Source organism: Pipistrellus hanaki, assembly GCF_964339955.1.
Source record: "Pipistrellus hanaki genome assembly, chromosome: 5".
NCBI lineage: Eukaryota > Metazoa > Chordata > Mammalia > Chiroptera > Vespertilionidae > Pipistrellus > Pipistrellus hanaki.
The window spans coordinates 102671270-102743095 of record NC_140507.1 but is presented as its reverse complement, the minus strand read 5'-3'; the positions used below and the strand labels follow the sequence as shown (position 1 = coordinate 102743095).

Below are 71826 nucleotides of genomic sequence, written 5' to 3'. Positions count from 1 at the left end.
ATATCCTTTAGGCAGGAAATTCCAACAATAGAAAATCAGCAAGAATTTACATACGATTAACAGGTTAAAGTTGTTTCAATTACCAAAGCAAATAAACAATGAGTGATTAGCTCAGACCATTGAGAGCCATTAAGGTTGGCCAGCCTTCTTTTCACATTTAACTACCAGTGACAATGTTCGGTTTCTGGCATAGCATAGGCTGGGTAAACAGCATATCAATTCTCACTTCTTAAGTTTACCAGAATTATGCAAATATCTAGCAACAAGCTTTTTTCTGGGAGCTAGAAAAGTTGATTTAGGGGAGAAATGTCAGCATCATGGCAGCATGAGTTGGGCCTCTTATTTTTTCCCTTTTTATTTCGTTTATTTTATTTTTTGGTTAATCCTCACCTGAGGATATTTTTCCTTTGATTTTTAGGGAGAGTGGAAGAGAGAGGGAAAGGCACAGAGAAAGATCAATGTGAGAGAAACACATCAATTGGTTGCTCCCTGCATGAGCCCCTACCAGGGCCTAGGCTGTGGAGGAGCCTGCAACCAAGGTATGTGCCCTTGACTGGAATCGAACTTAGAACCCTTCAGTCCGCAGGCCAACGCTCTACCCACTGAGCCAAACTGGCTAGGGCTTATTTTTCCATTTTTAACAACTAGTCAGATCCCATCCATGAACAAAAGTGCCTCTGCACATTACACGGACCTCTGGGAGCTGCCTTCCCACCTATGCAGCTGAAAGGGCTGCTGGAGCCTTGGTGGGGGCTGCCCATCTCAGGGATCCAGGACTCTGCCCCACCCCTGCCTTGATGGGGAAGGGAGCCTGCAGAGCCCAAAACTGGATGGATACCAAGGCCAGGCAAGACAATGGCTGGTGGCCCAGCCTCCACCTGCAGGGAGAGCTGGCAGAACAGAGGGGGATTTAGACACAGAGAGGCCAGGGCTGGCCACAGAGGCCCCTCCCCAAGCCACACTGCAGGCCTGGGCTTTGGGCAGAGAAATGGAAAATAAACATGGTAAGTGGCTGCCTGGCCTTCCCAGCTTTGCAAGTTACTGGGGGAGAGACCCGCCTTCTCTCCACCTGCACCTGGATTTCAGAGGCCGGGCCTCTGTGACCGAGGGGTGGGAGAGGAAAGGGAAGGAGGCAGGTGAGAATTTCAGGGCATGGAAAAAGCACGATTCCACTGTCTGCTCAGGACCTCTGGATACTCCACAGGAGGACCCTCTGGGCCCCTGGGAGCCCCGAAGCCGGGTGCTGAGCCCATGCTCCCCTTTTTGCTGCTGGTCCTGTGTGCGCTCCTTGGTGCAACCCGGGAGCAGCTCCAGCAGGAGGGACCGTGAACCTGAGTGAGAGCCATGCCTCCTGGAGAAGAGGAGAAAGGTTTCTAGGAACCCAACGATGTAAAGCCTTAACTAAAGAGGTGCCTGCTGCCCTGCTCAGCAGGTAGAGCATCAGCTTATGCACCAAAGGGTTAGGGGTTCCATTCCAGGCCAAGGGCATGTACCTGGGTTGTGAGTTTGGAGGAGTATGTGTGGGAGGCAACTAATCAGTGCTCTTCTCACATGTTTCTCTCTCTCTCTCTCTCTCTCTCTCTCTCTCTCTCTCTCTCTCTCTCTCCACTCTTACTCTTTCTCTCTCCATCCCTCCTTCCCTCCCCCTCTCTCTCTGAAAAGCAATAGGAAAAATATCCTTGGGTGAAAGTTAACAACAACCAAAGAGGTGCCTCCTACTTCAGATGCAAAAGCAGAAGCATATACCTTTGAAAAAAAATCAAGGCAATGTGCTATCAGAAAAGGAAAATGAGAATTCTCCAGCAACCAAACTCTAGGGCCTGAAATACTACAATCTAACTGATAAAGAATGCAAAATGGCTGCAATGAACATATCCAATGAGCTATAAGAAAACTAGGAAAGCCAAGTCAATGAACTCAGGAATAAAACTAGTGAACATGGCATGTTATTTACCAAAGACAGATAAAAAAGAAATAGAATTTTTAGTGAAGAATTCAATGAATGAGATAAAGAATCCAACAGAAAGCATTGGTAACAGGGCAGACCAGATGGAAGAAAGAAAAAAATGACTTGGGGGATAGGGATATAGAAATAATTCAGTTAGGAGAAGAGAGAGAACTCAGATTTTTAAAAAGTGAAGAAACCCTATGAGAGCTACCAGAATAAGTGTCGTACCAGAAGGTGAGAGAGGGAGAAAGGGGCAGAGATGTTATTTACAGAAAAAATAGCTGAGAAACTTTGCAAATCTCGGGAAAGACTTGGACATACAAGTCCACAAGGGCAATAGAACACCCTAGTATCTCAAGACCTTCTCCAAGAAACATTATAATAAAACTCACAAGTCAATGATAAAGAATCTTCAAGGCAGCCAGGAAAAAAGAAAGTACTTACAAAAGAACCCCCTTTCACCTATGTCTCAGCAGAAACTCTACAGTCCAGGGGAGAGAGAGAGATGGAACACAGAATGTTGAAAGATAAAACTTCCAGCCAAGAATACTGTACCCAGCAAAGCTATCCTTCAGAAAGGAAGGAGCTATAGGTTTTCCCAGACAGATAAAAGCCGGGGGGGGGGGGGGGGGGGGAGCTCACCGCCACTCGACCCGCTTTGCAAGAAATGCTGAGAGGATTTCTTCAAGCTGAAATGAAGAGATGCTAATTGGTGGCTTGTGAACACAGCAGAGTACACAAAACTTGGTGAAGGGGAAGAGCAGCTTAGGAAACTGTACCTCTTATGAGAATGGGGTGTTAACCACTCATTTATAGGAGAGTTATTAAAAGTAGTAAACATAAAGTTAACTACTATAATTTGTTAGCTATGCAGCACAAAGTGAAATAAATTGTGATATCAAAAGTACAAGAGGGGAAGAATAAAAGGGTGGAGGTTTTACAGGGAAATGAAGATAAGTTGCTATCAGTATAAAATGGACCTTTTCTATCTGAGATGTCTTATGTAAGCTTCATGGTGGTCAGAAATAAAAAATCGAGTGCAGCCCTAATGGGTTTGGCTCAGTGGATAGAGCATCAGCCTGCGGATTGAAGGGTCTCAGGTTTGATTCTGGTCAAGGGCATGTACATTGGTTTCAGGCACATCCCCAGTAGGGTGTGTGCAGGAGGCAGCTAATTGATGTTCTTTCTCATTGATGTTTCTAACTCTCTATCCCTCTATCTTCCTTTTTGTAAAAAAAAAAAAAATTACACAATATATTTAAAAAAATATAGTCCAGATCCACAAAACATAAAAGTAAAGGAGACTAAGCATACAACCAATTTACAAGGTAGGCAGAAACAGAGGGGAAAAAATGGGGGAGATGTAAGACAACTGATAGGCAAACAATAAGAGGGCAGTAGTAAGTCCTTGCATATCAATAATGGAGGCGGGGAGCTGGAGGAAAGAAGGTGAACAGATTAGACAAAGAACAGATGATAGTGTGGTGAAGGTCAGAGAGAAAGGGGGTGGGGGCTGGGTGGAGGTGGGCAGAGAAGGTGATGGTGGAAGGACAACTATAATAGTGTTAACAATAAAATTAAATAAATAACTAAATGAATAGTATTTAAGAAATGACTCTAAATGTTAAAGGGTTAAATCCACCAGTCAAAAGGCACATATTAGATGAATGGATTAAAAACAAAAAACAAGACCCAACTCTATGCGATCTATAGGAAACACTCATTTCAGCTCTGAAGACACACACAGGCTCAGAGTGAAAATGTCAAAGGAGATTCTTATTACAGGCAAGTGGAAAGCAGAGAAAAGCAGGCTAGCCATGCTTACATCAGACAAAACAGACCTTCCACCAAAAATGGTAATAAGAGGCAAAAAGGTCATCATATAATGGTAAAGGGGTCATTAAGAAGATTTAACAATTGTCAATGGGTACACACCCACCATCGGAGAATCTAAATATATTAAGCAAACATTAACAGATCTGAATAGAGAAGTAGACAATACAAAATAGTAGGGAAGGTAAGACTGTAAGTTAAAACCTACTGCAAAAATGCAAGATTATTACTCACTGCATAGGAACCCATTCCAACTTCATTCACACTCACAAACTGTGGTATGTGTAAATTATCCTATATAATAAAAGGCTAATATGCAGATTGTCCCCTCAGAAGTTTGACTGGGAGTTCAACTGCTCGCTATGACTTGTGCTGATCACCAGAGGGCAGCATGGAATGAAGGAAGGACCGGGCCAGCAGTGGGGAGGACGGCCCCAATTGGCCCTGATCACTAGCCAGGCATGGGGATCTTACCTGTATACGAATTTTGTGCATGGGGCCTCCAGTATATATAAACAGACATGTATACTCAGCCTAAAAGGAACAGGGATGAGAAAGGTTAGGCAAAGATGTGGTTTGAATATTTTCCTGTAGAATCACTAAAGTGTGCATGTCAAATTTTATTATTAAACACTATGTATAATACACACCAATTTTATTTTGCATATCATGTATTGACAGTAAGTCAAATAAACCATAAAATAATATAAAACACACACACACCAATAAACACCTCCCCACAAAATAGTAGGGGATTTTACCACCCCACACTCAGCAATGGATAGATCATCTATACAGAAAATAAGTTAAAAATTTTATATATATATGTCTCATCTTATCCAACACCACAGAATACACATTCTTCTCAGGTGCACGGAGAACATCCTTCAGAAGAGATCACATGACAGGCCTCTTAGCAAACTTAAGATTGATATCTTTCCTGACCACAATGGTGGAAACTAAAAAATCAAAAAAAAGAGGAAAGCTGAAAAACCTACAGATGAGTGGAAAATAAAAAGCACACTTCTGTACAACCAGATGTCAAAGAAGAAATTGAGAGGGAGAAAAACAATCCTCAGAACATAGGAAAATGGAAACCAACATGGAATCCACGGGCGCTGTGGAAGCAGTCCCGAAGGGAAGGTTCCTGGCGACAGAGGGGCTTGTTAAGAAATAGGAGGGTGGGAGGCAGCTGATCCATGATTCTCTCTCATCATTGGTGTTTCTACCTCTGTCCCTCTCCCTTCCTCTCTGAAATTAATAAAAATATTAAAAAAAAAAGAAAGAAAAGAAAAGAAATAGGAAGGTGCCCAGCCCACATGGCTCAGTGGTTGAGCATTGACCTATGAAGCAGGGGTTCATGGTTCAATTCCCGATCAGGGCACATGCCAGGGTTAAGGGTTCCTCAGTGTGGGGTGTGCAGGAGGTAGTCGATCAATGATTCTCTCTCCTCATTGATGTTTCTCTCTCCCTCCTGCTCCAGGCTTCTGGAACTCTCTGGTTGGCTACCCAGCTGGAAGAGTCAGAGTTCATATTTTGCATTGAACTTAATTGGATTCTTAATATTTGTAATTTTAAGATTGTAATAGAGATTCAAACTTTATATAAAATTATACAATTTCAAGTGAAAAAATCTTTTGCCTCTTGCTCATTCCTGAGCATCCTGCCACCTGAGCACTCTCCCCTGAGCACCGGGCCACACGCTCCCTGGTGGCCAGCCTCCCTGCAGGCCCAGCTTTACCCGAGCGAAGGAGCAACCCCGCTCCAACCTCCTCTAAGAACTGTCTGCGCCTCAGATCTGAAATGGAAGCTGATTTCCCCTGCAGGACCCTGGCGTTCCCGGGGGGATGACCCCTGGCGTCCTGGGGGGGATGACCCCTGGTGTTCCTGGGGGAATGACCCCTGGCGTCCTCGGGGGGGATGACCCCTGGCGTTCCGGGGGGATGCAGCCCCGGGAGCTATTTTGTGGGAGGGCCCTGGGGGAGCCTTCAGTGAACCAGGGGTGTGCACGCTCCATGGTCACAGGGTCAGCACCTGTGTGTCACCTCTGCTGTCAGCCAACCACAGGCCGCAGGGCATCCCCCCCCCCCCCCGCAGCACCCTGAGCAGAGGGGACACTCCCTGGGGCTCCCCACCTCCCCCCCCCAGCACCCTGAGCAGAGGGGCCTCTCCCTGGACCTCCCCTCCCCTCCCCCAGCACCCTGAGCAGAGGGGCCTCTCCCTGGACCTCCCCTCCCCGCCCCCAGCACCCTGAGCAGAGGGGCCTCTCCCTGGGGCTCCCCTCGGAGCGCCTGCTCGCGGTCCCTCCCTCCATCCCTGGAGACTGTTTCTTGCTGTGTGTGGTTTCCCTGCCATCCTCACACACGAGAACCACAAGTCCAGCACCACAGCCAAAGCCGAGCCCGCCCACGGCTGGGTCACCAGGAGGCTCTGCATTGCAGTTTGATGGGTGTCATTAGTGGGGAGGTCAGCCTCATCTAAGATAGAGTGACCTCTGCTTAATGGAACAATCTCACTCCAGAGGCGGGGAGTTCTGTGCAGCTGTGGTTCCCAAACTGGTTCTGCTGTGGGAGCTCCCGGGAGCTCTCGCACTCCTACACCAGCTGCACCCGGATCCACTGCGCCAGGGGCCGAGGCTGCGTCTTAAAGTCCCAGGACAGGCCCCTGTGCAGCTGAGTTTGCGACCCTGACTCACAGGGAGGCTGTGAAACGGAGATGCTTACTGAGACTTGCCATCCCCCGGACCCCTGCTCCATGCCCTGGGAACATGCAAACGCGGTGAGTCCTCACCACCACCCTCCCTTGGCCTCACAGTTGAGGGGGTAAGGGGCAGAGTCAGGATTTCTGCTCCATCGGTTTGCCTCTGAGCCCTCATATTATTTGGCCTCTCACTGTGTTTTTCTATCTTTAAACAGAATGGCTGTGGCAGGGGCAGCTTTCACACACACAGACACACACACACGCACTCACACACACACACTCACATTCTCTCTCTCATACACACACACACACACACACACTCACACTCATACACACACACACACACGCACACACACTCACACACTCACACACACACACTCACACACACTCACACTCACACACACTCACACTCACACATACACACACACACACACACTCACACACACACACATTCACACTCACACATACACTCACACACACACACTCACACACACTCACACACTCACACACTCACACACACACACTCACACACACTCACACTCACACATACACTCACACACACACATTCACACACACACATTCACACACATACACTCACACACACACACTCACACACACTCTTTAACAGAATCTTTAAACAGAATGGCTGTGGCAGGGGCAGCTTTCACACACACACACACACACACGCACTCACACACACACACTCACATTCTCTCTCTCATACACACACACACACACACACTCACACTCATACACACACACACACACACGCACACACACACACACTCACACACACACACTCACACACACTCACACTCACACATACACTCACACACACACATTCACACACACACATTCACACTCACACATACACTCACACACACACACTCACACACACTCACACACACACATACACACACACTCATACTCACACACACACTCACACACACTCACACTCACCCACACACACTCACCCACACACACTCACAAATATACTCACACTCACACACACACATACACTCACACACACACACTCACACACACACACTCACACACACACTCACACACACACATACTCACACACACACACTCACACACATTCACACTCACCTCCACACACTCACCCACACACACTCACTAATACACTCACACTCACACATACACTCTCACACATACACTCACACATACACTCACACACACACGCATGTGCACACACACACTCTCACACATACATTCACACTCACACATACACACACACACACTCACTCTCACACACACACACACACACTCTCACACACACACACACACTCACACACACACACACACACACACACACACACTCACACACACACACTGACAGAATTGGAGTTCCCCAACAATCTCTGCTCTGCCCAGTCAGTGCCGGACCTGACTCATGCTCCCTTCTCCAGCCTCGGAAAGACTCCTTCCTGGCGCTTCAGTCCTTGCCATTAACCAGAGCTCTGCGCCAGGATGCAGCTCACCACCATCGGCTGGCCTGGCATGCGCTGGCTGTGGACTCTGTTCATGGAGCCATCTGCCGTTCATTCTCCTAGACAAACAAGGGGTTCTTCCCCAAAGGAACAGGCCAGCAAGCCTCCATGGCTGCTCTGCTGCCCCCGCCAGGGAGCCTGGGGGAGCTCCCAGCCCCCTTCTAGCAGCTGGCCGGACCCCTGCTGGCTTCCCAACCTTCCCGATCCCCCACCCACTGCTCATGGGCCCACTGGACCCAGAGGGGAACCTGCCTTCCTCCTGAGGTGCCCCCAGAGGCAGGGCTCCCCCAATCCCAGCTCCCCAAACCCAGGCTCCTCCAGCCCCAGGCTCCTCCAGCCCCAGGCTCCTCCAGCCCCAGGCTCCTCCGCCCCAGGCTCCCCCAGCCCCAGGCTCCTCCACCCCAGGCTCCCCCAGCCCCAGGCTCCCCCAGCCCCAGGCTCCCCCAAACCCAGGCTCCCCCAAACCCAGGCTCCCCCAGCCCCAGGCTCCCCCAGCCCCAGGCTCCCCCACCCCAGGCTCCCCCGCCCAGGCTCCCCCAAACCCAGGCTCCCCCAAACCCAGGCTCCCCCAGCCCCAGGCTCCCCCAAACCCAGGCTCCCCCAAACCCAGGCTCCCCCAAACCCAGGCTCCCCCAGCCCCAGGCTCCCCCAAACCCAGGCTCCCCTGCCCCAGGCTCCCCCAAACCCAGGCTCCCCAAACCCAAGCTCCCCCGCCCCAGGCTCCTCCAAACCCAAGCTCCCCCGCCCCAGGCTCCTCCAAACCCAAGCTCCCCCAAACCCAGGCTCCTCCAAACCCAGGCTCCCCCAAACCCAGGCTCCCCCGCCCCAGGCTCCCCCGCCCCAGGCTCCCCCAAACCCAGGCTCCCCCGCCCCAGGCTCCCCCAAACCCAGGCTCCCCCAGCCCAGGCTCCCCCAAACCCAGGCTCCCCCAAACCCAGGCTCCCCCAGCCCAGGCTCCCCCAAACCCAGGTTCCTCCAAACCAGGCTCCTCCAAACCCAGGCTCCCCAAAGCCAGGCTCCCCAGCCTGAGGCTCCAGGCCGGGTTCCTGGCTGTTCCTTCTGTTTGGACTTAATCCACGAGCCTGGTGATGAGGAGCGGGCACTGATGGGCGCCCTGTAGCTGCTCCCAGCCTGGCCGCTGCCAGAGAGGGCGGCAACAGTCCCGCTGTGAGGTCAGAGAACACAGTCCTGGGCCCCAGTCTGACCCTGGGCCCTGGGCCCCAGTCTGACCCTGGGCCTTGGATGTCAGTCTGACCTTGGGCCCGGGGTCCTAGGCTGACCTTGGGCCCTGGGTTGGCCCCTGACCTTGAGCCGCCCTCAGTTAGGCTGTGATACACTTCTGTGAGTACATCCTTCTTAAACCTTAGTTTTAAGAACTGTCTCTCTCTCTTCTTCGCACTTAACTTCCGTCCAGGCTCTGGTGCAGGCTGACCCAATAGAGTGGCCAATTCTAGCCCCGGTCCCTGTGTCACCCTGTGGGGTGTCGTCCACATCCCTGAGTCCAGCCCCAGCCAGCTGCCCCTGCCTCCAGATCTCGCGGACACGCAGCCGCTCTCGTGTCCTGGCCTGTTCCTGGCCTCCCGGAATCACCGTGCCCACCTTCCCGACATTCCCCCTTAAACTCACTGCTGAGACTGCCCCCGGGGGCCCCCTCTGCCCTGGCCCCTTCCACTCACCCTGCCCGCCCCAGTGCCAGCAGAGTCTGAGGCTGGCAGGCCCTCCTCTCCCCCCTGGCGCTGGGGTGTGTGATGGCTGACATGTGCCCGCTCCTGGATGTTGGCGTTCACAGGGAGGCCCGGGGTGGCTGGACAAGCGGCTCCTTCATCGCAGAGACCAGGTGCTGTTCAGTGACACAGGCACCCTGTGGGTGGGGCACAGAGGGCCTCACTGCGCACCCTCCTCCCTCCCCTCTGCCACCTCTGCCCGGCCTCCACACAGGCTCTCCCTCCACCCTTCATGCCCCTCAGACCCCGTCCAGCAGATGCAGCATCCTCCGTAGGCAAGGACCGCCTCTGGGCCACCGGAATCTCCTGTGACCCATCAGAACCACCTGTGACCCATCAGGACCACCTGTGATCCATCAGGACCATCTGTGACCCATCAGGACCCCCTGTGACCCATCAGAACCACCTGTGATCCATCAGGACCACCTGTGACCCATCAGAACCACCTGTGACTCATCAGGACCACCTGTGACCCATCAGGACCTCCTGTGACCCATCAGAACCCCCTGTGACCCATCAGGACCACCTGTGATCCATCAGGACCACCTGTGACCCATCAGGACCTGCGGCAGTGCCTAGCCTGGGAGCCTGGGAAGGGCTGGCTTGGGAAATTTGGCTTCCGTTCTTCTGTGTGAAGGCCCAGAGCCTCTGCCAGCAGCTGCAGTGTCTGCAGTGACCACGTTACTCCTGACACAGCCGGCAGCTTGTGACGCATCCGGGAACAGAGTGTTTGAGGAGTAAGTGGGCGGGTGTTCTGACAGGGCTGGAGGCGGCAATTCCTGTCACCAAACCCCTGGCTAGAACATTTCACACTCCATCCCACAAAGGTGAAATATTGACATTCCTGGTCGCTCTACCTTTTAAAATTCAGATATATATATATTCCTCATTTATATATTTTCCTTGTAGGAGGAAATAGAAAATACTTAAGACCAAAACAAAGTCTTCCCTGGCCGGTGTGTCGAAATTTTTATTGATTTCAGAGAGTGAGAGTGGTTAGAACATTGGCTTGAGCACCAAAGGGTCGTGGGTTTGATTCCAGTCAAGGGCATGTACCTGTGTTGCAGGTTCAATCCCAGCCTTAGTTGGGGCATGTGTTTGAGGCAACCAATTAATAGGTCTCTCTCACATCAATGTTTTCTCTCTCTCTCTCTCTCTCTCTCTCTCTCTCTCTCTCTCTCTCTCTCTCCTCTCTTCCTCCCTTCCTCCCTTTCTCCCTTCCACTCTCTCTAAAAACTAATGGAAGCCAGGACAGCATGGCCCCGTGGTTGAGCATTCACCGACGAACCAGGAGGTCATGGTTCGATTCCTGGTCAGGGCACATGCCCAGGTTGTGGGCTCCATCCCCAGTGTGGGGCGTGCAGGAGGCAGCTGATCCATGATTCTCTCACATCATTGATGTTTGTATCTCTCTCTCCCTCTCCTTTCCTCTTTGAAATCAGTGAAAATATTTTAAAAAATCACATATAGGGACAAAAATAAATTTAAAGGGAACAATATCCCTGGATAAGGATTAGGAAGAAAAAAAAAATAATCTGTTCTTATACCTCCCAGAACAGTGGTCGGCAAATGGCTCTCGAGCCACATGCAGCAATTTGGCCCCTTGAGTGTGGCTCTTCCACAAACTACCACGTACGGATGTGCACGTACAGTGCAATTGAAACTTCGTGGCCCATGTGCAGAAGTCGGTTTTAGGCCTGCGCGAGTCTGTTTTGAAGAAGTGGCAATAGAAGAGGTGGTGGTGTCCTTCATTTGTTTGGCCCCGGGATACGCAGTGCGGGGGAGGGGCCTGTGATTCATGCGGGGGTCCAGCGAGCCAGTCAGCCAGTGGTCTCATGGTGCAGTAGTTAGTGCTGGTCGTATCCCAAATCGCGTGCAGGTGACAAAAGTACCTCCTCAAAGCACAGAGTTACCTGTATTTCTCCAACCAGCTGCAAATCCAACAGGCATTTTGTCATCAGTTTAAGAACTGTAATTATTTTGTTTTGGTGGCTTTATTATTATAAAATGAAAAAAAAATTTTTTAGGTGCCTTGTTTGACATGGCTACAAAGAAGAAGCAAAGGAAAACGGAAGACGAAAACCATGCATCTAAAGTTCAACGGGCTGAGACTTTCACGTTTGTTCAAAACTTAAATGGCCTCCCGACCTGCCTTATTTGTCAGGAAAAATTCATAACAAGAAATCAAATTTGGATAGACACTTTACAACCAAACATGTGTCATTTAGTACCAAGTATACTGTTGGTGATGCAAGGAAAAAAGCAGCTGAGGAACTTCAGGAGAGTCTAGGAAAATCAGGTTCTGGATTTAATTACGGGATGCAATCTTTTAACAATGTTAAAATTGCAAGTTTTGTGGTTAGTCAAGGGGTTGCTAAGAGAGGAAAACCATATACAGAGAGTGAATACATAAAAAGTTGTTTTATAAATGCACCCAAAGAGCTATTTCGGGACTTTAAGAACAAAGCAGATATTATAAAATAAATAAATAAATAAATAAATAAATAAATAAATAAATAAATATTTTTGCTCAAGATTTTGAAAGAGAAACTTTGATTCACTTTCCAAGCCTGCTGAAACATCGCCAAGAAAGTAATTCTGACATTGACATTTGCTATTTCAAAACAACACTTTTAAATAGACAGAAGCTTTTCTCAGCAGGTTCCAGGAATTCAGAAACAGCAAAGCAACATTAGCCTTTGTTAAAAAACCTCTTAATGCTACCGTAACAATTAAAATGTTTTCCCTTTAATATTGACATTGGCAATTTTGAAGTGCAATTGCTGGATTTATAAAACAAAGAATCGTGGAGCTCAAACTTTGAAGGTCTTTGTGCTGATATAGAAATATTGAAGAAAAACGTGAACTTAGTTCACAGCACAAGTGGTCTGCTTTGAAAGACCTGGAGAAGGAAGATGTGTTGATTTTTAATTGGACTCAGCCCAATCAGGGTTAGCTGATTTTTAACTGGACTGAGTCCAATTTGTAACTGGACTCAGCCCAATCAGGGTTAGCCAAGGCAGTGACATCACCACCGACCGGAGTAAAACCCCTGGACTGGGTGAAAGTCGCTCTCTCTTCCGCCATGCTGCCGGTGTGAGTGGGACAGAGCCCATGCTAGCATGGAAACGGCTCTTTTGTTTATTGCATCGGACTGGGCTCCCTGGTGGTCCTTGGGGATCACGAAGTCTGGGTGTAACAGAATGGTGGTAACTCCCCGAAGCCCTCTCCCGCCAGGCCCAGTCAGCAGGACACGGAGGCTTTATTCTCCCTGTCTTTGTACAAATCACTCTCAGAACCAGGACTGCCGCTAGGCATGTGTAATAGTGAGCAGCCACCCGCAGCTGCTCCCTGCTAATGGACACTCGGTGCATTGTGTCCTTGGTATTTCTTATGTAAAAGCGAAGGTGCTAGGTTCCCCCCTGAGCCCAGAGCTAGGGAGACGTCTGCTTCCTTCTTTTCTCACGCCACCAGGGCTGCCCTGGTCCGCGGTGTTTCTCTCTGGGCCCGGCTTCCTCGTTGTCAGGAAGCTGGTGGCCGGGAAACCCACCGGCGGTGGCATCCTGGAACCGGATTTGCCGGCACGACACCGGCCCACGGCCTCACCATCAGCCTCAGGACCCCATGCTGCCGCCTCCTCGGTGTCTTGTCCCACATTACGGCTCCTTGCTTTGTAACAGAGACAGCATGGGCTCGGGAGCCGGACTGCCTGGGGTTTCGAGAAGCACACCCACCGTTTGTACCGGTGTGATCTTGAGAAAGTTTTGTAACAGTCTCTCTGCCTCCCCTTTTCATTTGTATGGCAAGGACAATGGACGCACCTGCCTTCGACAGCCATTGTGGAAACGAAATGAAATAATGCGTGTGAAGCACGGTTCAAAGACATCATTATGGCAGTCTTTTCCTTTTGGAAGAAATGGTGGTGAAATATAATATGTACCGTCTTAGCCACCTTTGCCTGTACAGCTCAGCGGTAAGCACACGCACGTGGCTGCCAGAGGACTTTCCATCCTGCCAGTCTGGAACACCGCACATGGCAATGACGCGGTACCTGCCCTGCTCCCTGCCCCCACGGCCACCGCGTCTGCCTCTGTGACCCTGATGCCTCCGACACCACAGGGAAGTGGAGCCTCGCTGTGATGTCCTTTCGTGACGGGTGGATGTCACTGAGCATGCGGCCCCTAAGACTCATGTATGTTGTGGCATGTGTGAGCATGTATATTGTAGCATGTGTGAGCATGTTCTTCCTTGTGAAGGCTGAGGGAAATGGCACGTGCACGGAACATTTGCTCATCCACTCATGATGGGCACGTGAGTTATTCCCATCTTCTGGCCTTCCAGAGAAAGACACAGAAGCACATTTGGGGTCGTAGGGTTCGGTGAAGGATTAGATGGGACATCAAAAGTATAATCAATACAAGGAGAAAAGTGGGACTTCACTGAAATAAAAACTTGGACCTCTGAGGCCCTGTTAAGAGGATACATAACAAGGTAACACACCAATGGAAATAGGTGCAAACCACTGATTTGGCAAAGGATGGGTGTCTAGCCTACAAAAGGAGCCCGTAACACCCAACAGCTAATCAGCCAATCGGCTCAATTAGAATACGGTCCAGGCACCCGCCGGACACCGGGACGCAGATCAGCACCCGGAGGTGTTCCTCAGCCTCGCTGTCAGCACAGGCAGACGAAGACTCAGTGAGGTATCGCCACACACGCAGGGCAGCTAAACACACACACACAAACACAAACCCAGCATCAGGCGGAGAAACCGAACTTCATACTTTGCTGGTGGAAATGTAAAATGGAACAAGCCACTCTGGACCGCGATTTGGCAATTTCTTAAAAAGCTAAACATACCAACCATAAACTCAGCCAGCACACTCCTCGGCATTTCCCAGGGAAATGAACACGCATGCCTGCCCAAAAAACCTGGGCGTGACTCCTCACAACAGCTTTGCTTGTAACAGCCCCACACCAGAGACACCGCATGTCCCCAGGCCAGCCCGGAGTGGTTAAGGGAACTGATCATCCTCAGCTCCAAACAGGATCTGAGCGGAAAAGCAGCATCCGCAGGATGTGCCTGTGCGGCCCTGGCACACAGTCTCAGTCAAAAGCAGAATGGAACTGGAGGGCAGACTGGTGACTGGGAGACGGGGGAGGTAGGTGGTGGGAGAGCTGGGGCCGGAGGCAGGTCTCCCTGGGCAGAGGGGAGGTTTCTAGCTTGACTTTGGTGGTGGCTCCAGGGGCTTTCACTTGGAATAAAATCCCCCTCCTCCCCAACACACACACACACACACACACACACACACACACACACACACGCGCGCGCGCGCGCACCCTGTGCGAACTCTCCTGGATTTAAGTCCGATGGAATCAGGGGGAGGAACCAGGTGAGGAACGCACAGGACCGCTCTGTGTTGTTATGGTTATTTTTTAAACAACAGAAACGGCGGCGGCCACACTATTTCCTAAGAGGAGGACGCACACAAACTATGAGCTTGGGAAAGGCCAGTCCTCAGCTCTGCCCATCCCTGTCCCGTGCTGGGGGAGGGTGCCCCAGAGATGCTCCCGCCCTGGGTGGGCGGCGACAGCGAAGCCCCTCCTCCCGCCCGGAGAGCCAGTCGGATCCGAGCGCGCGGAGCCCTGCGCTCCGGAGCCGGAGGAGCCTCACTTGGGAACCGTCGCCCGGTCCATGCTCGCGTCTCGCCGGGCTGCCCCTCCGCCCCGAACTGGGCCAGGCCATCCCGCAGGCACCGGGCCGGCCGGGCCATGCAGGCGCTCAACATCACCGCCGAGCGGCTGTCGCGGCTGCTGCGGGACCACAACCTGACCCGCCAGCAGTTCATCGCGCGCTACGGGCTGCGGCCGCTGGTGTGGGTGCCCGAGCTGCCGGCGCGCGCGCAACTGGCCCTGGCGCTGTCCGGCGCGCTGCTGCTGGCTCTGGCGCTGCCCGGCAACGCGCTGGTGCTCTCCGTGGTGGCCCGCCACAGGGCCATGCGCACTGTCACCAACATCTTCATCTGCTCCCTGGCGCTCAGCGACCTGCTCATCGCCCTCTTCTGCATCCCCGTCACCATGCTGCAGAACCTGTCTGATACCTGGCAGGGGGGTGAGTCTTCAGTCCTGACCCCTCACCCCGTCACCCCCCACCACACACACACACACACATACACAGTCTGCTCCACTGACCTCCTGACTGCCTCTCTTCGCTTGCTTCTGCATCCCCGTCACCACGCTGCAGAACCTGTCTGACACCTGGCAGCGGGGAGTGCGCGCCCGCCCCTGCCCTGGCCTTCAGGGGGACCCCCCTCACTCCATTACCCCCTCTGCCCATCCCTGTCCCGTGCCGTCTGCTCTCTCCCCCACACACCGTCTGCTCCCCTTACCTCCCGGCTGTCTCTCTGCAGAGTCTGGCCTCAGAACCTCCTCACCTGTGCTCAGTGCAGAAGTTTTGGGCCTCTATGACCTGTCCGAGCTTTTCTCTCCTTGTCGCCTAGAGACAGGGTCAGGGACCCGCTTAGGAAAGGGATCCCAGGCAGGGAGGTGGGTGCATCCCCCCCTCCAGCCAGTTCAGCTTCTTTCCATGATCACCATTTTTAAAAAATCCTGTATAATATAAGCCCAATAGGCTTAATGTCCTGCCCTCCCACCATTGGACCAGTTGCCATGACGTGTGCTGACACCAGGCGGATGCTCTGACCCATAGGTTAATTTGCTGCTGCTGGGGTCTGGTCAATCTGGACTGAGCAAGATGGGCTGGACACACCCTGGAGCCCTCCCACAGTCCCTCCCTGGCCCGTTGTGCACCGGCAGGGTCCCTCAGCAGGGTCCCTCAGCTGGGCCTGGGCCCTCTCACAATCCCCGACCCCTCTGGGGATGCTGGAGAGCCAGTTTTGGCCGGATCTCACAGGCTAGGCCGAGGGACCCCACCTGTGCACGAATCTGTGCACCAGGCCTCTGGGTTTTGTTTTGTTTTGTTTTAAAAATATATTTTATTGATTTTACACAGAGAGGAATTGAGAGGGACAGAGAGTTAGAAACATTGATGAGAGAGAATCATCGATTAGCTGCCTCCTGCACACCCCCCTCTGGGGATGTGCCTGCAACCAAGGTACATGCCCTTGACCGGAATCGAACCCGGGACCTTTCAGTCCGCAGGCCGACGCTCTATCCACTGAGCCAAACCGGTCCTGGCAGGCCTCTGGTTTTTAATAAAGGATAATTACCAAGGTTTTTCCCTTTATTTTTAAATAAAATATAATTACCAAAGTTTCTTTTTTTCTAGTTTTTAATAAACGATAAAAATATTTCAAATACTAAAAGCCCCAACATCCCCACCTCCCCAACCGTGGCTCCGTCCCCAAGGCGCCTGCATGGCCTCCAGACAGTCAGGTGCAGCCCAAGCACACACGTGTAATTAAGCCTTCACAAAACTGACATAACACGTGCAGAAAAGGGTGCATTGGGCCGTCATTTATAAAGGGTTATCGGGCCCGGGGGGAGGAACACAGACCCTCTGCTCTCCTGACCGAGAGACAGTTCCTCCCCCTCCTTTGTGGGGAGGGGGAACCGCGGGTCCCTGGGGTCCCTGAGTCCCGGGCAGTGGGTGGAGGTTGGGAAAGTAGACACTGCACTTCCAGAACAATCTGGTCCTTCCAGAGACAGCTAGGGAGTGTGTCCTTGTCACCCACAAGCACCCTGGGTGTGCCTGGGTGGGTGTACGCAGATCCTCAACCCACAGTCCTCGCAACGTGGTGGAGACAGGGCAGGGGGTGAGGGGATTGTGAGAGAAGCTGGCCTTACGCCCACAGGCCTTGCCAGGTCCACCCCTTGCTAACTCCTTTCAGTCTCCTGCAGGCTGTCCCTTGCCTCCCATAATCAGAATTTGAGGTCTTCCGTCTCTCTCCCTGGCATTGCTCCCCCGCACTCATTCCCGTTTCATCTACGGTGTAAACGTTTCCCCACACGCGCACAGCATCCCGTCTGGAGCGGTGCCTGGGGGTGGAATCTGTGCCGGGAGTGGACGTGGGCTCCTGGGACACAGACTTCCTCAGGCACGCGGTGGAATCACGCGGTGGAACGAGTACTTACAGGTGCCCAGTGCAACCACCTCCGTAAAGTTTGTGTGGAATCTTTTATCATCTTACATAATTTGTTATTCTTAGAACTGAAAGATGTAACAGAAGGCCAGAGGATGCCAGGACACAGGCTTTATTGGAGAGAAGAGTACCACTGCCGGCTGCTCCCAGAGAGAGAGCGGGAGAGAGCGAGGGCCGGGGTACAAGCACCTTTAAGGGGAGGATAGAGGACAGGGCTTAGGGCACTCAGCACACGCTGTTTGGTGGTTTCATGTAACGCCTATGATGAGGGACCTAGGGACTTAGGAATCGGGGACTTAGGGTATTGGGCAGGTGCTGATGAGTGGTCCAGTGCTCAGGAATGTCCGGCTGCAGGTGGGGTTTACGTCCCTCCATCACATGGAGGAAGGGAGAACCTGTTAAGAACTAGGCTCAGGTGCTTTGGAGCCTCCGTTTGTGAGGACAAACTTAGGAAACAGAGCATTGCTGGGAGATGTAGCTCCATGTTTAAAGGGCAGCATCGCTGAGCAAAGCGGACCTTCTCCTGAGGATGGAGAGACTGGTTCCTCCTGTGGCTCTGAGCCGTGCCTGTTCTCCACGTCTGGACCTCGGTGTCTCGGTAAAACGCGAGGGATTCTGGGCGCTGGTAGCAGGATGAGGCAGAGCTCGGAGCCGAGCCTGGGGAGGGCGATGCCAGGACCAAGCACCTGCCTCTTCCCACCTGAGGCCTCGTATGGGCCCTGCACGGGCTTCCCTCACACCTCCTGCTTCTTCGCTTCCGACATCACAGAGGCATTTCCTTCAGCTTCTATCGATAGATGCTGCAGAGGGTCATAGGCTGCTTATTCACTTCTCAGGGTTAGTGTGAGGGTGACGGGTGTCGGTAAAAGTGCTTTGAAAAACACTGCCCATTGCACGAAGGTGTAAAGCAGTAATTCTATTAAGGAGTGTTTGGTTGGAGGTGGCCTGTGCTTTTGTCTGGGGCCACATTTGTAGAATATATATATATATATATATATATATATATATATATATATATATATTATCTTTAATATTTTATTTATTTATTTATTTATTTATTTATTTATTTTACAGAGAGAAAGGGAGAAGGATAGGGAGCTAGAAACATCGATGAGAGAGAATCACCGATCAGCTGTCTCCTGCATACCCCCCCCCCCCCCCCCCCCCCGCTGGGGATGTGCCTGCAACCAAAGTACATGCCCTTGACTGGAATCGAACCCAGGACCCTTCAGTCTGCAGGTCGATGCTCTATCCACTGAGCCAAACCGGTTAGGTCTAGAATATTCTTATAACCTGAGTAAGCCACACAGAAATGCACATTCAGGGAGCGGAGAGAGTTTCCGGGGAGAGTGAGCTGAGGGCATGGCATTTGACTGGCAGGGTGGGATACTATGACAGAACTCCGGGGTCAGGTAACAAGAGAAAGGCCGAGAGAATGAAGTCCAAAAGTTGAAGATGAGCTCGGCAGTTATTTATTTTTTTGTGTGAAGCTCCTGAGGCTCGCCTTTCTGGCAAAGCATCAATTTATTCGGAAATGAAAAGAGCTCACCGGTGCCGCTGTGGGCCTCCGAGAACAGGAAGTAACGGGAAATGAGCAGAACTAGGCTGGGGCAGAGGAGGGGCTGGCCGAGGTGGGAGCAGGAGGGCCTCTTGAGTTTCCAGAGGAAGGAGGAGGGAGTGTGTTCTAGAACAAGGGAAGTTTGAAGGAGAGAAGGCAAAGCACTCCAAGAGCAGTGTGGAAGGAAGGCTTTTCAAGAAAATCGCTGAGATGTGGGCCTGGGGCAGTGCTGTGGGGGCACATTGGAAGGTATATAACCCCCATACACTGTGACTTCCCCTCCAATGCTCAGGGGAGGCGGGGCTGCAGCATAGTGGCCACCAGGGGGTGACAGCAGAGGAAGGAAGACCTGATACTGTCTTCCCCCCTCCCCCAGCCCCCCTGCAGGATCGCTGCTGGGGAGGGCATAGGTGTGTGTGTGTGTGTGTGTGTGTGTGTGTGTGTGTGTGTGTGGAGGGGGGGGGGGGGGTTTGCCCAATATTGTCAGATCTCCTTTTTTTGCTGTTACCATTTTATTATTACAGATTTTGATGATGCTGGTGTTTACTTCACATTTGAAAAGTAAAATGCACTTGGGGGAAGGAGACCCTTTCTGTGGGTTTGGCCCCAAATAATTCACAGATGTCCAGGTGGGGCTAGTCCGCAAAGCCTCTCCAGATGCCCTGACCACGGCGGGTGGGGTAACTCACTGGTGTTTCTCTGTCTGTGGCAAACTCACTCCTTGGCTGGGGACCAACACCGCCTCTGGGCAGAGCCACGTTTTGACAAGATCCCGGGTGAGGCCCCTGGCTCTCAGGCCTGGCAGCACGGAGATGCTCCCGGAAGCCCAGGGCATTGAACTCTGAGCCCCAGGCAGGGGCTCCATTGGCTGGAGCATCACCCGGTACACCAAAAGGTCACAGGGTCAATTTCGTCAGGGCACGGGTTTGATTCCTGGTCAAGGTGCATACGGGAGGTAGCCAGCTGACGTTTCTCTCTCACTTTCTCCCCCCTTCCACTCTCTTTCTCCACCTCCCCCTCCTTCTCCCTTCCTCTGTCTCCAAAATCAATAAAAACTTATCCTCTGAGGATTAAAAAAAACCCAGCCAGTGTGGCTGCAGGCCAGTCGCTGGCCCAGACTCGGTCCCCCTGAGCCAGGAGCCGGCTTGCCCTGAGCCCGCCCGTGCGTCTCTGCCCAGGTCCTCACTCAAAACCCTCGTGCTGCTGCTGCAGGTCACGGCGGTGATCTCCACGTGGGAATCCACGGCCACGAGTGGGGCCTTTAAAAAAACCCCCACGGTTGGTGTCCAGCTACCCCAAGCAGACATAGCCTTCCTCTGAGGGAGACAAGGGATCCAAAACAGTGGTGTTTTACTGAGTGACACTCACCAGAAGGTGACCCAGGGATGCTCAGCTCTCAGCCGGCCCAGCATGAGGCAAGCTGCTCGCCAGTCCCCTATGCACTTGCCTTAGCATCCCACCATCAGCCATGTCCCAGCCACCAGCCACATCCAGCACCAGCCACGTCCCAGCCACCAGCCATGTCCCAGCATCAGCCACATCCCAGAACCAGCCACTTCCCAGCCATGTCCCAGCATCAGCCACATCCCGGCATCAGCCACATCCCAGCACCAGCCACATCCCAGCCACCAACCACGTCCCAGCCACCAGCCACATCCCAGCCACCAGCCATGTCCCAGCCACCAGCCACATCCCGGCACCAGCCACATCCCAACACAGCCATGTCCCAGCACTGCCATATCCCGGCCAGCAGCCACGCCCTAGCACCAGCCACATCCCAGCCACCAGCCACATCCAAGCCATGTCTCAGCCATCAGCCATGTTTCAGCACCAGCCACATCCCAGCCACCAGCCACATCCCAGCCATGTCTCAGCCATCAGCCATGTTTCAGCATCAGCCACATCCCAGCCACCAGCCACGTCCCAGCCACCAGCCATGTCCCAGCCACCAGCCACCACTCCCACCCCACAAAAACTCCCAACAAGACCGAGCAGGCCGGGGGGGGCCTCCTTCCCCCAGAAGAGTCAATGGGCTTGCTTGTGACTTTGCTGTTACCTCCGATGTGAGAATGGGTTGTGTCGCCGTAGTGATGAGGAGCGGGCCCTGGAAGTTCTGGCTCCCGTCTGCTCACTCCCCCATGTGGTCAGGCTCCAGCACGGACTTGCCGTGGGCCCGCGGCCGTGGCATTTACTGTCGGACCCGCAGCCGGTCCTCCTGGTGTGTCTCCGACTCCCTCTCCTTTTAGCCGTTTGGTCACAACATCTAAAACTCTTCCAAATTCATGACTGCACCTGCTTTTTCCTCCCAGGTGATTAAGAAAACCATGTTCTGTCTCACCCAGTGTATTCAGTGTCATTTTCCGTAAATGCAGACACGTGCTCTCTTCTGGAGGAGTCCACAAATGCCCTTTCCTTCTCGCCTCGTTCCCCTTGTCCCTGTCCCTGATGGCTTGCTGGGCAGGCTCTCTCTCTGTCCTCCGGTCTCTTCTTCCTCGTTTATTGCTGCACAGACGCCATCCTGGGGATTCGCGATTCTGAAATCAGTGTCCAGTCATCGTCTAAGCCACGGTGCTCCCCTGATGTGAATCAGACACTTACACTCGGGTCTTACCAGCATTCCACCTCCCCTCCCCTCTGCCCAGGACTGCACCGATGAATAGTCCTGGGAGCCACATTCCTGTTCAGCATTTCCTGGCTCTGCTGTGTGGAGCGTGGGTGCTGAGGAGGGTGACCTGTGAGTGTGGGTGAAGAGGAGGGTGACCTGTGAGTGTGGGTGCTGAGGAGGGTGACCTGTGGGTATGGCTGAGGAGGAGGGTGACCTGTGGGTGTGGGTGAGGAGGAGGGTAACCTGTGGGTGTGGGTGAGGAGGAGGGAGACCTGTGGGGTGTGGGTGCTGAGGAGGGTGACCTGTGGGTGTGGGTGCTGAGGAGGGTGACCTGTGGGTGTGGGTGCTGAGGAGGGTGACCTGTGGGTGTGGGTGCTGAGGAGGGTGACCTGTGGGTATGGCTGAGGAGGAGGGTGACCTGTGGGTGTGGGTGAGGAGGAGGGTAACCTGTGGGTGTGGGTGAGGAGGAGGGAGACCTGTGGGGTGTGGGTGCTGAGGAGGGTGACCTGTGGATGAACCAGGCCTCCCTCAGAGCAGGAGGGGAGAGGAGTTCTAAGAAAGGATGGAGGAAGTATGAGCATTTGCTGACATCAGGCCTCCGGATGAGCAGTGAGGAGTGTGCAGTGGGGGTGTTTAGCGGGGATGTGCAGTGGGGAGTGTGCAGTGGGAGTGTGCAGTGGGGATGTGCAGTGGGGAGAGCGCAGTGGGGAGTGTGCAGTGTGGATGTGCAGTGGGGAGAGCGCAGTGGGGTGAGTGCAGTGAGGAGAGCACAGTGGGGAGTGTGCAGTGGGGAGCACTCAGTGGGGTGAGTGCAGTGGGAGTGTGCAGTAGGGAGAGCACAGTGGGGATGTGCAGTGGGGATGTGCAGTGGGGAGAGCACAGTGGGGAGAGTGCAGTGAGGAACACACAGTGGGGATGTGCAGTGAGGAGCACACAGTGGAGATGTGCAGTGGGGAGAGCGCAGTGGGGAGTGCGCAGTGTGGATGTGCAGTGGGGAGAGCGCAGCGGGACGAGTGCAGTGAGGAGAGCACAGTGGGGAGGTGCAGTGGGGAGCGCTTAGTGGGGAGAGTGCAGTGGGAGTGTGCAGTGGGGCACGCTCAGTGGGGAGAGTGCAGTGATGAGTGTGCAGTGAGGAGCACACAGTGGGGATGTGCAGTGAGGAGCACACATTGTGGATGTGCAGTGGCGAGAGCGCAGCGGGGCGAGTGCAGTGAGGAGAGCACAGTGGGGAGTGTGCAGTGGGAGTGTGCAGTGGGGATGTGCAGTGGGGGTATGAAGTAGGGAGAGCACAGTGGGTGTGTGCAGTGGGGAAAGCACAATGGGGATGTGCAGTGGGGATGTGCAGTGGGGTTGTGCAGTGGGGAGAGCACAGTGGGGGTGTGCAGTGGGGATGTGCAGTCGGGAGAGCACAGCGGGGAAGTGCAGTGGGAGTGTGCAGTGGGGATGTGCAGTGGGGGTATGCAGTGGGAGTGTGCAGTGGGGAGAGCACAGTGGGGGTGTGCAGTGGGGATGTGCAGTGGGGAGTGTGTAGTGGGGATGTGCAGTGGGGAGAGCACAGTGGGGGTGTGCAGTGGGGAGTATGCAGTGGGGGTTGCAGTGGGGAGAGCACAGTGGGGGTGTGCAGTCGGGAGAGCACAGTGGGGATGTGCAGTGGGGAGTGTGCAGTGGGGATGTGCAGTGGGGAAAGCACAGTGGGGGTGTGCAGTGGGGAGTGTGCAGTGGGGGTGTGCAGTGGGGAGAGCACAGTGGGGATGTGCAGTGGGGAGCGCTCAGTGGGAGGGTGCAGTGGGAGTGTCGGGTCAGGTTCGGGGTGTTCAGGTTCTGGCTGTCCAGGGCCTATGGAGGGGCTAGGAGAAGGGGGACATGTGGTGACTGAGGTTACGGGAGCCTGAGGTGTGGGAGGGTTCCTTTTGGAGACTCCCAGGAGCTAGGAAGTCAGCTCTCACCCAATCTCCTCAGTGGGCTCAGCATCAGGAAGGTGAGGCGGGGCATGCCTGGGGCCAGGGTGAGTGTCTTCCCAGCCTCCTCCCTGTGGGGTGCAGCCCCAGCGGGATGGGAGCCACCTCCCCCTGTGGTGGGTGCAGCCCCAGCAAGACAGGAGCCACCTTCACCCTGGTGAAGTCTCTCACGTTTCATTCTTTTGCACATGGCTTTCCAATTTCCCCAACAACATTTATTGAAGAGGCTTTCTTTTCTCCATTGTGTGTTTCTGGCTCATTTGTTAAGAAAGATTTGCCCTTATAGATGTGTTTTTATTTCTGAGCTCATTTCTGCTTCGTTGGTCTGTGTGTCTGTTTTTCTGCCAATACCATGCTGTTTTTATTATCATAGCTCTGTAGTATAATTTGAAGTCAGGTAGTGTGATACCTCTGGCTTAATTCTCTTTTCTTAGGATTGCTTAGGCTATTCAGGGTCTTTTGTAGTTCCATAAAAATCTGATTACTTTTTTTATTATTTCAAAGAATGATGTTGGGATTTTGATGGGGATTGCATTAAATCTGTGTGTTGCTTTGGGCAATATGGTCCTTTTAACTTGTTGATTCTTCTGATCCATGAACATGGTATACCTTTCCATTTTGTTGTGTCTTTTTCAATCTCTTTTAATAATGCTTTGTAGTTTTCAGAATATAGGTCCTTCACCTCCTTTGTTAAGTTTATTCCTAAGTGTTTTATTATTTTTTGTTGCTATTGCAAAAGGAATTTTTTCTCATTTCTTTTTCTGAAACTTTGTAGTTTAAAGGAAAGCAGTGGATTTTTGTGCATTGATTTTATATCTTGCAATTTTACTGTATTATTTATTGTTTCTAATAGTTTTTTGGTGGAGTCTTTAGGGTTTTCTATATGCAGGATCATGCCATCTGCAGAGTTACACTTTTACCTCTTCTTTCCCGATTTTGCTGCCTTTTATTTCTTTCTCTTGCCTTATTGCTCTAGCTAAGACTTCCAGAACATGTTGAATGAAAGTGATGAGAGTGGACATACTTATTTTACTACTGATTTTAGGGAAAAAGCTCTCAGTTTTTCATCGTTGAGTGTGATACTGACTGAGGTGAGGGCTTGTCATATATGACCTTTATGACGTTGAGGTACTTTCCTTCTATACACATTTTATTGAGTGTTGACTTCTATTTCATTTCTGATTTTGTTTATCTAAGTCTTTTTTCTTTTTTTCTTAGTGAGTCTAACCAGGGTTTGCCAATTTTAATAATCTTTTCAAAGAACCAGCTCTCTGTTGTATTAATTTTTATATAGTCTTTTTGTTCTCTATTTCATTCTATGCTGCTCTTTTATTATTTCCTCAAATCCCAAGAACCTAACCCTGTATCTTAAAGAACTGGAAAAGAAGAACAAAAGCAGCCCATATTGATTTCTTTCAGTCAACCTTGGAGCACATTCTTCAGAGCGAATCTCGTCATTAGATGCTTTCCCGCACTTATAGCTCCTTACACCGTTTTCTAAATTAATCTAAGGATGATTTTCATCTTTCCTACATGAGTACTCTGTTCTTTTATTTCTGACCTTTTCACTTGGATCCTTTTGAGAGTCACTGTGGCACTGGGGTAAAAACAAATACTGGGCCCAACTGTTTTCTATTTCCCAGCCCCATTTTTAGAAATAACAAGGTCTTATTCCTATGTGAATTATGGAGGCCTGCACTGTGTGTGAAGGTGGGAGTGGGTATAGGTCAGTGGACACCATTCATGCCCCAAAATGAGTTTATCTTCTGGAACTTAAATTGCATAAGTATGTAAAGGCAGGAAAGCAATAAATATTAAACCAAAGCATTTGCTTCCAATCCAGTAGGCAAAGGAGAATTATTGCAGTTTTCAAGTAGGAATGGAAGCAACAGTGGAGGCAAACTAAAACAGTCAGATTTGGACTGAGCTGTCTTGGCATTGACAACGCACACAGAAGGAGCATTGACCAGCAGAGTCTGCATTGTAGGCAACATATCTTCCAGAGAAAAAGGAACCAGCAAAAAGGATGTCAAGTAAGTTTCCTTCGTTCTGAGAACAGCTGAGAAGGGAATGCACTAGAAGGATGTTGAAGGCACACATGATCAGTGTGAAGCCGGAGGGACAAGCAGGGGCCAGGGGTACTCAGAGGTCGCAGCAGTCTCTCAGCTGTGGTCTATTGTCACTCATGACCTGGTGGGCACTGGACTGTACACCCCCAACCCTCTTCTTCCCTGGCTCTTTCAACACAGGAGGACCTATATCTGCCTGTCTCCCCAGCAGGGGCTCCTGCCTCACCTGCCCACAGGGAGCAGAGTTCATGCATTGAGATTAAGAAATGCCGGTAACAGAAACGGTTTTGCTCAGTGGATAGAGCATCGGCCTGCGGACTGAAAGGTCCCGGGTTCGATTCCAGTCAAGGGCATGTACCTTGGTTGCAGACACATCCCCAGTGTGGGGTGTGCAAGAGGCAGCTGATCGATGATTCTCTTTCATCTATGTTTCTAACTCTCTATCTCTCTCTCTTCCTCTCTGTAAAAAAATCAATAAAATATATTAAGAACAAACAAACAAACAAACAAACAAAAATGCAGGTAGGTAGACAATGAAAATATAAGAAATAACCATTCTGGGAAGGTTCTGAGAAACACTCTGATTTTAAAGACTGATAGTCCCAGATGGAAAAAAGGGAAGAACATCCCAAGAAAACAGTGCCTTCTACCAGGAATTCTAGGATTATCCCAGTTTTTTATTATTGTTATTACTTAATCCTCACCTGAGGATATGTTCTTATTGATTTTTAGAGAGAGAAAAGAGAACGGAGGGAGATTAGGAGAGGGGGGGTGGGGAGACAGAGATATTTATTTGGGTTGCCTCCCATGACCCCTGACCCCTGACCTGGGATTGAACCCAAAACACAGACAGGTTTCCTGACCAGGAACTGAACCCACAACCTCTTGGTGTTCAGGACTACACTCAACCAATTGAGCTGCTTGGCCAGGGCTTCCCATAAGTTGCCATTTATATGAAGAAATGTCACAAAGGACACATTCTTGCAAAAACAGCTTAGACCCGTGTGAGTCACACTGGGGAGTCACACTGAAGAGCCACCAGAGACAGGAGCTAAAGGTGGAGGGAGGGTCGGTGGTTGACATTCTTAAAGGGCAGAGACAAAACCCGAGACCTCAGTGTCGCCCTCACTCCGGGCCGCCAGACCTTGAAAAATGATCTCCGAATTCAAAAGGGCAAAGCAGAGCTGGTTCGAATGGGACTACAGATCGAGATAAACGAGGGGGAGCCAAAGAGCAGCTACCTACTTTGTAAAAGAATTCAATCTCCAGCGTCGATTGCATGCAGGCCATGGACAACACTCAGAAATGTGATCAAGGAAGCAGTGTTGGCAACTGCTTAGCAAGTGGCTTGGAGAAAGGTCAGAAGCAGCACATTGGGCCGAAACCAGTGTGGCTCAGTGGATAAAGCGTCGGCCTGCGGACTGAAAGGTCCCAGGTTTGATTCTGGTCAAGGGCACGTACATGGCTTGCAGGCACATCCCCAGTGGGTGTGCATGAGGCAGCTGGTCAATGTTTCTCTCTCATCGATGTTTCTATCTGTCCCTCTCTCTTTCTCTCTGTGAAAAAATCAATAAAATATATTAAAACATAAAAAAACAGAAGTAGGGTGTTGGGCAAATGCTTCTGGATTCATAAAAAGGGTGAGATGACAGATGGTAGAACCAGGGCGTGGTGCAGACCTGTTCCGCGGACTATTGAGCAGGTGACTCGTGAGCACGTGGGCTAGAGCTGCCACAGAGTGGGGGGCACTGAGTCAGGGGGGCGCCGTGACCGGGGTCGGCTCCGTGCTGTCGCACACAGCTGTGCGGCCCTAAGCAGACACTTCTCCTGTGCGCTGCGGCGTCTTCCCTGGGGAATAAGGATGCGGAACAAGATGCCCATCCTGGGCAGGTGAGCCACAAACAACCTGCCAACTCCCCCAGACCGCACTGAGCTCAGCGCTTTCCATTGGCTGTCTGATGATGGCAAAAAGCTGCCATTTGTGAAAATACATCCGGCACCGGGTGCTTATCTCATTGAGGGAAGCGTTCGCCTTGTGCTCACGGACAGGTGGATACTACCCCTCCCTTTTCATAGAGCTCCAGGGCACCTCCCGCAGAGATCGGATGAATCAGGTGATGCCAGGAAGGCAGGGACCAAAGTCCTGTGTGATTATCATGGACAAGATGCATAGCACTACAAGGAGACACCACTGCGACAGTAATTCTTTTTCTTTTTTTTTTCTTTTTAAGATTTGAAGAAAATTTATTTTTTTCTTTATTGATTAAGGAATTACATATGTGTCCTTATGACAGTAATTTTCATTTGTTTGGATAGTTATGCCTAAACTGTGTCCATTTCATGGAAAGTTCCTTCTGATCCTCATTTAGCCTTGGGCTGTCTGACTTAAGAAAATAACAACACAATGTGGTTGAAAGAATAGAAGAAATTCTGATCAAAACTTCAAAGAAAGGATAGACGCTGTCTGGATTCATAAAAAGGGTAAGATGACAGATAGTAGAATGTACCCACATGCTCATTGGTACAAGGCTCACTTACAAAACAGGATTTGAAGTACACTGTGGCGTTCACAGTGGGATCGGTGCTCAAACCACAAAATAAATGAGCATCGGAAGGAAATTCCCACACTTTGCATCTAAACGATCGCGCTGGGCAAAAGCGGCCTTGACTCTGAGCAGGGTTAGGGTCTGGGGAGCTGGAACCGAGGTTGGGGCTGTGACTGGCCTTGGGTCGCCCTTCGGGGCTTCCGAGAAGGGTGGGAAGGGCAGTGCCTGGGGCAACAGGCACCTTGGAGTCACAGAAACTGTCCACTAAGTGGACCCCATTCGCTTCAAGTTCAATGTAAAGCAACCACTTGAAAACTGCAGCACAAATGGTGGGAAGATTTTAGGTACTGTCACAGAAGACAGGGCAGTCGTATGGTTTCTGCATTAGCCAGCTTCCCATCTCCCTCCCCCCTGTGCACGGGGTCCCCCTGGACCATTTGAGGAACAACTGGGGCCTCTGGGAAGACTCCGCAGGGATATGAGAGCTCCCTCCAGACAGCGCAGGACCCGGCGGCTAGTGTGTCAGACGCCCCGGGAGCAGCAGTGGAAGGGGCAGGATCTGGGAGCAGCGTTTCCTGAGGAGCCTCTCCCAGGGGAAAGGAGCCCCAGCCTGGCTGAGAGCCTCCTGCCTCCTCGCTGCTGGCTGAAAGCCAGCGTGTGTGTGTGTGTGTGTGTGTGTGTGTGTGTGTGTGTGTGCTGTGCGGCCCCAGCCAGGTGCCCCGCGGGCGGAAATGGGCAGCACCTTCCAGTCGGTATGGGGACGCTCAGCAAACAATAAAACAAACCGTCTGTGCGTGAGGCCAGACAGGCGACAGAGTGAGGGAGGGGTTTGCTCAGTGGATAGAGCATCGGTTTACGGACTGAAGGATCCCAGGTTCGATTCCAATCAAGGGCATGTACCTTGGTTGCGGGCATATTCCTGGTAAGGGGTGTGCAGGAGGCAGCTGATGGATGTTTCTTTCTCATCCATGTTTCTAGCTCTCTCTCCCTCTCCCTTCATCTCCGTAAAAATCAATAAAATATATTAAAAAGAGAGAGAGAGAGCACACGTGTGCGCGCCCAGGACTGAGAGGAAGGAGGGGCCAGGTGGGATGGCCCCACTGAGAAGGTGACATCTGAGCAAAGACTGCAGTGCAGGACGTGAGGGTGGGACTGGGGAGGCCGGTCCACGAAGGAAGGGGTGGATGGGTGAGGCCACCCCTCCCCTGCCCTGCAGAGCTTGGTGGTGCATTTGAGGAAAGGGGGTGGGGGACTTCAGCTTGGGGACAGTGCAGCCCACAGGACTTCTCCAGCATCTGCCAGGGATCTCTGTCCCCGAGCAGATGCCCACCGTGATGGTGCAGAGAGTGCCGATAGCAGCAACGGGTGAGGCGCACCTACCACGCAGAGGTAGGCTGATGGCTGAGACCTCACACACACACACTCAGCGTGGCCGTGGACTCACAGATTTAACAGTGTCGTGGCAGCGTGTCTGCACACCCAGGCTGCCCAGGGGCCACGGGCTCAAGACCTTGGCTCTGGGACAGAGGAAGGGGAAGTGGTGGAGGGAGGACTGGGTGACCAGGGAGTCTGGGGCAGGAGGTCAGAGGAGAAGAGAAACAGTGTGGGCGTCGTTGGGGAGAAGGGCCCCGTGTGATGACTGACAGGCACCGGAGGGAGGGACTGAAGGCGCCTCAGTGGTGTGGGGCGCAGGAGGCCACCCCCCCTCTCCCTGCCTGCTCTCCTGCCGGGAGGGCCACGCGACTTCTGCTGCCCTCTCCACGGCCCTGTCACTGCTCCGTCCTGATCACACAGCTCAGAGCCCCGGGAGCGAGCCTGCCCCTGTACCCATCGGCAGGGCGCTCTGCAGTGTGACTGCAGACACGGCCTTTGAGACGGAGGCTCAGCGTGAACACACACCCAGCTTCTCCCTCTGACGTGTCCCTGTCTCCCGGCCACAGGTGCCTTCGTCTGCAAGATGGTGCCCTTCGCCCAGTGCACGGCCGTGGTGACCGAGATCCTCACCCTGACCTGCATCGCCCTGGAGCGCCACCACGGCCTGGTGCACCCGCTCCGCGTGAGGTGCCGCTACACCCACCGCCGGGCCTTCGCCACGCTGGGTGAGGGCGGGCACTGGGTGAGGGCGGGGGTGAGGGCGGGCACTGGGTGAGGGCGGGGGTGAGGGCGGGCACCCGGGGGTGCAAAGGGAGGAGGGTGGTCGGCTTCAATCCTCTCCGCCTTCCCCCTCTTCCCCCTCTCCAGCCTCTCTCCCTCCCCTCCTGTCCACCCCAGCACCAGGCCTCTCATTCCACATGTGCCCTTGGGTTTAGGGCTCAACTTCCTGCTGACGGCCGTGACCTAGGCCAGCTCATGGCAGGCAGGGCTGCAGGACAGTCCTTAGGGCTTCCCGACCCAAGAAGTGGCTGCGATGCCGTTGGTGCAGGTGGGTTTTCACGGGGGGTGGAGGGTGGAGCAGGAAGAGTGTGTTTAGAAAAGCAGAGAACAGAGTGCAGCCCAGAAGGCTGGGCCCACGGGAGCACTGGGTGCTGAGTACTGGGTGCTGGGTGCTGGGTGTAGCTGACACCTGACAGGCACAGCCATCTCTTGCGTCTGCGAGGCTGCTGGGCGGCCTTGGAGAGCAATGTCCCAGCCAGCCATCCCCGGAGGACTCTGCCCCATAATTACCCTCCAGCCACTTACAGCCTCACGCCCCTCAGTGTGGCGTGCATTAGGGCGGAAAGGCTCCGCTGGCGCAGAGCCACTAAAGTGGCTGTCCAGGGAGCCATTAGCACCGCCCGGGGGGAGGGGGCCAGCGGGGCCCAGGGCTTCGGGGGCCGCTCATTTCAAGGAGACAAACCAGGCGGACAAAATTGCTAGTTTTAGTTCGTCCCAAATGCACGTTGTTCCTTCCTGCCAGGAGTTCAGAGACCTCTTTGCTTTTAACAGTTGACAACCATCCGCCAGCAGGACATCCAGACACAGCGGGCGGTGTGGAAGGCGGGGAAGCGCAGCCTTGGCGGGAGGAGTTACTAAAAGGAAAGAGGCGCAGAGCGGGGCTCGCCCTCTGAAAGCGAAGTCAGTAACAGGCAGTCCTGGCCGGCCCTGCTCAGAACCCAGGCCCCTCTCCCACCTCCGGCCGCCGCCTGTGCCCCTGCCCAGTGGCAGATGGAGACTCCCCTGCTCAGAGCCCACAGACCCCCTCCCTCCTGTTCACCCACCTTCCTTCGTGTCTGCCCCTGAGCCCGCCCGCACTGGGGATTGGCACTGAGCTAGGCCAATTACACTCAACTCCGCCCAAACGCTTCTGTTGGCTGGAGAAATGACTGGACAGGAGGTAACATTTACAGTGAGGAGGGGGGTAGAATAGATAGATGTGCAGAGATAGATAGACAGACAGACAGAGACAGAGAGGTGGTCTGCAGACTGCGGCTCACAGCTCTTTGGCCCCTTGGCTCTTTCACAACATACCACGTGCGGGCATGCACGGACAGTGCGATAGAAACTTCATGGCCCGTGAGCAGAAGTTGGTTTTCGGCCTGGGTGAGTCTGTTTTGAAGAAGTGGCGTTAGAACACTCAAGGGGCCAAAGAGCCGCACGAGGCCCGCAAGTCGCGGTTTGCGGACCACTGGGTTAGAAAACTGAGCAGGACGGGCTGCCCTCTGCTGAGTGGTGTTCTGATGGCTGTGACCCTTACAGGTGTGGTCTGGCTGGTGGCGGTCATCGTCGGCGCCCCCATGTGGCACGTGCAGCGACTCGAGGTGGGTTCGGGCTGGGCTGGTCTTTATACTGAGAATGTCCCGCCCTCTTGGTTATAGTAATTTTCCTTCCTGCAAGAGGTTTTAGCGAATCTGCATGATCTTATGATTTCCTTTTTTTTTTTTTTTTAAATAAGTTTTTATTGTTCATATTATTACAAATGTTCCTTTTTTTCCCCCCACCATTGCTCTCCTCCACCAGGTTCCCACCCCACCCTCTGCCCTTTCCCCACTCCCCATTGTCCTCATCCATAGGTGCACAGTTTATGTTCAGTCTCTTCCCATGCCCCCCTCTCCCCTTTTCCCCAAGAATCATCAGTTCACTCCCCTTCCATACCTCTGATTCTATTATATTCAACAGTTACTATTGTTCATCAGATTTTTAAAAATTTCCTTGGTTTTTAGATTCACTTGTTGATAGTTACGTATTTGTTGTTCATAATTTTTATCTTTGTTTACTTTCTCTTCTGAAAGAACCCCTTCAGCAATTCATATAATTCTGGTTTGGTGGTGATGAACTCCTTTAGCTTTTTTTTATTAGTGAAGCTCTTTATCTGACCTTCGATTCTGAGTGATAGCTTTGCTGGATAGATTATCTTTGGCTGTAGGTTCTTACTATTCATCACCTTGAATATTTCTTGCCATTCCCTTCTGGCCTGCATGGTTTCTGTTGAGAAGTCAGCTGACAATCGTATAGGTGCTCCTTTATAGGTAACTACCTTCTTTGCTCTTGCTTCTTTTAATATTCTCTCTTTGTCTTTTGCTCTTGGAATTTTAATTATGATGTGTCTTGGTGTGGTCCTCTTTGGATTCCTTTTCTTTGGAGTTCTGTGCACTTCCTGGACTTGTAAGTCTAATTCTTTCACCAGGTGGGGGAAGTTTTCTGTCATATTTCTTTCAGTATGTTTTCGATATCTTGCTCTCTCTCATCTTCTGGGACCCCCATAATTCTGATGTTAGTTGGCTTGAAGTTGTCCCAGAGGTTTCTTACATTATCTTCAATTTTCTGGATTCTCTTGCCTTCTAGCTTCTGTGGAGGAGTGTCTTCTGGTTCTTTATGTTCCAAATCTTTGACTTGATTCTTGCGATCTTCCCTTCTGTTTTTAGGACTCTGTAAAATATTTTTTATTTCAGACAATGTATTCTTTATTTCTTGTTGATCCTTTATCATTTCTTGATGACTCCTTATTATTGTAATTCTAGTTGATCTCTTTTCATATCCTCATAGGTCTTATCCATCTTTTCTAGGAAATTCTTGGAAAACCTTATAAGCGTAGATTTGAACTCTATATCCAGACGCTTTTTGTCCTCCATTTCTTTCTTTTGTGATCTATTTTGTTGTCGCATTTCACAGTTACAGATGGGATGGGGTTTCAGGGTGGAGCCTGCAGCTTTGGCTTCCGTCAGCCCCCCCTATGCGGGTCCTTCAGTGCTCGCTGCTGGCGCCTCTGAGAGAAAGGTGCCCTCGATTTTCACCTGCTGCCAAACAGTCTATGCTCTCCCCCAATGAGCCCGGTATTGGGGTTCAGTTCAGTTGGAAGTGGAGTTGGAGGTGGCATTCAGAGCAGTCTGGAGCCCAAATCTCCTTCCGTCAGGGCAATCCCGCGGCACAGCCGACCGTCCCTTCTCTGCGCGCAGTGTGCGCTCCTCCAGGACCTCCTTTCGCTGCTCCCTGGGGTTCCGCCTTACAGCCAGGCTCCCTATGACTGAGCCTGAGTCCCCGGGGTCTGGCCTAGAACTGGGGTTCAGAGCAGTCGGGGGCCCAGCACAGTCGGAGTTTTATCTCCTTTCCGCTAGGGAACGCCCGCCAGGCACTCCGCCTCCCCCTCCTCTCTGGCTCCGTCCTCTCCGCGCTCCGCGTCTCCGTACCTTGGGCTTTTCCAGCTCCTCTGCGCCTCCTTCTGGTTTTCTCCTTGCTTCTCGCTGTACAATTTCCAGTCAGTCAACCTTCCTGTAGTTCTGGGCAATGTCCGTTTTATATTTTAGTTGTATTTTTGAAATTGTTGTGTGCGGCTGCGGCTAGGTGTTCACCTGGGCGCAGCCATCTTGGATCCCCCCTGATCTTATGATTTCACTAGAGGTTTTCCAACTGGACTCAAATAACATGTTTCAAGATTTCCCTGCTGTTTCCCCCCGCTCGTCCTTGACCTCCTGTGGGTAAGACTTGGCAGGCTCAGAGTCTGCGTTTTCCTGCAGCTGGACATGGCTCTGCGATGGCCAGTCAGGCCGTGAGCGTCCGGGGGTCACTCCACATACTTCACCATACGTCCTCGGGTTATCTCAGACTCCATGTACATGGTTTCGTGGTTACATTGCCATCTCCTATTTATGTATTTAAAAAAAGTTCCATCATTTTGATGTATGCACATATGTGCTTTGTGTCTTTTATTATTTACTGTATTTACCACAAGTGAAAGTCAGGAATTGTTCTCTTTCTTTTAAATTTTTTTACTGTGTCACTTTATACTGTTGGGTCTGTGCTGCATGTGAGGGATGGAGGTGGAGGCGCGTGCTGAGGTGGGTTCCGACTTATGGCAAAAATCGAGTTATATTGCTTTAGGAACGGATCTCCGACGGAACCTGAGGACCTGCTGTGTTTTGAAGTCACATAAAATAATTGTGACCGATGATCTCCTTACTAGTTGATTCTCTGTCCTAAGTCCTTTCTTACCTGTCTCCTATTCAGTGACAGATTGCAGTTTGAATTGGAAACTTAGGGACCGGCTTATCCAGCCTCTTTCTGCCCCCCACTTGGTCAGCTGGGCCCTCCTTGCCCGGGGAGTCACAGTGAGGGCAGGGCAGGGCCCTGCTGGTTTGGCCCCGCCCACTGGGCGTGTCCAGCACGGACAGTGGTCTCCAGACCCAGGAGGGTTGCACAGGCGTCCCTGAGACCATGTTCAAATGGTGCATCCTTTTGTGCTTTGACATCAGCACAGCACGCAGTGTCCACCGGCCAGGGTGCCACACGTGCCTCAGACGAGGGTCCACTTAAAACCTGGTGTTAGGTATTTGTTTTTATTTTTTACATTTTATGTGTAAAATATATAGTTGGTATACAGTCTTACACTGGTTATATTAGCTTCAGGTGTACCCTATAGTGACCTAACAGTTTTAGACTCGATAATGTGATCACCCCACTGACTAGTGATCATCCTCATCCGTGCCCTTACCACAATATTGTTGGCAATGTCCCCCTTCCCCTTCTCACCCCCCCTCCCGGCCCTCCCTTCTGGTAACCACCCTGTGGTCTCTGTTTCTATGAGTCTGGTTATGTTTTGTTTTGCTTTTAGATTCCACATATATGTGAAACCACATGGCATTTGTCCTTGCCTAGTATTATTTCCCTTAGCACAGTGGTCGGCAAACTCATTAGTCAACAGAGCGGCAAACAGCAGCTTGCGAGCCACGGTTTGCCGACCACTGCCTTAGCATAATATCCTATATATCCATCCATGTTGTCACAAATGGCAAGGTTTCATTCTTTTTTATGGCTGAGTAGTATTCCATCGAACACATATACCTCATCTTCTTTTTAAAAAAGATATATTTTTATTGATTTCAGAGAGGAAGGGAGAGAGGGGGACAGAGATAGAAACCTCAATGATGAGAGAGGATCATTGACCAGTTGCCTCCTGCATGCCCCACACTGGGATTGGGCCTGCAACCTGGGCCTGTGCCCTGACTGGGAATTGAACCATGACCTCCTGCCTCATAGGTCGATGCTTAACCACTGAGCCACTCTGGCAGGCTACCTCATCTTCTTTAACTATTCATCTATTGATGGACACCTTTGTTGCTTCCATACCTTGGCCACTGTAGATAATGCTGCAAGGAATGTAGGGCTGCATGTAAGGCAGTGTCCTCATTTTGTCTGTTTGCTTTTTGAGTAAATACCAGAAGTGCAATTGCTCGGTCATATGGTAATTCTGTTTTCAGTTCCTTGAGGGATCGCCATCCTGCTTCCCACAGTGGCTGCACCAGTCAGCTCTCCCGCCAGCAGTGCACGAGGGCTCGCTCCCTTTGCCCCACATCCTCACCAGCACGCGTGTCTGTGGCCTCTCTGACCGCAGCCCCTCTGCCTGGAGTGCAGTGTCATCTCGTGGTGGGTTTGGCTCACCTTTCCCTGCTGATTAGTGCTGTTGGGCCTTTTTTCCTGGGTCTGCTCGCCACCTGCATGTCCTCTTTGGAGAAATACCTTTTCACATCCTCTGCCCACGTTTTTGATTGGGTTGTTATGTTTTTGTGACTGAGTTGTACGACTTTATTCTCTATTTTGTATACCAACCCCTTATTGGACATACCATTTGTGAACAAGTTCTCCCATCTGTTGGCGGTCTTTTCATCCTGTCGGCAGCTTCCTTTGCTGAGCAGAAGCTTTTTAATCCGATGCAGCTCCCTGTGATTATTTTCATGCTGGTTCTCTTGCTTGAGGGGATGTGTTCAAAAAGACACCGCTCAGAAACATGAGTGGTGCTTGCTGTGTTTTCTCCTCAGAGTTTTATGCTCTCAGGCCTCAGGCTGTACATGTAAGCTGCAGCCCACTGGGAGTTCATTTGTAGATGATATAAGGGAAAGGTCCAGGTTCGCTTCTCTGTCCGGGAATGTGCGGCGGCTTGATTCTTGGTGTAAGTGGATACTGAGTGAGCCAGACTCCACCGTGAGGGCAGGAGGCAGGCTCCTTCCCTTCCCTGCTCCCTGGTGGGACGCCCCTACGGAGCCTGGCTGAGCTTGACGCTCCTCTGGCCGTTCAGACAGGACAGTGGTCCTTGTCGCTAAAATGCCCAGCCCAGCGTCACGACCCTGTCAGCCTGAACCCGCAGTGAGTCTGCACCATCCCCCTCCCCGTGTGAGCTGCTGTGGGCCTAGCACCTGGCCCTCGGGAGGGGGTGTGACCGTCCCCTTCTTCTCTGCCTCCCTGCCTGTCCCTCTCTCCTGGGACCGCCAAGCAGAGAGGGGACAGGAGGGCAGTGTCCCCTGAGTGTGATGCTGCCTGTGACTAAGTCGTGACTCCATGATGTCTCAAAGAGGAAACCGCTGCGGTTCCAGCTGCAGCTCCCGGGCCACAGCTGCTCTGGAAGTGTGGGTTCCACGCTCCGTGACCCGCTCTCTCTCCGAGGCCTTTTCTGCATCAGGAAACCGTGCACAGAGGGGCCATTTAGAAATGGCCCCACCCATTCCCACCACAGGGTCCACTTCCTGCCCACAGAACTCCAGGAAATATGTCTGTTTTTAAATACAATTATTTTAGCCCTCACCAGTTTGGCTCAGTGGATAGAGTGTCTGCCTGCAGACCAAAGGGTCCCGGGTTTGATTCTGGTCAAGGGCATGCACTTGGTTGCAGGCTCCTGGCCGGGGTGCATGCAGGAGACTCACAAACAGTCCATGTGTTTATCCATGTTTCTCCCTGTCTTCCCTTCTCCCTTCCACTCTCCCTAAAAATCAATGGAAAAATGTTCTTGGGTGAGGATTAACAAAAATAAATACAATTATTTTAGCACATGCTCCTCCTAATGTATTTTAAATCCGTGGGACTAATTTAGTTTGTAGAAAGTACACACAATCTAAGTGACAGAGCTAGTCCTTGCTGTCGGGTAGAGCAGCCAAATCCAATTTGCTTTCTGTTGGGAAAAAGTATGAGTTCATTCTTCAAAGCAAATAACCGTATTTGTATGCACCCACGGCTCCTTCTCACCCCTACATTCCATCGGAGCCAGTGTGTGCGAGCCTGACCGAGGCTGGCCCTGCACCCAGAGGGGTAAAATACCACCAACCCCTTTGCTTTCTTCCTGCAGGCTCCCTCCCAGGGCTGGCATATAGGACAATGAGAGGCCTGGTGCACAGAATTCGTGCACTCAGGGGACAGGGTGTCCCTCAGCCCAGCCTGCACCCTCTTCCAGTCCAGGAGCCCTCAGGGGATGTCCAACTGCTGTGGAGGTGGGAGAGGCTCCTGTCACTGCCACTGTGCTCACCAGCTGTGAGCCCGGCTTCTGGCTGAGCAGTGCTCCCCCTATTGGAGTGCACTGACCACCAGGGGGCAGCTCCTGCACTGGGCATCCGCCCTCTGGTGGTCAGTGCACGTCATAGCAGCCGGTCTTTCCACCAGCGCACACCTGTACTGTGTTAGAACATGCCAGCAAGCAGTCCCCATGGCTGGCCCGGCTGGCGCTGTCTGCATGGCGTCAGGTGGATTTCATTTTGATGTTCTGTTCCCGGGGAGTCTGGATCTTAATCTTCCTCTTCACGGAGTGTTTCCATTCCCAGTTAGTTGTGTCTGTAAATAACGCCTAGATCAGAGCATGTGGTTTATGGTTGGCGAGGATAAAAAAAAGCCCCCCCGAGAAGGAGCACATCTGCTGCCTGGAGGAGTGGAGCAGCCCGGTGCACCAGAAGGTCTACACCACCCTCATCCTCGTCATCCTCTTCCTCCTGCCGCTGCTGCTCATGCTCAGCCTTTTTCATTCACCCTTCACTTGGCATTGAGGAGTGGGGATGGAGGCAGAAGAACGTCTGAGACCTAAGTATCTTCCATCTGGAAAGTGCCAGAGTGGGTACAATGACAGTCGCTTTGACAAATTCCCTGACGTTTATTCCTATTATCCAGAGAAATGACTTTTGTATATATGCTAAATGTTTACTTTGTCTCTTATTAGCATTGCTCTTTTTCTTAATATTGTTATTATTATTTGAACTGATGAGATGAGTTGGTCAGAAATGGTATTAAAACACAGACATTGGCTTTCTATAGAATACATCCCTCAAAGGCTTAGACCAGAGTCTGAATGTTTTTAGATCAGCAATAGCTTGGACCCCACTTTTTCATTCACCTCAAGATCTCTTGTTTTATTAAATTTATTGGGGTGACATTGGAACTAGTTGGCACATGGCAGGAAATGTTATTTTCATTCATACATTGGCCATTAGGGCTCTTGTACTGTAGGAACCTCTTTCACGTCCCATGTGGAAAGGGTTCCAATTCAGGGTTCAGGTTCTGGAGAAGGGCCGCACACAAATGAAGAGACTTGAAGAAATTCAACTTGGTGATACCGGGAGAACTACTACTGCTCTGGCCCTGCCATCCCCTTTTATTGAGGCTTTGGGGAAAACATCTTAGGCAACATAAACAGAAATTTACATGTAGCCCTTAGGCAGGAAATAACAGAACTTACACGGGACAAACAAGGTGGAGGCTGCTTCAGCTAAGAATGTCCCAACTAAAGGGTGAGTGGTTAGAGCAATTAAGGTTGTTGGCTTCCTGTCAACATCTCTCTTTTAGTGAAACTGATTTGTTTCTGGCATTGTACTCTATGGAAAACCTATGCCCAGAGTGTGAAAAGTGGAGAGAGATAGAAAGCAAACAGGCTTCGGGCCTCAATTCATTTAAAATAGCAAAGAGAGTACTAAAACTCTGTAGAATTGAATCAGTGATGAGGGGGAAAACCACACAGTTCAGAACAAAAGAAAATCACAATTGTATGTCGTTTGAAGCCTGTCCCCATGGTAACCACAGCAGGGTCTGCGTCCCCAGGCCCAGGCCCGCGGTGGCTGGCTCTCCTCACCCGGCCCTTCTCGCCCCAAAGGTTAAGTATGACTTCCTCTACGAGAAGGAGCACATCTGCTGCCTGGAGGAGTGGAGCAGCCCGGTGCACCAGAAGGTCTACACCACCCTCATCCTCGTCATCCTCTTCCTCCTGCCGCTGCTGCTCATGCTCAGCCTGTACAGCAAGATTGGCTACGAGCTCTGGATCCACAAGAGAGTGGGCGACAGCTCAGTGCTTCGGACCATCCATGGAAACGAGATGTCAAAAATCACCAGGTCGCTTTAATAAAGGATTCTCCTCAGTTTCAAATATATATATTTAAGTATATATATTTCAGAGAGGAAGGTGGAGGGAGAGGGAGAGGGGAAGAGAGGGAAGGAAAGGAGAGGAGAGAGAAAGAGAGAGAAAGAGAGAGAGAGGAGAGAAAAAAAATCAATGATGTAAGAGAATCATTGGCTGGCTGCCTCCTGCCTCTATGGCCCCCACTGGGGATGGAGCCCGCAACCCGGGCATGTGCCCTGACCAGGAATCGAATCGTGACCTCCTGGTTCATACATGGACATTCAACCACTGAGCCATGTCAGCAGGGCTCAGATATATATATATCTATTTATATAAATATATATATATATTTTTTTTTTAATTTATTTTATTGATTTTTTACAGAGGGGAAGGGAGAGAGATAGAGAGCCAGAAATGTCGATAAGAGAGAAACATCGACCAGCCGCCTCCTGCACACCCCCCACCGGGGATGTGCCCACAACCAATGTACATGCTTTTGCCCAGAATCGAACCTGGGACCTTTCAGTCCGCAGACATATTTTTAACTAGTTGTGCCACATGGGATGGTTACCAGGGACCTCGGAGTTATTGGGTGCTGTTTGTTAGTGTCCCTTGTTCTTCACGGGTGGTCATGAGCTCTCTGTACACTTTTGAGATTCCACATATGGCAGGAAGAAAGAGCAAGCTCACCAGCCCCACTTCCACCCTCACAGAGGGAAGCTTCCTCGGGGTTTAGACAGTGTCTGTTCCATCCATTTGTCAGCAGGACGAGGTGGGAGAGCTGTGGACTCTCCCCTCCCTGCCACTCACAGCACCGAGAAGCCGGAAGTCTCCTTCCTCCTGCCCTGCCTTACCCTCGGTCCCAGGGACCACCGAGTCCGTCCCTCCGGCCTCCCACCCGGGCACGATGCTAAAACATGGGAGATGATGCTTTCCTAAAACATAGGAAAATCCTTGGGAAAGTAGGTCATGCTCTTTTTTTAAAAGAGGAAGGGAGAGGGATAGAGAGTTAGAAAACATCAATGAGAGAGAAACATCGACCAGCTGCCTCCTGCACACTCCCTACTGGGGATGTGCCCACAACCAAGGTACATGCCCTTGACCAGAATCGAACCTGGGACCCTTGAGTCCGCAGGCCTATCCACTGAGCCAAACCAGTTAGGGCTTCTTTAATCATTGATATATTTTATTTTTACCAAAGGGCATGGATTTTTTATTGCATTCATTAGCAGAAAATTTAAAATGCAACTTATGGTTCATTTAACAATCAACACTGGACTGCCATTAAAAACAAAAGTAAACAAAACCTGGTAAGAAGTCACGTGGTCTTAAGAGACTTGAGCATTTCTTCACATGTGCAGCGTCCCCTGGTGCACAGTTTGTAGGAAGACATCCTCCCTCAGGGCAGGGGATGCTCAGCCTCTTGGAACTTCCAGTGGACTCAGCTCTCCTCCCTCCTGGGGAAAAGGGCTCCCACATTGAAATGAGAAATCAGGACGACGAACTTTTATAAACTTAAAGCGCCATGCCAATGTGTCGATGGCTTGCACGTGCTTATCTCCTTTACAGGAGAAATGGTGAAAACTTTTGGAAATCCTGGCTAATCGTGTTATTTAGAGATATAATAAAGGTTTACATTTTAATTATATCTCCAGGGCTGCCCATATTTTGTAAATACTGATATTTCCCTATCATAGGGGCGAGTGGTCTTCAATGTGACAGAGTAAGGGCGTAGGCACGAGGTTGGACACCCTCAATTTAAACCAAAGGAGTCCGTATTCATTTAAGTCCCTTTCTGGCCACCTGACCCTGCGGGGTACTGGACCTTCTCGGGGCCCCAGTGTCTGCATCTATCAAAGGCTTGCCAGGAAGACTGATGACATCAGCCCCCTCCTGAGCACACATCCCAGGGTGTTTACAATGTGAGGGATGTGGGTGAGGGTGATAGCGACGGGAAAGGTGATGAACAGCCCACACTGAACGGAGCGTTAACTTCGTTAATGTCGTCGGAATGTTGTTGGGGTCCGGATTGAGGCTTGATTTCATGGCGTTGCTATCGACCTGACACACTTGCCAGGGAGAGAGGTTAACGGCTCTGTGTCCCCGTGGGCTCAGGAAGAAGAAGCGGGCCGTGGCCATGATGGCGACCGTGGTGGCCCTCTTCGCCATGTGCTGGGCTCCTTTCCACGTCGTGCACATGCTGATGGAGTACGGTGAGTGCTGGTCCTCCCCTGATGGAGCCCTGCTTCTCTCCTGCCAGAATGCAAAATGCATCTGTGAAATGTGTTGCTATGCCTAGGGGCAATTAAGTACCAAATGCTGAACAGGTTTCTTTCGTGTTTGCAAGATAACTAGACCATGGCAGAGAGTTCTGTCTAATCATGACCACCTACACTAAAAGAGAAACACTCAAATTGACTGTCCCTACGCTATGCCTACCAGCCAATCAGGAGTGAGTATGCAAGTTAACCCAACAAAGATGGTCACGCCATGGAGCTGGAGGGAGCAGGAGGCTAGTGATGGAGGAAGCCAAGCTTCCCACCTGCCCTGGCCTCTGCTCAAGGAGGAGCTGGGGGCCTGGGTCTCTGGGGGGGGGCGTGGCCAGCCAGAAAACAGCCCTCAGCCCCTTACCCAGGCTGGCCACACCCCCATGGGATGAGGGTCCCCACTGGGGGGCTTGGCCAGCTTGCAAACAGCCATTAGCCCCTCACCCAGGCTGACCAGGCACCCCAGTGGGGACCCGCACCCTGATCTGGGACACCCTTCAGGGCAAACCAGCTGGCCTCCATCCCTGCACCAGGCCTCCATCTATACTAATAAAAGGGTGATATGCTAATTAGACTGGGAGACCTACCAGGAGACCTTCCAGATGTTTTTCTGGACAAAGCCATGGTGGTGGGGCTGAGGTAGAGGTGGTTAGAGGCCAAGAAGGGAGGGCAGTTCAGGGTAATAAGGCCAGGATGGAATGGCAGTTGTGGGTGATCGGGTCAATGAGGGGGGTATTGGGAGTTATCAGGCCAGCAGGGGGGCCAGTTGGGAGCAAGCAGGCCATCAGTGGGGGTCAGTTGGGGGTGATCAGGATAGCAGGGGTCAGTTTGGGGTGAGAAGGTCAGCAGGGGGGCAGTTGGGGGGCAAGCAGGTCAGTGGGGAGGGCAGGTGTGAGTGAGCAGGCTGGCAGAGGGGCAGTTGGGGGGGAGCATGCTGGCATGGGGGGCAGTTTGGGGTGATCAGGCTGGTGGGAGGGCATTTTGGGGCAAGCAGGATGGCAGGCACAGTGGTTAGGACCCAGCAGTCTCGGATTGAGAGAGTGATGTCTGACTGCCGGTTTAGGCCCGATCCCTGTAAACTGGCAGTAAGACATTCTTGGAGGGGTTCCAGATTGGAGAGGGTGCAGGCCGGGCTGAGGGACACCCCCTCTGTGCACGAATTTTGTCTACACTAATAGAAGAGTAAGATGCAAATTGACTGTACCTTTGCAATGCCCACCAGCCAATCAGGAGTGAGTATGCAAACTAACCCAACAAAGATGGCAGGTCAATTTGCATAGGAAGGTGCCCAGAAGCTGGGGACGGGGTGAGACACTTGCGTTCCGCACTGCCCCAGCCACTCCGGGCCCTGGGCAGTGTGGGAAGGCGGAAAGGTGGCTCTGGCCGGAGCGAAGGCGGTGCTGGCAGCCAGGGGAAGGAAGGCCCATTCTTGCACGAATCTTTGTGCATCAGGCCTCTAGCGTCCTTACTAATTACAGACGATCCAGGGAGGCCCCTGACACCCTCCCTCCATGCTGTGCCTTCTGCTCCCCCACGTCACACAAGTGTTGGGAGAGGAGCCAGCCTCTGTCCCCCAGTGAGAGCCTCTGCCCGGAGCCCCGTGAGCTCAGTACCCCGTGCAGTCCTGCCCCGCGGGCAGTCTCCCCGCTGGCTTCCGACGTGGCATGGCCCTCGGATGACCGTGTTTCTGGGACACAGGGAACAGCTGAGGAGCAACCACGGCTCCTGGGCTGACTGCAGCTTGCACTCGGCTGAGATGCATGAGCCCCCACGCCTGCCCGGCCCGGCCCTGTCTCAGCCCCGCTGCTCTGAGCATGAAGGCCCCTCACGGCTGTGCTCTGCAGACACCCTCAATATGGCCTGGAGCAGTCTCCACGCCTTTGGCCTCCCGTCCGAGCATGCTGGGGGACAGACGAGACGCAGAGGTCCATGTCCTGTTGGTAGGACAGGGCGCGTCCTCAGGCGTGCCTCTCTCCCAGGCAGCTTCGAAGAGCAGTACGACGAGGTCACTGTCAAGACAGTCCTGGCTGTCGTGCAGATCCTGGGCTTCTCCAACACCATCTGCAACCCCATCGTCTATGCCTTCATGAACGAGAGCTTCCGGAAGAACTTCCTCTCCTCCGTGTGCTGCTGCGTCAGCGGTCAGCCCGGGCGGCGGCGCGGGCCCTCGGGCACGGCCCTGAGGCAGAGGCGGACTGCGCCCGGCCGCGGGGAGGACGCCGTGGAGACCAAGGGCGAGGCGTTCAGCCACGGCCACATCGAGGTCAAGTTGTGCGACCTGCCCGAGGAGCTGCCGCGGCCCCGCTGACCGCTGACCGCCCCTCACGCCCAGAGCCCGGGCGGCTGCATTGAGCCACCTCGCCCGTGGTAACAGTGCCCTCCCAGCTGATGTCACATCTCCAGAGGAAGGGACATTACTTTGAGCAAAGGTCAGACACCTCACTCACTGACAGAACGACAAAAAAGAGTAACTTTCAGTCATTTCCCCATAAAAATCTGACATCAACCATGAACACGCAGTTTTGAGAAATCAGTGACCTGTTTTGTGGGTCATACGCGTGGATGTAAGAATTCTGGTCCAGCCAAAACCGGTTTGGCTCAGTGGATAGAGCATCGGTCTGCAGACTGAAAGGTCCCAGGTTTGATTCCAGTCAAGGGCATGTACATTGGTTGTAGGCACATCCCCAGTAGGGGATCATCAATGTTTCTCTCTCATCGATGTTTCTAGCTCTCTATCCTTTTCCCTTCCTCTCTGTAAAAAATCAATAAAATATCTTAAAAAAAAAAAAAAAAAAGACTTCTAAAAAGTCTCATTCGCATGTGGCTAGTAGTTTTCCCTGCAGTCAGTGTCACGTGGCTTTGCTGTGTTGTTGACATTGGATGAGGAAATAAAAAGGGCATCTTCCTTCTTGCGTAGGATTTGAGCACTGTCATTGGATTTAAAGCTTGGGGATCCTGCTTGGTCAAGGTCTTCCCAGTACTGATAATGTCCAGGAAGATGGAGCAGCTGATGGCAGGGGAGTGAGTTAAGGGCAGGCACCTGGGCTTGAGCTGCTGCTGCTTCTTCTTAACCCTCACCCGAGGATATTTCCCCATGATCTTAGAGAGAGTGGAAGAGAGAGGGATAGACAGCAAGACACATCAGTGTGAGAGAAACATGCCTTGACCAGAGCCCGGGTGGGGAGGAGCTGCAACCAAGGGACGTACTTGCCTTGACCGGAATCGAACCTGGGACCCTTAGGTTCACAGGCCGACGCTCTATCCCCTGAGCCAGTCTGGCCAGGGCTGGGCTTGAGTCTCTGGTGGTCCTGCCATCACCACCGCTGTGCCCATGAGCATGCTTCGTGACCCCCACGCTCACGCCCTCCGTGGGGTCAGCGGCTGTGAGTGAGCAGATGGCGTGTGCTGAGCTCTGTCCCGGCCCCTCGCCCTCAGGCCTCCCTCTGCCTGCCCCTCTCAGATACTGGTCCGGGCCCTGCCCGGCTTCCCCCTCTCGCCCAAATATAAGGGTTTCTCCCCTTGCAGAAGAAGGAGCCTCTGCTGAGGTTACTGGGAGGCCAGTCTACCCGGGATGTTTGCACTGCTGAGCCCTTGGTTTTGCCGGCGGACGAAAGGCTCCCGGGCGCAGTTAGCAGAGAGAATCCACCCGAGCCCCAGGCATTCACTGCCCAGGACGGCCAGAGGGGCAGGCAGGCCCGCAGGGCACCCACTCTTGGCCTCGCCTGCATCTCCCTTCACCTCATCTCCCTGATTCTCGCTCCTCGCTGTGTCCCCATGGATGGCAGGGACCAGTGGCTGCTCCTCCATCACCCAGAGTTCCAGCCAGCAGCTTCCTGAGTCCCACAGCGAGGGCCTGGGAGCCAGGAACGCGGGTGTGGGCATCTCTCTGGGGCACTTCCTTTTCTGTGGGGACGTAAGCGGGAATGACAGGAAGGAAGGTGAAGGCGTGTGGTTTCAGGAGGGTGTCCGCAGGACACAGGGATCAAACGGCCCAGGTCCCGCGGGGCGGTGCAGGGGCCGAGGGCATGGTGTCTGTAGCGAGCTGAGAGGCCTCATCCTGGGCTGGTGACTGGCGCGCCCTGCGACGCCTGGGCACCTGCCGCCATGACGATCTCCAACCATCAAGCCGTGAAGATGAGACGGACTCACCGGTCTTGGTTATTCTCTCAATCAGCACACATCCAGCGCCTCTTCCTGACCACGAGGTACACGCTCCACACAGGACTCAGGGAACCAGGTACACGCTCCACATGGGACACAGGGAATGAGGTACACGCTCCACATGGGACTCGGGGAATGGGGTGCATGCTCCACACGGGACTCAGGGAACCAGGTACACGCTCCACATGGGACACAGGGAACGGGGTACACGCTCCACATGGGACTCAGGGAATGGGGTACACGCTCTGCATGAGACTCAGGGAACCAGGTACACATTCCACATGGAACTCAGGGAATGAGGTGCACGCTCCACATGGGACTCGGGGAACGGGGTACATGCTCCACACGGGACTCAGGGAACAAGGTACACGCTCCACATGGGACTCAGGGAACGGGGTACACGCTCTGCATGAGACTCAGGGAACCAGGTACACATTCCACATGGAACTCAGGGAATGAGGTACACGCTCCACATGGGACTCGGGGAACGGGGTACATGCCCCACACGGGACTCAGCGAACGAGGTACACGCTCCACACGGGACTCAGGGAACGGGGTACACGCTCCATCCACACAGGACTCGGAACCAGATGCACTCTCCACATGGGACTCAGGGAATGAGGTACACGCTCCACATGGGACTCAGGGAACGGGGTAAACACTCCACTCGGGACTCAGGGAACTTGGTACACGCTCCACACAGGACTCAGGGAACCAGATGCACTCTCCACATGGGACTCAGGGAACGAGGTACATGCTCCAAATGGGACTCGGGAAAGCACGTGAGCCAACCCTGTGAGTGTCTAGCAGGCAGCAACCTGAGTGTTTCCTGCCAGACCCCAGGCAGCGGGAAGATGCTCCTTTCTTCACTCACATCATATTAATGCTGCCCCAGAAGCCAAAATAGTTGCAGCCCATCCCGTTTCCATTAAACATAGCTCTTTTCTCTGCTGTCAAGTTTGGAAGAGGAGCTGATTCCGTCGCTGAGAAATGCCTGCTCTCGGGAGAAGTGAGTCCTGAGGGGGGAGCGCCTTTGTGAGGCCACAGGGAGCCCCCACGTCCCCCAAAGGAGACAGCCTCCTCTCTCCCTCCCCTGAGTCTCCTCAGCCCCTTGGTCTGGCACCCTGGGATTTGCTCCTTCCCCCCTTTCTCTCTCCTTTTTTCATCCGGGTCCCCTTATCTGGTGCATGGAGTGAGAGCGGGAAGGGCTTGTGGATCCAGGAGGAGGCTTAAGCAGGGGAAGCCTCCTCTTGCCAGCGTTTGGGTAAAAAGACAGAATCCTCAAAGGATGCATGTCACGGACCTGCAAGCTCTGTTTCACGATGGCTCACGTGGCCACATGTGCTCCGTGCCTGCTCTCCTGCTCTCCCACGGAACGCCCCGCCCTGCCCGCCTGTGGGCCAGGGCATTAGCCTCAAGCACACCAGCCGGCTATTCCAAACCCAACCAACTTTAGAAAGAAGGGCCAGGTTGCAGGCTGTGTGCCTTAGTTAAAGGCAGATTGCAATGACAAGGATCAGGAGAGTGTGGCACGGGCCTAAGGATAAAGATGCCAGAGCAGAAACACACGTAGACGGTCTGCTCCTCTGACCACGTGGCCACACGATTCAGTGGGGAAAGGCAACTCTTTCAAGCAAGTGGTTCTGGGACAGCCAGAGGCCCCAGCACCAACCCGGCCCTTTATACTCCCACTGCTTTAAAAAATGATTTCAGAGAGGAAAGGAGAAGGAGGGAGAGAAACATTAAAGAGAGGGGATCATCAATGGACTGCCTCCTCCTTACCCCCAACCAGGGATCAAGCCTGCAACCCAGGCATGTGCTCTGACTGGGAATTGAACTGTGACCTGGTTCACAGGTGGACGCTCAACCATGGAGCCATGCCAGCAGGGCTGTCCTTCTACTGTTTGTAGGAATCACTCCCCCTGGGTTTCTGGAGCAAGCCCATGTCACCTGCAGCAAAGAAGTAGCCACCAATATGTAGCCCTGTGGCTACTGGACGCCAGGGGAGGCCACGTGCCACGCCAGCCAATGGCCATGTGGCCAGACTGCCTGGCCTGAGCCGGGCACGTCCCATCCCCTGAGCCGCAGGGGGTCCCAGACACAGTTCATAATCCAACGGACCAGCTAGCCAGGCCCAGAGGGCTCAGGTGAGCGCATGGACAGGTGTTGCCTTCCTCCCTGCCACTTGTCACCGTCGCAGAGTCTCCTCTCCGGCTCGTGCCCACGTCTCGCTTGGGTGGGTCATCAGCTGCTGAGAGAGGTGGGCTCTGTCTCCTGCTTCCTCTGCCCGCCAGCCAGCCTGCTGATGGGCTGTGGCTCCGTTACAGGTGCCACACACAGGACACGTGTCTTTCTTGGCGACCGGCCAGTTTAAAACTATGAAATGTTCCTTTTTATTTCTAGTAGCTACAGAGAGGTTTTTCAAAGAAAAGAAGCATTATCCATAGACCGTCTTTCAATATATTTAATAAAGTTAGAAATGATGCATACCTTGTTCATCAATAGAAACAATGACTCATAAATAGAAAAACCAACAACAGGCCTGGGTGCCCGGCCACAGGAGTGACCGAGTCAATGACGTTACATCCACGTGACCTTCATTTCCAGAGGGTGTTTGCTGTCACGCGTGGCCGGGGATGTGATGCTGACAAAATCCGAGAACTTCCTCCTCACCCCCCACGAGATCCTTCCCATTCCTTCCTTCTTCCCTCCAGAACGAGGTATTTCTACATGTTCAGCTCCTCACCATAGCCAGCACAGGACTTTCTGCTTGGTTGCCCTAAAACTCGACCAGGAGCCCTCTAATCCCGCCATCGGTGGAACAGCAGCTCTTGAAGCACAATGTGGAGCTGTGAAGAGGGGTAGCAAGGGGTTAAACAGCGCAGCGGCTTCTCAGGTGGAGACCCTGCGGACTGCTGAGGCAAACGGGAGCCTGGAAATGCTGAACCAAAGCCAGACCCAGCCATGGGGTGTGGATCTGAGGCACGTCCTCACTCACATACTCAACAAACGTTTGGGAGTTCCTTCTGTGTGTCAGACCTGCACCTCCTCTGTCCATTTCAAGGTCTAGGCATTCCCCTTGAGCCCTAGCCAGTCTGGCTCAGTAGGTAGAACATCAGCCTCTGGACCAAGGAGTCCCAGGTTCAATTCTGGTCAAGGGCACATACCTCGGTTGCAGGCTTCTCTACTGCCTGAACCTTGGTCAGGGCTCTTACAGGAGGCAACCAACCAATGTATTTCTCAAACACAATGATGTTTCTCAACATCTTTTCCTCTCCTTCCACTCTCCTTAAAAATCAATGGACAGCCAAAACCAGTTTGGCTCAGTAGATACAGCATCAGCCTGTGGACTGAAGGGTTCCAGGTTCGATTCCAGTCAAGGACATGTACCTTGGCTATGGGCATATCCCCAGTAGGGGGGTGTGCAGGAGGCAGCTAATCGATTGTTTCTCTCTCATCGATGTTTCTAACTCTCTATCCTTCTCCCTTCCTCTCTGTAAAAAAATCAATAATATATATATATATATATATTTTTAAAAATCAGTGGACAGACACCCTTCAGTGAGGACTGACAACAACAGCAAATAGACATTCCCTTTTGCTCTGACCCAGGTGGTGCTAAGCTGGGTCGACTGGCCAATGAAAATAGAGGATAGAAAGTCATAACCGTCAGGCAGATCCACACACTTTAAAAAAACATACATCATTTTACGGCTTCACCTCGATCTCAGGCCTTCTAACTTTCACTCACCAACATTCTTGTTTTCCGGAACCATGGTTGTGATTTAGCGACCAAAGAGGAACATCAGCCGGAAAGGAGAGGAAGTGCCACGAGCTGCTCCCAGAGCTTCCGTGGGAGAGGGGAGGACAGGCAGGGTCGGTGACCGCTGCTTCTGCCACTTGTTCCGGGCCCCATGCCCGACCCTCCGCTGCTGCTGCTGCACTTACAGAACTGTCTTAACTCAGGAAACCCTGTAATGAAACTGTTTTTAAAATTACGTTTTAATAACCAGGCAAAAGAAAGAAAAAGCATCTGAGAACCCGCAATCACACCTCCTCTCTGCAGGGCCTGGGCGTTTCCAGTGTAATAGCTGCTCTCTACACTTAACCACCGGAGGGGGGTCGAGGGACATGCAGGAAGGCCTGGGGGATGATCCGGACTCGGCTCCTCCCACAAGCACCCGGCGTCCAGGGCCACACGGGGAACAGCCATCCTGGGAAAGACCCACAATCAGGGGCTCCTTCAAATCCTGATTAAAGGGCCACACACGGGGACTGGGAGCCCTGGAAGCAGCCTGGCCATCAACCCCACCCCTGATGCAGGACCCCCGTCTGAGGCTCTCACAGACGGGAGGCTGCTCCCCAGAGCCAGGCTGTACCCCACATTAGGCCCCAACCTGCGCCTACCTGGGGCATGAGTTCCAGAACCTTTGGCTTCCAAACCAATGGGCATGTGTCTAGGAGAACCGAGGGATGGGGAACAGTGACCTGCTCTTAAAGGGCCCACGCAGCCCCACTCGCAGGATCCAGAAGCGCAGTTCAGCAGGTGCTCAGACCACATGAGAAGGAGAGTCGTCTGCTGATTCTAAAGCACCTGCAGGCAGATCCTGCCGGAATGCTCCAGGGCCGAAGCCACATAGGGCCATTTCTACATCTTCCCTCTAACCTGCTCATACCAGTGGGTGTGCCTGCCCCTACCTCAGCCCTGCACCCTTGCCAAAATGAAAATGGAAACACAGCATATCCCTAGGGGGACAGCAAAGGCAGTTCTAAGAGGAAATTTTATCTCTCTATATAAAACCCTAATATGCAAATAGACCAAACAGCAGAACAACTGAACAACTGAACAACCGGTTGCTATGACATGCGCTGACCACCAGAGGGTGTGCGCAGTACATGGCGGGCATTGGCAGCAGAAGGCAGAGTATGGAACATGGTGGGCATCAGTGCTGGCTGGATGGTGGAGCAGGTGAGTGGAGGCGCCAGACCAAGGCGGGGTGCTGGTTGCTGTCCTTGGGGTGAGCCTCTGATGGTTACTGAAAATTCTTTGTTCCTGTGCACCGCAGCCCCTGCTCGCACCCGCTGCTGGTGCCTTGTTCAGTGCCATCAGTGGGTGTGAGCAGTATCTGCCTCCCCGATCACCCCTCAGAGCTTTTCCACCTCCCTGTGCCCTGAGGTGTGATTGGGGCAGCAGCTGCTGCTCACACCCGCTGATGGCACTGGCCCTGCTGGTGTTGGCCCCAATCACTCCAAGCTGTCTGCAGGTGTGAGTAGAGCCAGTGCTGTCAATGCATGGGAGCAGTGGTGGTGGGAACGGGGCTACTGGAAAACAGGCTACTGGGAGCTGCGGTGAGAGGGGCCTGGTGGGGGCATAGAGGATAGGCTGAGACCTGCCCCTATCCCCACCACCCACAGTTCCTTTCAAGGTACACAGATTTGTGCACTGGGCCCCTAGTAGAGATATAAGCCTGGCCTGAGAAAAATGAAAAATCTCAAATAAGCAATCATCTCATTTTACACCCAAATAAACTAGAAAAAAAATAAAGCCCCAAAGTAGTAGGAGGAAGGAAATAATAAAGATCAAAACACAAATAAACAGAGAGAATACAATAGAAAAAGATTGCTGAAGCTCAGAGCTGGCACTTTGTAAAGATAAACAAAATTGATGAAACTTTAGCTAGATCCAATAAGAAAAAAAGAGAGAGGAGCAAATAAATAAAATCAGAAATGAAAGAGAAGTTACAACTTATACCAAAGAAATACAAAGGATTATAAGAGACTAGTATGAACAATTAAATGGCAACAAATTGAAAAGTCTGGAAGAAATGAATGAATTCATAGAAACATACAATTTTCCATGACTGAATCACGATAAAACGGAAAATCTAAACGGACTGATCACTAGTAAGGAGTTTGGATCAGTCATCAAAAACCTCTCAACAGACTCCAGTCCAGGACTAGAGGGATTCACAGGTGAACTCTACCAATCTTTCACAGAAGACTTAACACCCATCCTTCTCAAATTTCCCCAAAAATTGAAAAAGAGGAAAGACTCACAGACATTTTTATGAGGTCAGCATTACCTTGATACAAAAACCAGATAAGGACACTGAAGAAGAAATTATAGACCAACATCCCTGATGATGATCATAGATGCCAAAATCCCCAACAAAACATTAGCAAACTGAACTCCACATGCATTGCAAGGATCATCCACCGTGATGGAGAGGGACTTACTCCTGGAATGCAAGGCTGGTTTGACATTCACAGATCAGTCAACCCGATACAGCACGTTAAAAAAATAATAGAATCATCTCAGCACATAAAGAAAAAGCATCTGACAAAATTCAACACCCATTTATTATACAATAGAAACTCTTGACCAGGTGTGTATAGAGGGAACATACCTCAACATAGTAACAGCCATATGTGACAAGCCCTCAGCTAACATCATACTCAACAGTGAAAAGCTGCAAACTTTCCCCTTAAGGTGAGAAGCAAGCCAAGGATGCCCACTGTTATCACTTTAATTCAGCATAATATTGAAAATCCTAACCAGAACAATTAGACAGAGAAAAGAAAAATAGGCATCAAATTTAAAACATAAAAACTAAAATTGTCACCATTTGCAAACATAATTTTATATATAGAAAACCCCAAAGATACCATCAAAAACTGTTAGAACTAATGAATGAATTCAGTAAAGTTGCAGGGTATAAAATTATTATACAAAAATATGTTGGGTTTTTATATGCTGACAATAAACTAGAAAAAAGAGAATTTAAAGGGAAAAAATCCCATTTACAATTGTATCAAAAAGAATAATACCTGGGAATAAATTTAACCATGGAGGTGAAAGACCTGTACTCTGAAAAGTACAAGTCATTGAGGAAAGAATTTGAAGAAGACACAAATAAATGAAAGGTAGTCCATGTTCACTAATAGGAAGAATTAATATTGTTAAAATGTCCATATTTCCCAAAGCAATCTACAGATTCAATAGAACCTCTATCAAAATTCCAATGGCACTTTTTCACAGAATCAGAACACACATCCTAGAAAATTGTATGAAACAAAAAAGATCCAAAAAACCAAAGCAACCTTGAGAAAGAAGAACAAAGGTGGGCCCATCATGCTTCTTGACTTCAAACTGTATTATCACCAAACAACAGTAACCAAAACAGTCACCTACCATCCTGGTCTGCTTCTTTCCCCCTGGGCAAACATGGCCATCTTACTGTGCAATCAGCTGAATTCCTTTTATAAAAAACAAAACAAAACAAAACAAAATAAAAACAGTTAAAAATAGTTAATTAACTAATTTTTAATCATCACCTGATGATATGTTTTAGAGAGAGAAAGAGAGAGAGAGAGAGAGAGAGAGAGAGAGAGAGAGAGAGAGAGAGAGAGAGAGAGAGAGGGAGAGGGAGAAAGAGAGAGAAAGAGAATAAAACATCGGTGTGTGAGAGAGAAACATTGATCGAACCTTTTGGTGTATGGGCCGATACTCCAATCAACAAGCCACTCAGACAGGGAGGGAGGGAGCCATGCACATTTTAACCCCATCTATTTACCCATCCATTCAGTATATATTTTCCCAATGACTTCTATATGCTAAATTTGCACCTGCTAAAGTGTTGGCTCTAGGTACTGTCAAGTCCAGTCCAGAGAATGGGATATAGTTTTGAACAAAGCTAACTGATGATGTTGGAAACAAGTATATACTCGTAACTTTGGTAACAGTCATTTCTAAAGCCTCGAGAGCATGATAAAGCTAGAATTTATAAAATGTGCAAAAACTAAAATAATTTATAGTTGAAAATGCAGCCTTATTACATTCAAATTCTGAGACACTGCACTGAGAATTACCTTGTGACCTACTGTGGTTATGGTCTGTCACTGTAGCACAAGGTCTCCCCAGGAAAGGTCTGCATTGGTCTTGCTTTTCTACATCGTGTTGTTTGTAATAAAAGTAGGGACGGTAGAGGAATGGTGCTGTGATAGATTACTTTGGTGTCTCCCCTTGAAGGTTCAACAAGTTGAACACTGAACAAAGAATTCCCTGCTCGATGCACAATATACCTGAGAGATCCACGCATTGAAACATCTTAAGGAAAATGCCAAGTTGATGGGATAAACTCAAAGATACTATTTTGAAGATTCTGTGAAAGAGTGGGAAAGCTATGAAATGTACTTCATTAGAAGGTTGACTTCTGTGAGATCGTCTAACACAGATGTACTGGAGAGAACCAAGATAGCAGTGTAGGTAAACACTGTTACTCGCTGCCTCCCACAACCACATCAAAATTCCAACCAAAACACAGAACTCCCATCATTCAGAACCTGAAAGCTGGCTGAATGGAAATCCTGACACTAGAGAAGTAGGGAAGGAAGCACACTGAGACTGGTAGGATGGGCAGAGGCGTGGAATGGGCTGGTCTGACACCCTCATGTGCCTTTTTTTTTTTTTTTTTTTTTTTTTTTTTTTACCAGGAGGTATATTTCAACTGAGGAGGCCTCCTGTGAGGAGCAAGGGGTCCCAGCCCCACTTCAGCAACGCAGCCCAGAATTCCAGAGCTGGGAAGAGAAGTCTCCGTAACTTCAGGCTGTAAAAACCAGTGGGTATTGTGGCTGAGTGACACAGATGGAGATCCCAGTGTTCCTTTTAAAGGGCCAGCACATGAACTTACATGGCTTCACTCCCTCTGAGCTCCAAAACTCGCTCGATAGCTAGGGATATACATGGAGGAACTGGATTGTCTGGCATTGGAGCAAGAACTCAGGGGAAGCTTTCTCCCAGACTGGGTGCTCATATGGGTCATTGTTCCTGTGCTGAGCTGGCAGGCAGGTGCAATATCTGAATATCTAACAGCTTGATTCACACTGTTCACTCCCCCTGGTGATTCCCCAAGTTCCTGCCCCATCCAATTTGCAGCCCCACCCAAGCTGTTTGCAAGCAGCTTTTCCATATGAATGGCCTGTCCTTGCTCAGGTTCAGACTTTCCTAAAATCTCTCAAACAAGTAGCAGTTGGCATCAGTGTGCCCAACCCTATCAGTAAAAGACCTAAGACCCAGCACCAGCACCAACCCTGCCTTGCTTTATAGCTGGGCCTCGCCTGGGCACTTCCTAATCCAACACAAGTAGCAGCCATCTGCAGATCTCTCTGTAGCTCCTGACAGGCGGCCCCAGGCAATGGCTGCCTTTGCACTTCCTGGAAGGCCCTAGAGCCAGTGCACTGGGTAGACAGCTTCAGACCACACCAGATTACAACTTTACACATCCACAAGCGACACACTCAAGGGCAAGACTCATGAGCACCAGAGCCCCACTGAAATAAGTCCTGCTCCACAGGGGTGTCTCCTGCACAGCAGCTCTCCCATGGTAGACACAGCCAGTCCTCACAGCCAATTGTCCTGGAGGTGAATTTGTCCCAGTGATGCCAACAGCAATCAAGGCTCAACTACAATAAGACTGTGCACACAACCCACACGGGGGTGCATCTAGTGCCCAGATCAGGTGACTGGGGAGGCTGAGGGCCCTACAGTACACCTACTACACAAGGCCACTCTACCATTTTTAGGAGACGTAACAGCTCTATGTAATACTTAAAAACAAACACAGGGAAACAGCCAAAATGCAGAGACAAAGAAACATGTCACAAATAAAAGAACAAGAGAAATCTCCAGAAAAAGACCTAAATGAAGTGGAAGCAAACTAACTACTAGACACAGAATTCAAAACAATGGTTATAAGGATGCTCAAGGATCTTAAAGAGAGCTTCAAGGGACTTAGTGAGAATTTCAAGGATCTTGGTGAGAATTTCAAAGACATGAAGAAGGGTTGTCAGAAATAAAGCATACACTAACTGAAATAAAAAGAATTTATAGGGACTCAACAGTAGAATAGAAGATTCCAAGAATCAAATCACCTTTCCCTCGTGGGTCCCTGCACACCACCTCTTCCTCATCACCCCCTGATCCTCTGCACACCTCCTTTCCCTCTCCCCCCTGACCCTCTGCACACCTCTTCTCCCTCTCACCCCTGACCCTCTGCACACCTCCTCTCCCTCTCACCCCTGACCCTCTGCACACCTCCTCTCCCTCTCCCCGCTGACCCTCTGCACACCTCCTCCCCCTTACCCCTGACCCTCTGCACACCTCCTCTCTCTCTCACCCCTGACCCTCTGCACACCTCCTCTCCCTCTCACCCTTGACCCTCTGCACACCTTCTCTCCCTCTCACCCCCTGAGTGAAGGAGGGAGGATGTCACTCTTCTATGGGGACTGGCCTTAGAGTAGCAATAATTCTCTGAGAATGGAATTTCATTGAGACTTTCAAAATCCGGTAGGAGACGTACGAGCTCCTGAGATTGTCCAGGAACTGATTAAAGCTTTGTGTTTCCATGGTTACACAGTCCTCCATCAATACATGCCTACCTCACAAAGAGTCAGGCTAACAAATGGGCTGAGTCACTTCCAAGATCTTTCTATTTACTGGGTGGAGGACAGCAAGTCAAAACACACATTTTAAGGATTCCTGCATCCCCCTCTGATGTGAAGGCCAAAATGCGGCTGTCTGCCCTTGTCCCTGAGCTTGGCCTCCACTGGTCTCTCTCCAGGGACTTAGGGCATGTGTGGCCGGCAGCACGTCCCTGGCACGTAGTCCTGCTCTCCACTCTGCTGTCTTAGCCCTTGTTGCTTCCATGCTTTTGTGTACCTCGCATATACATGCACATTTCTGCAAAAGGGAGGAGTGGCGGGCTTTGCCCACCTTGGATCCCAGACTCTGAACAACCACAACTAGATGAGTACATGGGACGTCTTTTTCAACCAGTTGTCACATTTGCAGTCAGTCCCAGTACTCCCATTCGTGGTGGGAGAGAAGCACTCACTGCTGCACCACGTGGCTCTGGCCTCACGGTCTCACCCAGTGAGGCTTCCTGGTCTTGTTTTGAGTCCCATCCATTTAGGTTTGGGTGTTACTTTATTTGTTCTAATATTTCCTGTGTGTGAGCACCCTGCCCCAGCCAGCCCCTGCACCAGGGCAGGGCCATGGTGGGTGCTACGGTTCTTTGGCTCCAATCTGAGCACCCTATGTCTACACGCTGTTCTGTAGACATCAGAGTTCATCTTCCCAGTGACGCAACAAAAAAGAAGGCATCTATGGTTGGCTGTTTTATTTAAGTAGAGTTCCGGTGCATGAAAATTCATGTACTGAAGGTGGCAGGGATCCCTCACCCTGGCCTGCCCCCTCTCACAGACCAGAAGCCCTCAGAGGCAGAAGGTGACCTGGTGATCAGGGGAAGGTGACACCCCCATCACACCTCTGCTGCTGCCACTGCCAGCAGCACAATCCTTGGCCAGCCCAGGTTATCTGAGCCTCGGGCAGCCCTGGACGGCTGGGCAGCTGACATCCGAGGCTTGCCTGCTCCTCAGCTGGCCCTAGACAGCTGGGGAATGAGGGCAGGTCTGGCCACACCACGTGCCTCTCACTGCCTCCTCCAATTTCCCACAGGGCTGAAAGAACTGGGGGACTCTGGGGACTGGGTGCCACCATCTTGTGGCTAAGGGTGCCGCCATCTTTGTGACGTGGTAATGGTCAATTTGCATATTCCATATTTATTAGATGGGATTCCCCTACTGAGAACATTCATCCTTTTTATGGCAAAGTATTCCTCTGGGAACACATTCCTTCTCAAAGATAGACAAGGGTGTCTGCCTGGGATTGTCTGTATTCCCACTCCAGGGATGTTCCATGATTAGTGTAAGGTTAGGCATAGGCATGTGACCCAGTTATGGCCAATGAGAGCCAGGCCCAGGGCATCCTTGCCAACTTGGGAAGAGAAAAACTTTGACTTTCTTGCTGGGCTCAGGATGAGCACCGAGGTGCCGTCTGGGGATCATACGCCACCATGACTTAGGAACAAGCCTCCTCTGAAGAGTCTAGGCTGGAAGTGGAGGAGGAACCAGCCATGGATGGAGCTTGGCTCGGAGGCTTTGCTGAGGAAAATGGTCTGGGATGCTCAGATATGCATGGCGGTCAGTTCAATCTTGCTCAAGCCACCAGATGTTCTCTCTCTCTCCATTCCTTTCAACTGAGAAAAGATAAGCCATTGAACAAATAAAGCTGCTTTGGACGTGTGTGTGCAGGTTTTTACGTGAACATATGCTTGCATGAAAAACCATGGAGCAGTGACTATGGTTGGCGCTCAGAATGCAAGTGGATCCTACTGGATCCTGCCTCTCTTGGGGTCTGCCCAGCCATTCACTCACTCCATGTGCCCAGGGCCTGCTCTGTACCAGCAGTCCTGCTAGATTCCCAGGACAGTGTGCCAGAAATAAAGTGGTCCCCGATGGGACACGTTGAAATCAAGATGGGAAGAATGAGAGAGGCTGCAGAGACGTGAGCAGTTAGGATGGGAGGTTTGCTGCTCTGTGGCCTGGGAAAGGTGACTCAGGGGGACCCCAGGTCCCGGGGTGACACACGGGTAGATGCAGGTATCAGTACCGGGACCCAAGGCACTGGAGGAGAGAATGGGATGCTTCTCTTCAACATGTGGAGGTGTTTGATTTTGAAGAGTGCTAAAACATCCAGTTGGATATGTTGCTTACAGGAGTCAATATTTTCTTCGTTAAGCAGCTTGGGAAATGGCTGTTGAGGGATTCCATGCTCCACGCTGTGTGAGTGGCTTTCGTGTCTTATCTTGCCAACGAATCTGTAGGCTCCTTCAAGGGAGGTCTCTGTACCCCTACACACTGATGGTGCAGAGAGCACCATGCCTTGCACTCACAGCGGTGAAATACTTATTGCAGATAAATTCACGTTTCCTTGTTTATTCCCCATTATTCTTGCGGTGTATTCAGAAACAATGGAGCCACACGACCCAGCAGGAGCCCAGCAGAGCCAGAGCATGTGTGATACTCATTAGAGCACATGTGTCAAACACAAGGCCCGCGGGCCAAATCCAGCCCGCCAGGCCTTGCAATGTGGCCCGCACCGTGCTGTCATCACTGCACTCCGCTGTCAGTTTATGACATTGTCAGTTTATGACTGTTCAGTAAACCATTCGGCCCGCGATTTAGGCTGGATTTTAGATTTTGGCCCCTTCTCTGATTGAGTTCGACACCCCTACATTAGAGAGACTGTGCGGGACAGATCGCAAGGACATAAGCCAGCCAGGAGGTGAACCACCGCTTCCCAGGCTTATATGACCAGGTCGCTTGTCGAACACTTCATGCCTCCTGATTGTGAAGTTCCTGGCATTTCTGATGGAGGTCGCCGGTGTTCTTTCCATCGCTGAAGCTGTGTGCTCACAGGGATGGAAGCTGGCTCGGAAGGTGAACGATGGGTCTGTGTCAGCTTGGCTTCACTGGTGACCTCCAGAACCTACCGGCCACTGTGGAAAAGACATCGCTGCAGGCCCACCCTGACCAGCAGGACCCAGGGTGGCACCCACCCTCGTTTTGTTTAAGCCCAGCGGTCATGGTTTTTGTTATAATGTGTTTTAGTCATCATTGCGTGAGCCACTTAAAAATGTAAGCAAACTTTAAACGCAATCTGCTCTAGACTAAGGTGACCAGACGTCCCGCTTTTGGTGGGACAGTCCCGATTTTTAACATTTTGTCCCTGGTCCCTCGGTGTTTTAAAAAAGTCCCCATTTTTGGAAAAAATGCATGACAAGCTAGGGAATGGTGGGAGAACAGGAAGGAAATATGCGGTTTTCAGCGGCCATGTGGCTATTTAGCCAGGATATGAGTTTTATATTATTTTTGTTTATTTTATAATGTTAAACTTTAATAATAACAAATAATTGTTGAGAACTGATTATCGGGAACTGCTTATCAAAGTTCGCATTGTTGATCAGTTGTTAGAATTGTGGAATACACGCTGTCCTTACCAGGAACTAATGCTTCAACTGAATGCGTTTTTTCTATGGTAAATAAAGTGTGGGCATCAGAAAAATCACAATTCAGTGTTGAGACTTTGAAAGACATTTTGTGTATGAAATATAATTTAAAAAATTCTTGTGAAATTTTTCATGACCTTTTTAAACAATGACAGCAATCTACTAAAAAAATTCACTCAAATGAGAAATATACCAAAGAATAAAATAATACTATACATAATTTTTATTTACTTATTATATTTGTAAATTGTACTTATGTTGAAATTTAAAAAAATATATTACAATACTGTTTTTGCATCCTATGAAAATTTTTGTTGCTCCATATAGACCAAATTTTTAATCAAGAACCCTCCCAGTCAATGGTGTCCCGCTTTACCAATGTTAAAATCTGGTCACCTTACTCTAGATACACATCTCCATCTCCAGTGAAACCTTTGTAAATGTGCCCTTTGTTCCTCTCGGCCTCTAGGTCTATTCTAGAGACTCCATTACGCTCTTCCTCACGGACCTTAAGTCTACACAATGGCTAGTGCTGCCTGCTCTATTTTCTGTGTTACAGCTTCCTCTCTCCATCTGTGTTGGACATTTCTGAGATGAAAAGCACTTTCATTGTCCAAGTGTTTGAAAAGAATAGCTCCATTTCAAATGCCTGTGACCATGATGACACAATGCGACCGAAACAAATATTTACTTGAAGCCAAAAGGAAAAGAATCAAATTATATGACAAAGGGTGGACAGTATAAAAAAAACAAAAAACAAAAACAAAAACAAAAACAAACAAAAAAAAACCATACACACACACCCTATCATCTCCCATCCAAATCAATGGGGAAAATAGCCAATTTAAATCTCTGAATGAAGGGTGATTTTCAACAATTTTTCTTTTGACTCTAATCATTTGTATTATGGTGCAAAGTAAGAGACTCCTTTTGAAAAAGTTCAAGATTTCAGAGAGGAAGGGAGAGAGAGAGAGAGAAAGAAAAATCATTGATTGGCTGCCTCCTGCATGCCTCACACTGGGAATTGGGCCCTCCACCTGGACATGTGCCCTGACTGAGAATTGCACTGTGATCTCCTGGTACATAGATTGACACTTAACCCCTGGGCCACCCCGGACTAAGAGACTTTGACCTGCATGGAGAGTCCCAGGAAGCTGTCTGGGCCTTTCTTCATTCCGTCCGAATACCTACTCCACGTCCATTGCCCATTCTGTCCCTAAAATAGCTTTACTGTTAGTCTGTCCATGACCAAGTTTATTGGGATGAAATGTCCAGGGAGTTCTCTCTTTTCATTATAAAGCTTTTACTGGAGTCTGCGAGCCGCAGAGTCTACACAGACCACAGGCGTAAAGCTCACATTTATACTGCTGCCATGTTGGTGTCACCGTGAACCATGCCCCTTAGTTCCTTGTCATGTAAACCCAAGCCTAGCCCATTGGAAAGTGCTGTCAGACGTATTTAAGTACTTCGGTTTCCAGAGCGACGTGACTATAGGAACCCTGGTCAGTTAGAAAGTGAGGGGCCCGCAGGTGAGTTTTGGGGTGGGATGCTATTGAGCCTTTTAAAACTAAAATACTGTGTATGTAGCTTAATGTGACCTGGAAAACATGTAATTTTATATCCTTATGGTTTCTCAGACATACTAGCCTAGCACAACGCTTAAGTTAAAATATTCAGTAGATTCCAAAAAACATTAAACAATTATGAGGACTGACTGTGGTGTAAGGACTGGAGTTTGGGGTCACCGTGAACTCCCGCTGCCCTGAGGAGGCTAAACTCTGGAATGAGGACAGAGGGGCCTGGTGAGCCCCGGGAAGAGAAGGACTTGGGGCCTGACACCCTTGCACCAGGCTCCACCAGCCTCTGAGAGACACTCTCATCACCCCCCCCTGCTTGCCTCTCTGCTTGCCTCCTTATGATGACTTAAGAGCAGAGCTGAGTCTCAGGGGTCTGGGGAGGCATGGACCCCCCATCAGTCCATGCACGTCTCTGTCCTCTGTCCGTGGGTGAGGGTTGGGCTGAAGGCTGCACGGAACTGGTCAGTTTAGACAACACGAGGTGAGTGAGCAAGTGGGGACGACCCCCACATTCCTGCAGAGGCTGGAGGAGAGGGCTTGGGGCTGGGTTTGCGGGGAGTATTCTTACGGTTGTGATTTCTGAGACCAGATGCAGCCACAGTCGCTTCCGTAGCCACAGTCTGAGAGGTGCCGGACCCCTCTCGTGTGCCAGGGCACGTCACTCCTAAACTGGATGTGTTCCCCCACACTTACTATTCCCCTCTTTCGTATGCCCCCCTTTTCACGTTTTAAAGTAAAGTGGTTGGTCCACGGGGTGTGTCACAGAGAAAGCGTGCGCAGAGGGGGGGGGTGTTGCACTGGGCTGTGGGGTGCAGCGGGGTGCTGTGGGCAGCCTGCCCTCAGGGCCTGCTCTGCTCCCTTCTGTGCTCACGAGGTGGCAGAAGAAGTCACCGGCTCCAGGACTGCCACAGCCGTGGGGAGAGGCTGGGGAGTTTCCGGGGTTGGAAGGCCTGGCATCGAAGGAGGGTTTTCATTCCCATGATGTCAAACTGCACACCTCTTCCTCGTGTGCAGAACCTTGGTATTCTGTGCAGCCTGACGGTGCTGAGCAGTACACACACAGCCACTGCCATCGTGACAGCAGTTCTGGGGGGACAGAGCGAAAATGCCTCCCCCTGCCCCACAGCGTCTGTCTGCACCAAGGACTCCCCTGACCTCCCCGGTGAGGAGACGCTGGGCAACGCCCTCACTTTGCATGTTTCCCCATGATTCTCACGTGTGTACACCACGAGGGATGTACAACTCAGAATAGAGGCAAAACCACATGTCAGTGTCACCCAGTTGGCAGCTGACCCTGGGGGAATGCACCCTCCCTGTGGGTCTAGCGTGTCCTTACAACGTTTTAGTCACTGCCTCCTTGCATGCTCTAGGCTTCTAATCTTGTATTTTGTGGTGCATTGCAAACCAAATGAGAAACACTATGAAAGAGTCAGGACCACCAGCACCCTGAAGAGGGCTGTTAAATATAACCCTGAAGGGGGTATGCACCCCTGAAATAGCCTCTGCTCCAGGCCCGCCCAGTCTCCCCAACAGAGCTCCCCAATTCCAACATGTCATATAATTACAGGAGTTTCATCAAAAGGTGGGTGAAGCTTGGGAGCTCAACAAGGGCTGAGTCAAATGTAGTTTACCTGTTGGAACGGCTATATGGCACTTTCCCCAAACCTGAATAGAATGATGTCTGCTGCCAGACAGCGAAGGACACCTTAATCTTTATTGCCTCCTGTTGGCCAAACACCTGAACAGCTGTAGGCTATTCCCCAACTTGACAATACCCTTTGATACCTGACCCTTTGAAGTGTATGTCTCCACATTGCCTTAGGACAAATTGTGTTAATAAAAGCAGGGTCCTTAGACAAGGGGTAGTCTTCAGTTCCTTTAGCTTAAGATCCTCTGACCCCCAATGCCTTTCAAAATTACCTTTCATCCTTGGACTCTTTATTCAATCTATGCATCAGCTCCTTTCTCCAGATTGCTGAACCCTTTGTAAAACTGAGACAAAAACCCTGGCACACTGGGGCGGGCACGGGGGGGGGGGGGGGGGGGGGGGGGGGAGGCGCAGGGGGAGGAAGAGGGGGAAAGGGGCTGTGAAAAGGCCACCAGCATGTCTTGCTCTAAGAGGGTGTGATTCAGACTCGGGTTTTTATTTTATTATTTTTAAGGTGGCCCTGCCCTCTGCTGTGCTGCTAAGGGAAAGGCTGGGTCCATGTGCATAGCAGCCCGGAACCTTCTAGAAGGAAGGACAGACATAGCCCTGCCCACATGCTCTTGCAGTTTAAAATGAGGGTTTCAGGCCATGGTGGGAGGGGGTGGCCCCAGCAGAAGCTGAGGCAAGGACGTCTTTGTCCTTAAGGGGAATAGGAAGGATAGAAGCTGATGGCCAAGGTCACAGCCTGGCTGATGCTGGGCGAGGCCTGCCCAGGGCAGGAAGTTCCCCTACCCCTGCAGGAATGTGGGGGTCATCCCCACCTGCTCACTCACCTCGTGTTGTCTAAACTGACCAGTTCCGTATAGCCTTCAGCTCAACCCTCACCCACAGACGGAGGACAGAGGCGTGCATGGACTGATGGGGGGTCCATGCCTCCCCAGGCCCCTGAGACTCAGCTCTGCTCTTAAGTCTCATTTTTGATTCTTATAAGTATATTTCCAGTAGGACATGATCTCACTCATCTAGGGGAAATGGTGAACAACATAGACTGATGAACAAGAACAGTCCCAGAGATAAGGAGCCATGGGTTAGACTGTGGGACCTCAAAGAGAGGGTGGGGATAAAAAGGAAAGATCAACCAAAGGACTTACATGCATACATATGAGCCTAACCAGTGGTCAAGGACAATAGGGGGGTGGGGGCATGAGTGGGGAGGGGTGGGGGATTGGAATGGGGGGTTGAGGACAAATATGTGACACCTTCATCAATAAAGAAATTTAAAGAAGAAGAAGAGGAGGAGGAGGAGGAGGAAGAAGAAGAAGAAGGAGAAGGAGAAGGAGAAGGAGAAGGAGAAGGAGAAGGAGAAGGAGAAGGAGAAGGAGAAGGAGAAGGAGAAGGAGAAGAAGAACCACCGTGTGGAGACACAATGCTCCAGGGAGCGGTGGCACCCAGGGTGGGAGGCGCCCAGGCGGTGGGGATCAGGAAGAGGCATCTGAGGAGGTGATAGTAGCTGTCCTGGGCTCAGGGAGGGCATGGAAGACAAGGGAAGGGGCACGTGCAGAGTCCTGGTGGAGACAGTCTGTGCCCTGTGGGTGATGGAAGCCATTCGGGGGGTCTCTGAGTTGGAGCCTGTGGGGGAGGTGACTGGGGGCTGAGCATGGTGTCCGATGAAACCAGAGGCACCTTGGACTTTGCCATGAGGTCTTTTATACGAGTGAAGATGCTGAGTCTCTTGGAGGACAGCAGAGAGCTGGAGAGCTATGGAAACGCAATGCAGGCGGTGACAAGTTCAGAGCTATGTGGAGGGAAAGCAGCCAGGTTACCATGTAGACAGTGGTTGGGGGCTACTGAGAGAGTGCCCCCACCAGGTCTGGGGGTCACAGTGAGTCAGGTGGGGGGGTACGACGCTGCCCTCGGAGCGGGAGAGTGAGACAGAGACATGGACAGACTCAAAGGCTCAGGAAAGACAAGCAGCCACCGCCTGGGGAAGTAACAGGCGAAGGAGCGAGGAAGGAGTTCCATTTCTGACCTGCTCAGGCGTGTGACGGGACATCACTACACGACGAGGAACAAACGGAGCCTGAGGTTCTTTGGGAATTATTCTTTGTTCCCGTTAGTGCATGCTTCGTTTCTGACAGCCCTTTTTCATGTCTTTGAAATTTTCACCAAGATCCTTGAAATTCTCTCTAAAGCCTCTTGAGAGTATTTTATTAAGGTCCATTGTGCATCCTTATAACCATTGCTTTGAACTCCATATCTAGTAGTTTTTTGTTTTGTGTTTTTTCCCCCTCCATTTCACTCAGGTCTTTTTCTGGAGATTTCTTCTTCTGTTCTTTCATTTGTGACATGTCTCTTTGTCTCTGCATTTTGGCTGTTTCCCTGTGTTGGTTTCTATGTATTAGGTAGAGCAGCTATGTCTCCTGGAATTGGTACAGTGGCCTTGTGGAGTAGATGTCCTGTATGGCTCAGTGCCTCAGCCTCCCCAGTCACCTGAGCTGGGCACTCTAGGTGCACCCCTGTGTGGGCTGTGTGCACAGTGTTGTAGTTGAGCCTTGATTGCTGTTGGCATCACTGGGAGGAATTGACCTCTAGGCCAATTTTCTGTGAGGACCAGCTGTGACTATAGTGAGAGAGCTTCTGTGCAGGAGACACCCTTATGGGACAGGACTTGCTTCAAGTCCTTATGGGGCGTCGGTGCTCACTGAGTCTGCCCCTTGAGTGTGTCGCTTGTGGATGTGAAGAGTTGTAACCTGGTGTGGTCTGAAGCTGCACTGGCTCTGGGGCCTCCTGGGAGGGGTAACTCAGCCCCAACAGTGTCGTCATGCCAATCAGAGATAAGAACACGGCTGAAATCTAGAGATCTGGGGAGGTCAGGGTAGCTTTTTTTCAACGGGAAAGATAAAAGCTGGCCCCAAGGGAAACGGGACTTGGTTAGACAAGTTACTCTGAGGTCTTTTCTAGTGTTCAGGCCTAACTGTATAGAGAAAAGTTATCACGCTTAAGGGTGGTCCCTGACCCCCAGGGCTGCAGGGGAGTATCCTTCCCACCATTCTCCCTCCTTGGCTGGGCCCGAGAGGCAGTGAAAAACAAGTCTGTGAAGAACAAAGGATTTAGAGGAGTTTAACATCTCAGTTTTTACTTACTTTTGATTCAGTAAACTTTCCCCCCATCTTGCATAATCCATCTCAGCATAATGAAAGACATTAAATAAAGACTGGGTATAAAAGCAGGAATCATAATCGATATTTACAAAAAGAGTTTGAGAAACATTGGTGATTGCATACGCATGAAGACATAGCATGGACTGTTGAAAATGGTAAGCTAGATTAAAAAACGAACGTTCACCCAAGTATTCATCCTATCTTGTAAACAAAAACTACACAATCTTTCAGAGATTTTTTTGTTTGTGGCATCTACAAAATATATAACCAAGGCCCTCATTTTCCTCAGCTGACTGGTTTTTATTTAAAAAGTAGCTGCTTCCCCATTTTAAGGACTTCACGGAATGGTGTCCTCAGGACAGTCTCGGGCTGGTTTTCAATTGAGTTTCCTCTTCCTCACAATCATTTACCCACCTCCCTTCTCCCCGACCACCTCTGCCAGGCAGCATTCAACCACCCTGAGCACCTGCCACCCACAGGAAGCCAAGCCCTTCGTCCCATATCACCGTGGTGACCTCATGTGTGCATACGTGTGTGTGCGCGTACGTGGTGACCTGTGTGTGCATACGTGTGTGTCCATGTGTGTGTCTTTGTGTGTGTGTGTGCATGTGCCGAGGGGGCTGTGCACCATGCGATGCGGGGTGTGTCTCCCTCCTCCCGCCATCGGCACCAACAGAGCCGAGGCAGTGGGAAGGGTAGGAAGTCCAGAAAGAATGTATTTCTAAACAGGAAGCCACTGGGCGTTGAAACAGCCACATTTCCCACGGGAGAGCGACAATCAGCTCCCGGGTAGACTTGGGTGGAAGCAATCTAACAGACATGCATGGGCCGGTGTCTGGGCAGGGCTGTGTCTCAGGAATCCAGCAGCCTTGCTTCTAGCTCAGCCGCACCCCTCCTGCCATGAGGCATGAGGGACGGTCCTCTGGACACCCAGTGATGCCCCACCAGCCACTGCTTGGGGCTGAGGGGTGGCCTGAGCAGGTCCTGGTGGGAGGGGACGTGTCAGCAGGCTATCTCAGATCACATGCTCCCCTCCATTCTCTGAGGCTGTTTTTAAAGACCCTCAGAAGTGTGACATGTTTTTAAAATCCAAAAAATCAGAAGAACACCTCCCTCCCCATTTTCTCTTTTCCCTTTCCTCAACCCTCCCCTCCTCTCCCTCCTCAGCTTGCTCTGCTAACTCCACAGTTTAGTTTGTGTGGCATTGGCTTCCTGTCCAGCTTTCCCAGTAAGATTTGCAGCCACTCTGCCATTTCCCAATGCTGAGGTACATGTGGTCTGAATGAGGAAGAAAAGAACAGTGTTAAACCTGGGAAAGTGAGCATTAAACGTAATTTCCCCGGCAAGGGTGCTCGTGGGGCTGTGGAAGGAGGTGTGCAGGACAGGCTGCAGTCCCAGTGCCCATCCTCAGCTGCCTGGCTCCTGGCTGCCCAGTCCCAGGGGGGTGGGCTCTCACCCAGGTGGGGGCATGGGGCCAGCCAGATGCTCAGGAGGTCTCAGTCCTCAGGCTCCTTCCTGGGTTGTCCCCCTCACCTCCTCCCGCCTCCTTTCACTGTTATCTTTAAAAATTACTCTTTAATGCTTTACTACTCAGAGCTTTCACTTCCTCATTAAGATCAGATAAGCAGACCCCTCAAGGGAAGCGTGCCTCTTGGCTGTTCTCACTTCTGTGGGAGTTGAGACAGTTTGAGCCTCTCCACTATTGTTTCCAAAAGGAGGGAGGACTCAGAATAAAAGAAACACTCTCAGCACTCATGCCTAGAAGAGGAGGAATAAAACACGTCTTCCTACTGAAACTGCGTGCAGCTTGAGCACAAACATAATTTTATACTAAACCCTGCCGAGAGAAACGATCCCTACAATTTAAAACGAAAACAACGTGTGGGCAAAAATTATCCTGGTAGCAACAAAGCACAGCCCCTCAACAGGACTTTCGATCGCTCTGAGAATATGAACATTGCCCCGGATGACAGAGAAATGGTCACCGAGGGGCAGGTGGTACCCAGTTTGTAGATTAGAATAGTGAGTTATCAAAAATAATTATTCTATACTCTTGCGAATCTGCCATGTACAAATTCTGAGAGGGGAAACAGGTTAAGCAGTGCAATTCACCAAATACATCAGAAGGTAAATTACCCGTCTTGGCAGCTTTAAATAGCATCTTAAATTACAGGCATGGTGAACTGTGTCCTTCTGCTGTGGATAGATATTGATAAAGAGGCGTTACATCCAGGAGACTATATGCTTGCAAGATAAGCCATCAGTGGGGCCTGCAGGGGGCGGCCTCGGTCACAGTCCCCCTTAGGGTCAGAGAACATGTGACCATTCCCATTCCCTCCTCTCAAACCTTGTCCGGGAAGCACTTGCAGACCCTGGAGTACAAAAGGCGAAACAAGTGGCGATGTTAAAACAAGCAACACCTCGTCCAGCCAACGCAGCCGGCCAGAGTGCCTCCCTGAACCGTCCTCGCAGGGAGGAAGGTGAAGACAGGGGCAGGACCACAAGGCCAACCTGGATTCCTACTGGAAAAGAGTGGGCTGGAAGACCCGCCACTTTAGCGTGTCTGGCAAGGATAGATTTAATCCTGGCTGGATGTTGGCCAGGAAGGAAGACTGGTTCCTAATTAGAGATTGTTCTACTGCTTGCTTATGAACAAGGAAAAATATAGCAGTGAGCATGAAGGTAGGATGAAGGCAGAGAATCTGCAGTTGGTGGGAGAAGATCTTGAATTTCATGTGTAAAACAAAAGGACAGGTTCTGTAATTGAAATCTGAGGTCCGGGGTCAGGTTTCACCTGGACGTTTCATTACCAACAGAAACCCGGAGGCTGAGGCCATTCATTGCTAATGGTTACTCTAATGAAACATCCCTCTTCTGAGTCATATTGAGACGGCATAGTTCCTCACATATATGTTCCTTAGCCTGGAGTAGCCACCTGGGCATCAAAGCTCCAAAATCATTTTAGTGCAGTCGTGGGCATTTAGATTTACCCAATGGCTAGATTTTAATAAGACTGTGTTATCATTATACATAGTAGAGGCCTGGCACACGAAATTTACACATGGGCATGGTCCCTAGGCCTGGCCTGGAATCAGGGCCATCTTCCCCATGCCCCACTTAAACCCATTCCTAGTTCCCCGGTGATCAGAGCCTGCTGGCCAGGAGGAGGGACCAAGAGGTAGGCTGTTCCTGTCCCCTCACCGACCCCTTCCTCGATGTGGGTAGCCCTCTGTGTGTGGGCCGACTGGTGGAGCCACCCACACCCCCCTCAACCCGACCCCCAGTTCCCCATTTGCCATTGGGCGATGGGAGCCTGCCGGCCAGGAAAAGGGACCGAGAGGCAGTCAGTGTGCTTCATAATGACTGTCGAGTGGTTGTTCTGGTCTTTCTGCCCTTAGGGTCAGTTTGCATATTACCCTTTTATTATATAGGATAATTTAGGTTGTTGATGTGAGGATATTGATGATCATTATTGGCATTGTCGTTTTTTAAAGTTCAGCTTCTGATAGGGCTTCTGTTGTTAACATCTGAAGCATATTCTCATAAAACAGGCAACACATTCTAAATCCCACATTTTCATGATTACCAGCAAAACAATCGCCATTGACAATAATAACAAACATAATAACATTCACCTCCCACGGAGCCTTCTTCTCTCCAGGCCTCCCAGTGAGTTTGAAAGGGGAAGATTTAAATTCCCCCGCATTCCTTCAGCGCCCACGGCCTGCCAGGCCAGCGTGCAGGGCAGGAGGTTAGGGTGCTCGGTGCAGACCTGCTCAGTCCTCCTGTCTTCCCCTGAGGACAGGGAGCACCAGCCTGTTCACTGGCCAGGAGACGGGCACGCAGATACTTTATTTCATTTCATTTCATTTTTATTTTATTGATTTGGAGAGCAAGGGAGAGGGAGAGAGAAAGAGACACATCGATGATGAGAGAATCATGGATCGGCTGCCTCCAACAGGCGCCCTATTGGGGATTGAGTCCGAAGCCCAGGCACGTGCCCCTGAGCGGGAATTGAGCCGTAACCACCTGGTTCATAGGCTGATGCTCAGCCACTGAGCCACGCCGGCCGGGCCAGACAGTTTCAATAATCCACCACAGATCACAAGGCTTGCTGAGAGCCAGAGACGGACTGGGACCCACGTTTTTTATCCTTAATCCAGTTATCTTTCCAAGACACATGTTCGGGAAGGTGAGTTTAGAGCTTGGGGGACCTCAATGGGTTCTTCAGTGGGAACCCTCAGCTCAAGAACAGCTCCCCAAAGACCCCAGCCAGCTCCCGCCTGCCTGACTGCGGAATGAGGGCCATTCTCTGGACAAGACCCTGCACAGGGTACAGACTGGCCATTGCTCGTACTTCCGTGAGAGCCTGAGACGCCCAGGTCCTAAGCCACGCTGCAGTATCTGTGATCCCAGATGACCAATGTCACAGCCTCCATCGGCCGAAAGGGCCCCAATCTCATCTGCTTTCAGAGATGGTGGTAAGTCTTTTCCAGGGGCACGCAGGCTTAGTGAAAGCTGCAGGGACAGAGCTTGGTCTCCTGACTCCGGGTTCAGAAACTTTTCCAGGTTTTTTTTTTGTTGTTAATCCTCTCCTGAGGATTCCATTGATATTTTGGAGAATGTGGAAGGGAAGGGGAGAGACAGAGAGAGCCGGGTATTGAGCCTACAACCTAGTCACATACCCTTGACAGGAATCGAACCCAGGACCTTCAGTCCAAGGGCTGACACTCTATCCATTGAGCAACACCAGCTAGGGCAGGAACTTTTCTCACTCAGGTCCCCAGATGTAAGGATTCCACACAGAAGTCACGCAGGTGCCCAGATGTGATTGAGCAAGAGAGAATCTGGGAGGGCAAAGGATGTCACCTCCCTGCCATAAAACAGAAGGACTTCCTAGAAGAAATAGACCATAAAAGTCCCCTGACTTGACACCTTTCTCAGAAATATGAAATAAAAAATAAAACAAAACACCCACACAAAACAAAACCAACAGC

At 51.2% G+C, this 71826-nt stretch overlaps 1 protein-coding gene across 1 annotated transcript; it reads left to right on the top strand.

Annotated features, from left to right (window-relative positions):
* Window positions 1-15488: 15488 nt before the first annotated feature.
* Window positions 15489-44766, top strand: QRFPR (pyroglutamylated RFamide peptide receptor; the record flags this gene model as incomplete). The annotated part of the gene is made up of 6 exons (XM_084883270.1): window positions 15489-15828; window positions 30495-30653; window positions 32230-32291; window positions 39866-40101; window positions 42224-42321; window positions 44355-44766. 6 exons carry the CDS (start codon window positions 15489-15491, stop codon window positions 44681-44683), a joined length of 1224 nt encoding a protein of 407 aa, XP_084739396.1. The 3' UTR covers window positions 44684-44766.
* Between the last annotated feature and the right edge of the window lie 27060 nt (window positions 44767-71826).